Source organism: Malus sylvestris, chromosome 16 (assembly GCF_916048215.2).
Source record: "Malus sylvestris chromosome 16, drMalSylv7.2, whole genome shotgun sequence".
Lineage (NCBI taxonomy): Eukaryota > Viridiplantae > Streptophyta > Magnoliopsida > Rosales > Rosaceae > Malus > Malus sylvestris.
Window position 1 is genome coordinate 20,728,937 of NC_062275.1, and position 71,375 is coordinate 20,800,311.

General features: G+C 38.7%; 4 protein-coding genes and 1 pseudogene across 7 annotated transcripts; 3 read left to right on the top strand and 2 right to left on the bottom strand.

Annotated features, from left to right (window-relative positions):
• The first annotated feature begins 323 nt into the window (after positions 1-323).
• On the top strand, positions 324-9,794 carry LOC126607725 (COP1-interacting protein 7-like). Of its 3 annotated transcripts, XM_050275444.1 has the most exons (13): positions 327-656; positions 1,211-1,390; positions 1,760-1,880; positions 1,960-1,999; positions 2,582-2,634; positions 2,714-2,766; positions 3,329-3,481; positions 3,584-3,747; positions 4,005-5,500; positions 6,562-7,491; positions 8,017-8,416; positions 9,168-9,230; positions 9,531-9,794. In XM_050275444.1, the coding sequence occupies exons 1-13, from the start codon at positions 598-600 to the stop codon at positions 9,596-9,598; spliced, it is 3,780 nt and encodes a 1,259-aa protein (XP_050131401.1). In that variant the 5' UTR covers positions 327-597; the 3' UTR covers positions 9,599-9,794. The 3 variants fall into 3 exon arrangements, with proteins under 3 accessions (XP_050131403.1, XP_050131401.1, XP_050131402.1); XM_050275446.1 differs by lacking the exons at positions 9,168-9,230; positions 9,531-9,794 and adding an exon at positions 7,655-7,702 and having other exon boundaries at positions 324-656; positions 8,017-8,157; XM_050275445.1 differs by lacking the exons at positions 327-656; positions 1,211-1,390; positions 1,760-1,880; positions 1,960-1,999 and adding an exon at positions 2,157-2,190.
• A 144-nt stretch (positions 9,795-9,938) lies between these two features.
• On the bottom strand, positions 9,939-14,455 carry LOC126607726 (putative protein phosphatase 2C-like protein 44). Of its 2 annotated transcripts, none has more exons than XM_050275448.1 (5): positions 14,123-14,455; positions 11,309-11,593; positions 10,818-11,070; positions 10,456-10,556; positions 9,939-10,369 (listed from the first exon to the last, which is right to left on the bottom strand). In XM_050275448.1, the coding sequence occupies exons 2-5, from the start codon at positions 11,576-11,578 to the stop codon at positions 10,232-10,234; spliced, it is 762 nt and encodes a 253-aa protein (XP_050131405.1). In that variant the 5' UTR covers positions 11,579-11,593; positions 14,123-14,455; the 3' UTR covers positions 9,939-10,231. The 2 variants fall into 2 exon arrangements, with proteins under 2 accessions (XP_050131405.1, XP_050131404.1); XM_050275447.1 differs by having other exon boundaries at positions 14,146-14,453.
• Positions 14,456-23,419: 8,964 nt separating this feature from the next.
• LOC126608108 (uncharacterized) lies at positions 23,420-27,513 on the top strand. The gene is made up of 6 exons (XM_050275885.1): positions 23,420-23,546; positions 23,630-23,756; positions 24,359-26,042; positions 26,319-26,618; positions 26,871-27,130; positions 27,218-27,513. The coding sequence occupies exons 1-6, from the start codon at positions 23,486-23,488 to the stop codon at positions 27,411-27,413; spliced, it is 2,628 nt and encodes an 875-aa protein (XP_050131842.1). The 5' UTR covers positions 23,420-23,485; the 3' UTR covers positions 27,414-27,513.
• A 257-nt stretch (positions 27,514-27,770) lies between these two features.
• LOC126608109 (60S ribosomal protein L14-2-like) lies at positions 27,771-29,413 on the bottom strand. Its single transcript, XM_050275886.1, has 5 exons — positions 29,258-29,413; positions 29,040-29,141; positions 28,305-28,434; positions 28,105-28,217; positions 27,771-27,987 (listed from the first exon to the last, which is right to left on the bottom strand). Exons 1-5 carry the CDS (start codon positions 29,258-29,260, stop codon positions 27,937-27,939), a joined length of 399 nt encoding a protein of 132 aa, XP_050131843.1. The 5' UTR covers positions 29,261-29,413; the 3' UTR covers positions 27,771-27,936.
• Positions 29,414-35,649: 6,236 nt separating this feature from the next.
• LOC126609193 (uncharacterized) lies at positions 35,650-36,876 on the top strand (annotated as a pseudogene).
• Positions 36,877-71,375: the final 34,499 nt, after the last annotated feature.

Consider the following 71,375-nt stretch of genomic DNA (forward strand, 5'->3'; position numbering starts at 1 on the left):
AAGCTCCAAGAAATTTTACCCTAAAGTCAAACACTGTTTTGGTTGTAATTAAACACCAACTACTAACCAAAAATAAATCTTTAGTGGGGCCCTGGATGCCTCAACGGTCCAATGAAATTGCATGGGCATTCGTGTAATTTTCCGCCATCAAATCTGTTTCCCATCACCCAGCTGTTATATGATATAAAACTATTAAGGGTTGTCCTTTGCGTCTCAGCACCACTCAACGTTTTCATTTTTCCTAATCTACCCCTGCTTTATCTCATATATACAGTAATCTGCCACCACGCCCAAACCCTTTGGATCCTCTCTCTCTCTCTCTCTCTCTCTCTCTCTCTCTCTCTCTCTCTCTCTCTTCCCTTCTCTCTCCGTTGCAGTTTTCAGTCTAAAAAGCTCACTTTTTTTTTCAGCTGAGACAGGCCATTTCTGTTCTGGGTTTAATCTGAAATTTTCCCTTGTTTTTTTCTCTGAGCCCATTTTTTCCCTCACAAATTTGCTTCACATTTCCACACTTTCCCAATGAGTCTCTGATCCCACTTTCCTGCATTGGTTCTATAAACCTGGGCTCAATCCTCCCCAACCCACTTCCCTGTAAAGATGAAGTCTTCAACTCGGCTGGACTCGGCTCTGTTCCAACTCACCCCAACTCGGACCAGGTAATCCTTTTCTTCAAATCAAATGGGTCTTCAATGATATTTTTGTTTTTTAATTTTACAATAAAGGCTGGATTTGGCTTTTTTATGCAATTGGTATGGTATTGGGTTGTATGAACTTATGAGCAATGTCTAAGTTGGAATTTTATTATTTTTTGGATGGTTATTCTTGGTGTTTTAGAATTGGATCTTTTGGTGTTTTATTGGATATTTATGTTATGTGTCTGTTTGTTATGTCATTGCATGTGTAAAAGTGTTTGATTATTTGGTACTCAATCTTTTCTGAGTTGCTTTGTTTTTGTTGAGTTTGCATACCTTGATGAATTGTAGTGTCTTAAATTCATTTGGAGGTACATTTAGTGGAAATGTGCAGATTTATTGATCGAAAAGCCGTATTTGTACTCGAATCTAAACAAGGAAAGATTTTGATGAAAATGCACTATTTGTTAGTTGTTGTCTGCTTTGTTTCTTGTTTATTATACGTAAATGTGATTGTGAAAGTTTCAAAGATGTTCATCATTTTGATATTTTCTGCTCCTAAACCTTCGTCTTGATAGGTGCGATCTGGTTATATCCGCAAATGGAATGACGGAGAAAATAGCTTCTGGTTTGTTGAATCCGTTTCTGTCCCACTTGAAGACTGCTCAAGAACAAATGGCCAAGGGTGGTTATTCAATTATTCTTGAGCCAGAGTCTGGCAGTGATGCAGCATGGTTCACAAAGAGTACGGTCCAAAGGTTGTAATGAAATCCAGTGCCTCTCTACCATCTAGGGTGTTCTCAACATGTTTGATGAGTGCATAAGTTCGATCTTCTCTGCTAAGCACACCAATTAGAAAGTGTAGGGTAACATGACTGTTTCATGCGGTGCATGCTTGATTTCTAATTTGGAGTCCCTTCTCATTTTAAAGTTTCAATACAACTGATTTTCTATATTTGTCTTCAAATGTATGAAAAGTGATTACTAAGCCTTATAGGCTCAACATTTCATCTTACGAACCTATGACTGTTGCCAGAATTTTGGAATGCAGTATCCTGTATGCTACAATGATAATTCCTCTCACTGGAAAATCATTATTCTGTACTAATTTGTGAGGTGAATATTAGGTTTGTTCGCTTTGTGAGCACCCCAGAGGTCTTGGAACGGGTGTACACTTTAGAATCTGAGATTTTACAGATTGAAGAGGCAATTGCAATTCAAGGAAATAATGACACGGGACTTAATCATGTAAGTAAAATCTGTTAGTTCTCAGTGATCTGTGTTTGGTATCCACATAGAAAAGTCAGTCTCAGTTTCTTTGTGGCAGGTAGAGGACAATCATGGAAAACCTGTAGATAGCGTTGAAGGTAATTTTGAAAAGACAACTAAACAATATGTCACACAATGATTTTCTTATTAGTAAAATAAGACTTTTTTGCCTGTTTCTGTTTTCTTTCAATTGTGCACTGGCAAGCTGATATTTGGGTTTTTTACCCTCCTCACTCAACACACTTGATGCAGATAGTTCTAGTGGTGTCCCAGCTTATGCCTCTATCAGGTGCCGACAGCCCCTAACTTCCCTACCATGCTTCACCAAAAACCTAGTTTTTTTTTTGTCTCTCCCTTATACAAGCTTTGCCTTTGGGGTCTACATAGGAAAAAAGGGAGGGTGTTGAGGTACTAGAGGGGATTAATGGGGAAAGTTTCAAATGCTGCTTCATATCAGAACATGAAGTCTGGTGAAGGTTTCACTGGGCTTGTATCTCTTTCCTCCTTTTTCTCACTTATTTTTGTTTCAACTAATGGATGGCAAATACTCGGTCAGCTAAGCTCTGTAATCTGTCGCCATGTTTGTTTTTGTTTCTGATTCAAAAGACTGTAATTCCTTCTTTGTTTCTCTAGTTAATGGTTCATCTACTGGATTGTGAACCCCAAATTATTTTTTATAGGAAACAAGCCTTTGCTAGATGCTAGTGAAGAGAAAGCAATTGTCCTTTACCAGGTTTAAATCTGTACCTTTTTATTTCATTTTTTTGTTGTTGTTAGTGTTTCTGATTTGGTTTCTCTTGTAAAACTGGCAGCCTGATGGTCAACCTGAAGCAAATGGATCCACTGCACAAGAGGCAAATTCAAAGTACGTACCATCTCTTTCATATTCTCTTGTGCTGCTCCAAAGACCATGTACCATGCCTCTCATGGGTTAAAGTTGTAATGAAAAGTAAACTGTTGTTTAAGGTCTTAGCACTTGTGATCTTGAAATTTCCGGTGGCCCTTCAAACCTAAATTCCCTTTGATTATCCTGCTGCCATATATTCATTTCAAGTAAACCAGGGATGCGTATGGGCTTATAGCTCTATCAAATTTTGAACCTCCTCCTCCTTACGTCTCCTATCTATACAATTATAGGGTAGTTATCATTTGCAAAAAAAGAAAAAATGGTACACCATTGATGTCAGAGAAAAAACAATGGTTTGTATCATCTCTATAAAAGTCTGATGGAAAAAAGAAGTTAAAGGGTCAGCACACACACGTGCCTGCGTGCATCGTCTCCTACTCACCAACACATTTTCTATTGATAAATTCCATTCAATGGAGGGATATTCAGTTTCCTGCGACTATGCATTGCAGCACAGATTATTCAGTTTTCTGTATAACATAAGGGCAACTGCTAATCCATTTATCTAATATTATGGTAGAGTTCATCTTTTGAAAGTCCTGGAGACACGCAGAACTATGCTGCAGAAAGAGCAAGGTATGGCTTTTGCACGTGCTGTAGCCGCAGGTTTTGACGTTGATCATTTGCCACCATTGATATCATTTGCTGAATGGTTTGGAGCTTCACGCTTAATGTAAGTAGAATTTTCTTCCACTGGCCACTTTAACATTAACATGAGGCAGGATATTTTGTATCAGAATCTTTCCTGATAATGTTAACTTTATCAATCTAACAGGGATGCTTGTAGAAGATTTAAGGAACTGTGGAAAAGAAAGCATGAAACTGGGCAATGGCTTGAAATTGAAGCAGCTGAAGCAATGGCTAACAGATCAGAATTCTCTGCCATGAATGCATCAGGCATAATGCTTTCGAGTGCGACCAACCAACAAGTAACTGCAGGTAGGAGTACAGGTTGTAAGAGGTATACTACTTATAGGTAACTAACCTATTATATTCACTGTTCTCAAGAAATTTCATCATGGAGACCGAGTCTTAAATAATTAGACCGATCATCAATTTCAGTGGTAAAGACGAAGGGTGTGAGAATCTAATGTTTTGACTTTGAGAAGAGCCCCATTCATCATACTGCATGGCGTTAGTATAATCATGTTCACTACTTTTAGGATAGCTGAGATTTTGTCTGCTTATTTGTGCAGAAGAAAAGCCTCCTGTGGAGCATCAACCACCATTAAGCCACCAGGAACACTTTCCTGGCCAGTATCCCCATCAGATGTACCCTCCCTGGCCTGTTCAGTCTTCTCCAGGTGCATTACCAGTGTATCCACCATATCCTATGCAAGGCATGCCTTATTTTCAGAATTACCCAGGAAATAGCCCATTTTTTCAGCCGCCTTATCCGATAGTAGAGGATCCTAGACTCAATCAAGGTCAAAGAATACAGAAAGGGCACTCCATGGATAGCAGTAATGGAAATATTGAATCAAATGATGTGGAATTGGAGAAGGATTTTTCAAAAAGTCAAGAATCAAGAAAGAAGGCTAGTCGCTCAGGTCAAAAACAATCTGGCAGGGTTGTCATTCGGAACTTAAATTACATCACCGCAAAGGGAAAAAACTCTTCCTATAGTGACTCAGCTAGTGACTCTCAAACTGATGAGGACAATGGAGATTTTGGGGGTGGCATTCCTAAGATGAAGGTTACACACTCTCATAAATCCGCAAAAAGGAAAGAAACTGTTCTAATGAAGGAGGGAGATGAAGGGAACTGGCAGGCATTTCAGAAGTTCTTACTCAGAGATCCTGATGAAGACAGACGTGAGCTTGACCAAGGCATGTTTTCCATGGAAAAGAAGGGTCAACTGAAAAGGCGACAAAATAACCTGGGGGATGATCCTTTAGTTTCTGGTGGTCGAGATAGGGGAGAAATTCCAGAAGGAAGTACAACAGATATTAATAAATTTAGTGGAAATGTTACCCGCATGCAAAAGTCATCAAATGATCAAATGTTGATATCTGCAAGAAGTGATCAGTTGAGTCATGGTAATGGTCAAATGGATTTACGGTATACAGAAATAGATGGCATAAGGGGTAAATATAGAAGGACTGCCAGTGACGATTTTATGATTCATGGACATAATAACCAGTCGGGTTTTACAAGTTCTCCCTCGGATCCGCTTGCTATAAATGGATTTGATCGTGCAACCAACACTTTGGATAGGAGGTCATCTCACAACATGGATGATGATTCATACATAGTTCCATTGAGGTCAATTTCACTAGATCATCTCGAAAACAATGACAGAAATGCTATCGACATGGGCTCTGAGTTCCCATCAGCAGCTCAGAAGGTGGAAAACTCCCAAGTTAACTATGAGCCAGATGAATTGACTTTAATGCCTGAGCGTGGTGCAGAAAAGGGTTCAACAGGCTATGACCCTGCTTTAGATTATGAAATGCAAGGTGCTTCTCTGGATAAGAAACATAAGGAAGTGATGAGTGAAAACAAGCAAGGGTCTAAGAAGCCTGACAAGGACAAGAAATCAAAAATGGTTTCAGATACTTCAGATAAGAAGATTGGAGGACCAATAAGGAGAGGAAAGCCCTCAAAACTTAGTCCTTTGGATGAAGCACGAGCACGTGCTGAGAAACTAAGAAGCTTTAAAGCCGATCTTCAGAAAATGAAGAAAGAAAAGGTTATTTATCATTTTCCTATCTGTTTTGCTTTTTCGCAGAGTAAATTTACTAAGACCTTTCCTGGTCTTACTAAATTACAATAAGCTGTTCTCCCTTATCCAAAGTTGAGAATTTTTCTTTTTGAAACACTATTTTAGTATCATCTTCTTGACAGTTTTTGTATGCCTTAGACTTGCAACTGGGCTTAAAAAGCTTTTATTTTTGTTGCAAGTTTAAAAAGTTAGATGACTATTCTCAATGTTTTTGTCACTGGACTCACCGCCATCTTGTACACCTATTTCAAAGTGAATTTGTTTTTTTCCTTTATGACCAATATTTTAAATAACAGTAAAAATTATGCTGAAATTTACGGAGGTTAGAATAATTTCTTAAAATCTGAGGGATTTAATTTATTTGTTTATTTTAATTTTCCATAATGCTATTTTCACTTTGAAAAGTAGAAAAACTTGAGTCAGACAACAGTGATGTTGGCTATAAATATCTATCCATCATGTGTTGCCTGACAAAAGCACATAAAATGTCTTGTGGAGTTCAGATAATTTTACAAGTTAGCCATGTCCTTGTCGGACACATCGCATGTTAGGACATCAACATAAGTATCAATCTTGTATTGCTCTTTAAATCATCTAAAACGTGTCATAAAACTATGAAGCACTGGAACTTTACAAGGTGGTCCTGTCTACAGTATTTTTCTTGCACCTGAACATATTCTTAGACTTGGTATTTTCTTCAAGAAATTTCCCCAAATGAGTTCATGACCTTTTAAATTCAAGAGAGAGAGAGAGAAATAAAGTTAACAAAGTCAACTTTATAACTTTGAATCATTAGTTAAAAAAAAAAAAAAAAACACATTATAATGTAATTATTTGTTGCTTTCAATTTGTCGATTTATCACTGATCATATTTGTTCTGTATTGTAACTTATTTCCTTGGTCTGGTGTCCATGCCTGTGCAACAAGTGGTTATATATGTTGTAGAATCAGCTTCACATGCTATATGCTAGCCAGTTTATCTGTTTTATTCATAAGATTTTTGAAGTTTTTGCACTTTTTGTTTTCAGGAAGAAGAAGAGATGAAACGGCTGGAAGCCTTAAAGATACAGAGGCAAAAGAGGATTGCTGCTCGAGGTGGTACCATCCCTGCAATGTCACCATTGCCCTCGCTGCAAACCAGGAAACAAGGGCCAACAAAACTATCTCCAAGCACTCACAGAGGATCAAAGTTTAGTGATTCAGAGCCAGGGTCATCATCTCCTTTGCAAAGGGTGCCCATCAAAACTGGCTCTGTGGGCTCTGCCGATTCTCACAAAACCTCCAAATCCAGCAAACTGAGTACTGGAAACCACTCTGCTGTACACAGGTTAACCCGGTCTGTAACTTCATTGCCTGAACAAAAGAAAGACATCGCTGGTGTTGCAAGTAATGTTAAGCTATCCATGGCACGGATTCGAAGGTTATCAGAGCCTAAGGTGACTAACGGCCATCATGTTTCTTCAGTGAAGCTGCGGAGTACTTTAACAGTATCAAAGCCAAAAGTTTCTGACGGGCATGAGAGCAAGAAAATATCTGCTATCGTGAATTATGACAAAAGCAAGGCTGCTACTCTCCCAGAATTGAAAATCAGGACAGCCAAGGGACCTGATGCTGCCCAGAGCACATCAACGACTAAAGGAGTGACACAGAAAGATGATTCTGTGAAGTCTACCTCTGAAGGTGGTCAACTGAAGAGGAATGATGACAAAAATTCACACCATAGTGATCGGGATGACAACCCAGTAATTGAGAAAACTCTCATGATGCTTGAGAAACCTTCCATTCCCATTGTACATGCGGAAGAAACTTTGAGGGATGCAAAGGGACAGAATATTAGGGAGAAGACAGAGGTGTCAGAGTATGCTGCTATTCGGGCACCAGTTTCACCACTAACGATTGATACAATCAATAGAGAACCCGCTCGTGACCTATTACAGCAGCAACTTCAGTCTCATGAGGTATGGTTAATCAGATAACCAAAGGATTTTGCTTCCAGTTTTGCATTTTTTGTCTGTACTGACTGCAACGGACCATGAAGGGTTTGATTGCGTCTGAAAAGTTTACAAGCAAGTCATAGTCATTGTTTACAATCTAAAATTGCAATTTCAATAACTGCAACAGAAGAGGAAGATCCGTAGGCTGAACTCGTATCTATGGTATTAATTCTTGGTCAGTGTTCCTAACTAACAAAAATGCAGTTTTATATGAATCCTTACTATTACCACATGTGAATTTCAAAAGCTTTTTATTTTTTAATTTTTTTTATGCTTTTTCTGGTCATAGATAGCATCAGAAATTTTATTTGCAATTCAATTGCTTTCAGTTATTTATTTATTTGTAATATACATTGTTAGGCATTTATCTTTCTTTGACTCTTCAAAAAGAATATAGCTATGAACAATAAGATATATTTAGTCATATCATAAATTGTGGACCAATTTCTGAGTGGTGTTTGTGCTTTGTGTAACCACATTGATGGATAGGTTACTACGAGTAATATGGAGAAGGAACCGGCAAAGTTTTCAAGCAATAGCACTGCTGCAAAACCATATCAAGCCCCTTATGTGCGAGTTCCTTCTCTGGAAGGTCCATGTACTCAGAATCCTGAGTATGGAAAAGCACCCACAAACATAAAAACTGTGGCAATAGGCACAGTGACTATAAAAGCACTTGTACCCGAGTCTAGTAACCTTGAAAAGATTCCAGAAGCATTTGAAAGGCCTCAGGCAAAGGAATCATTAAAAGGGTTCAGACGGCTGTTAAAGTTTGGGAAAAAGAACCATGGCTCATCATCAGGTGAACGTAATGTTGAATCAGATAACGTCAGCATGAATGGTACTGAGGCAGGTGATAATGGGACAAACGCTGTTTCTTCTAGTGAAGGTAACTTGCATTATGCCTTGAAAACAAATAAACAAAACATTTTGACAACCGATCACATTCATTATGCGTGCTAGACAGAATTTGAAGTGTAATTAACATTATGGAAAGAATAAAATAAGACTAATGAACATTTGCAGCTATAAACTCCTAATTCGTTCTTTGTAAACTCCTAATTCAGTCCTTGTACCAGTTAAACATTACATTATCCAAATCCATTGTGGATTAAATATTTGTAACTCCATCTCTTATAGAATGTCTATGTGCCTCCGTTTTCTGATTGTCGTAAACTTACTGTGCGAAAAAATTCATATGTTTTTCCATTTTTGTACTGAGGATACTGTAGGTTTCTATAGATGCTCCCCTCTGTTTTATCTGGCTATTAAGTGTTTCAATGTTCATGTGATCTCATAGTTGTTTGCAATGTGGCACGTAGAGAACTAGTTTATTTTTCTTGTGTGGTTCCAGGAACATTTAGTGAATAAAATGTTTTGCTGATGTGACTTTGGCTCCGGGTTCACCCTGCTTTGTTTCGTTTGCTGTTGTGTGCACGCTCTTTTGATTGCTATCTCTCCTGTGTCTTTTATTTGTCATCACTAAGTCTGTTCATTTATGAAGATTGCAAGTCACTGGTTTGTGAAAAAATCGAAATTTGTAGGTTCACGGGGTGTGGATTAGGTCAATAAGAGGTTATTTAGAGTCTGATCTCAAATACTATATAAGCTGACACTAATTTTTGTGTGCTCCATATCAGTGTTTACATTAAAGAATCTGATCTCACAAGATGAAACTCCAAATCCCAGCTCTACACAAAAGTGTAAGTGTTTATCATTTTTGCAACACGCGTTGCTCCATTGAATTTTTTATTTTTTATCCTCTTCTTTTTAAAAGAGGTCGCACTTGGTGCGATGGCAAGTGCCTTCGCCCATGAGCGGTAGGTCTCGGGTTCGAGACTTGGGAGCAGCCTCTCCATAAATGGGGGTAAGGCTAGCCGACATTCACCTCTCCCAGACCCTGCGTAAAGCGGGAGCCTTGTGCACTGGGTACGACCTTTATCCTCTTCTTTTTAATGATTCAATAATTCTAACTGCGTAGAATTTCATTCATATGGTTACAGCTTCTCGCCATTTCTCCTTGTTGTCACCATTCAAAAGAAAGACTGGCGAGAAGAAGCTGACAATGTGAAGATGTGAATGCTTGCGAAATTGAAGACAGAAGCAACAAGGTTTCTCTTATTTTTCCACCACTTGGGTGCAATCTGAGTCATAAAAGCTCTACAGATTTTCGTCTCCTGTATGTTTAAAAGTAAAATCTTAGTTTTGTTGTTGTATAACTTGTCTTTGGACATTCATATTAGTTTGTTAGCGTTGCATGCGGAATTCGTTTGTAGCGCTCCTCTGCGTAATTTGTAAGCTCAACGATGATTGTTGTTGGACGCAGTTTATTGTGGATGGGATTGATGTCGGGTTCGTGGATGTCACATAGAGGGAAAATGCACAAAAATAGAGTTTCCACAACTGAGAAGTAGCTTGTAATTTTCTTTTAGATTTCAAGTTTCGACCGAGACAGGGTTGCAAAAATCCCAAGTAGAAATGCTCCTTGATGCAAAATTTGATACATTATTTGTCCCAAATAGATACTGAATACTCACGGTCGCCAACAACCATGCCATTTTCTCTCTTTTGTCGAGCCGCGAAGTCGGAAAAGTCTCGGGTTCTTACCCTTTGAGGGTGGTTGTTTGAATGACATTCAGATCAAACCCAAAAAGTGTCTCGTACAAGATGAACAAACGAGTGCCAAACAAATTGTTACCACATGTTAATCAAATCTGATGACCAAGCAAGAAATGCTGCCTCTGCTCATTCTATTCGAAGCTTCCTCCGCCAAATACTCGGAGGCCATTTGTGGATTTTCGATGCGTCGGATGAGATTCACAGCCTCTTGATTCTTCATTACCTGAAACACGTTATCGTTGACGGATTACTGTCTCTCTAATAGGAAGAAGTTGCAGTAAATATGTGTGGGATGATAAAATGTCTTACCTCCCATATGCCATTGCTGGCTAAAATAACAAATTCGGTATCCGGATCGACCCTTTCAACCCCAACAACAAGGTCTGAGCTTTTACAAGTTTTGGTCTTTGCTGCATTGCCCGGAATCACACACTAAAATGTGAGCATTTCGCACGCGAATTTTAAACACGAGCGTGTCAAAAATGAGGTATGGATACGGCTACTGCTGGACATGATGATTCATTTCCGTTTAAGGTCATCAATTTTGTATCCCCAACATGGCGTGGTCGAATCCAACCCTCATTTTCTTAAACAAGTAAACATTGTCACATCATCTGACGCATCAGTTGGTGAACAAATTTGGCGGCTCTAGGGTTATCAGTCCACGTTACCTCTAAACAACCTGTGTGACCAAATCTTTTTGGTTGATTGCTTGTTCTTGGTGCCTATCTGATGAGCGGAACCATCTTTACACACAACTGCTCTATAGTCTCCCATGTTAGCCAATACAAGCTTTTCCCCCTCGATCACCATCGCGGAAACTGAACCGACTCCGTTCGTCTCCTCCGAGGCCTCTCTAACCTTTGATCTAGCACCAAGAAAGGCTTTTCTCATCGTCTCCTTGCTCCTTCCCCTTATATGAGACTGCACAAAGTTGGACATAAAAAATGAACCATCACAAATATTTTTCTCTGTTATATGAGTATAAATTCTCCTATCCTATTGCGCACTCTCGAGCAACTCTGTAGTTGGTGTACACCAGAGAGAAAATAACGCAAAACCCCGTTCGCATGAGCCGGAACTAATTAACAATCATCTTAATGAAAATTGGATTGTGATTACTTTAACTAGTGCTTAAACTAAAGGAAGGTGTTTCCTATACCTCTTTAGGCTTCTTGTCAAACAAATGTGACTGCATGTACTTGGTAACCCGGTCGCCAACCCGGGCATCGAAAACTCCGAAAAACCAGAGCTCAAGCTCTTCGATTTGCTCTCTCTGAGCCACAACAAAGTCGGAGTCGGAATCGCCACAGGTAGCCGGTGATGTGTAGCTCTCACAGGTGTGATATCCATGTGAGACTGCAGGCATCATCCACGACGGTTTCTTTGCCATGGTGACCTCTTTCTTCTTCCTCCCCACACCACTTCCCATGAGGAAGCGTTTCAGCTGCAAAGCCCGAAACCACATTTTTTGGTAAAATTAAGAAAGGAATGCTACTAGTTAAGGATACATATATACATACATATAATATATAAATATATACATACATACAATATATATATATATATATATATATATATATATATATATATAGATGTATATATATATAGATGTGTGTGTGTGTGTATGTGTGTGTATTCACACAAATACACACTAACTTTTGGGTAAAAAATTAGTGATAATGACATACATTATACAAGGGAACAATGGAAACTCAAAAGTCTTAAAACTGACAACAAGCAAAAAGACAAAAAAAAAAACCAACATAATGCTATTTAACATCTTTATGTACCATCATGTCTCTTTATGTACTCAAAATTCAAACATTTTCCTTTTCTTTCGAGAAATATTATAATTTAACTAAATTTTAAGGAGAGACACAAACTTTGGGTATAAGTAGCGTTTAAACAGCATGGCTACGTCCAAGTTCGAAAATCGAACTTTGGGTATGGTAATTCCATAACAATAATAATAATAATAATAATAATAATAATAACAAAAAAATGATGGGCAACTGTCTTCTATCATACAAAAAAATGATGGGCAATAATGTAATTTCATAAGTCCAAATTTTATTGTTTTGTTATTAAAACCTCACCTACCGGTGATATTAAAATATCTATAATATTTAAAATTAAAAAAAAAAAAAAAACCTCCCACTCTCTCGACGTTCTCTCTCTCTCTCCCCCCCCTCCTTCTCATTTTCTAAAAAAATGTGTTCATACACATAAAGTGTATAGGCAAATGCTAGTAATAATAATAAAGGTAAATTACAAAAAACTACCTCAACTATTAGGTCATTAACAATTTCATACCTCATCTTTAAAAAGTTTCAATGTCATATCTTATCTTTGAATTTGTTGCAATGTCATACCTTCAGTCAGTTGACTATTAGTTCATCAGTTAAATGCTGACGTGGTATGAGGCGGGGTCCACTTTTTATTAAAAAATTAATAAAATATTATAAAAAACTTTAAAAAAAATCATTTAATATTTTTTAAATATTAAAATAATAATTAATTAAAAAAAATAACCATCAGTTTTGTCCACCCCCACCCCCGCTTCTTCTCTTCTCCCCCATCTTCATCTTCTTCGCCCCCCCAACCTGCAACCCAGAAAAGAAAAAAAAAAAAAAAAAAAACCTTCAATTTGTCTTCCCTCCTCCTCCTCCTCCTCCTCCTCTCATAAAAAAAACCCAGATCCCATCTACGCTGCCATCGCCGGGTTCGTGAGGTGGAGGGAAACCCCCTTTGCCAAGCCGATTCCACGGGTGGAGAACCTGGGCGCAGAGAAAATGGGAGGAATGGGTGTGGATTTAAGGAGTGGTGTGTGTAGAGGAGGGAAGAAGGTGGGTGCGGGGGAAGACGAACTGGGTTTTTTTTTGGGTTGCAAGAAGGGGGGGTTCGGGGGAAGAAGATGAGGAGGGAGGGGGGGTGTTTGGGGGTGGGGGGATGAAACTAATGGTGTTTTTTTTTAATTTTAAATTAATTATTATTTTAATATTTAAAAATATTAAATAATTTTTTTAAGTTTTTAATAATATTTTATTAATTTTTTAATAAAAAGTGGATCCCGCCTCATGCCACGTCAGCATTTAACTGAGGAACTAATAGTTAACTGACGGAAGGTATGACATTGCAACAAATTCGAAGATAAGGTATGCAGGGCCAGCGCTGAGGAGTTGCAAGTGGTGCTACCGCACAAGGCCCCCAAATCGGAAGGGCCCCCGATTTTTCAATTTTGCATGCATATACGTATATATAGTAATAAGTGTAGAATATTACCAACTTGAGTCTTAGCGCAAGTGGAATTATTGCTTCTTTACATTGGCCTAGGAGATGGGTTCAAAGCTCATCTCCATCATTTTTTCAGTTTATATTTTTATTAAATGCATAAGCTTCCACAAAATAATATAAAATTCCACACAATAACATGAAAATTCGAACCCTGACCCTCTAAATAGTTAAGGAAAAACAAAACGCCATCTTTTCACTTGTTGATTTGTTAAATTTGTTTGTGTTATTAGAATTTATAGAAGCTCAATTGAAAACTAAAATTATTATTTTGAACAAAAAAATAAAAAAAATTTAATTCTTAGTATTTTTTAGGGCCTCCAATTCACTTTCGCACACGGCCCCTGAAATCTCAGGGCCGGCTCTGAAGGTATGACATTGAAACTTTTTAAAGACGAGGTATGAAACTATTAATGACCCAATAGTTGAGGTAGTTTTTTGTAATTTACCCTAATAATAATAACAATAATCTCTTTTCTTCTTTTTTTTGTCATTTCCAATTTTTCAAACACCATTAATTAGCATCTTACATAATCTAGCACCACCATAAAAGTTATCAACCAAAACTAAGAAACCCGGAAATAAGATTATCCAGATAGTCGAAGAACACAATTAAAAAGACTAAATAAATGCAGTTTTTCAAGAAAATGGAACATGTATAAAGGAGCGTTCAAGCGCTAACCGTGAAAACATATGCAGACTTACATTTGGCTTGATCTGAATATCTTTAACGCCCATGAGCACCCCTGAAATATGATTAGGGGCCATTTTATCTTTAGCACTCATGAACACCCTTGAAATATGATTAGGGGCCATTTTATCTTTAACGCCCATGAACACCCCTGAAATATGATCAGAGGTCATTCGGTGATTATCTAGTAAACGGAGAAGATAATCACCTTCAAGCCAACAAAAAAAGAAACAAGATAAATCACTTGAAGGGGAAGAATATTTTAAAAATTGGAAATAATGGATAAATAGAGAAGAAATTAAGAGCTAAACTTGGCTGGTTTGCCAGTTTTGTTGGTAATGTAATTATAATTTGGAGCTATTTAAAGTCAATGAGGGGTCTTAAGCTGGTTTTACATTCATCTAGAGACATCCTAATTTTAGGGTTAATGCATGTATTAAAATAGAAAATTTATTATTTTTAATCATCTCTCAATCTTTTTTTTTTTGTCAAAATCATCTCTGAATATGTTAGCAAGGAATTATAAAATTGTAACTGCCCATTTGTGGATATCATGGTAATGGAATTATGTAGTTCCTGCGAGCATATTCATTGACCACGTTATTGATCACCTTTACAATACATGTCTCACACATATACTTCAATACAATCGATATTTTCATAAAAATATTCAAAAAATCAGAGAAAGATATGGAAATTGGGGGCGAAGTCTAAACTTCGCCTCATCTCGAAGAACTCTTATTAAGGCTAAAATCGACAGATATTGTATATATTTCAGACACATATGTTAAAGATTAGAGAAACTCTTATATTTCATCCAAACTAATATTTGACAATCCCTAATGTTTCATTTTGTAATTTTCATTAAAAGCAACCAATATTGTTCTTCGATATATTCGTCGATATTTCCATAAACTTGCATAAATGTGAGTCGAACCAATAACTTTATTTCACGTCTAAAGCCAAAACAAATGGTTTTGAAAAAAATATAGTAGGTTAACAACAAAACCTCAGAATGATCTATGAAGATTTTCATTCAGATTAATTTATTGATAAATTAGGCCAACTAACTATTATAATTTCAATTTGGTGACCCACTTTAATAAAAGTCTTTGAAGTTTCTCCTCTCCTTTTTTTAATAACTGAATTATATAGTAATTTTAAGCTTTAACGGTTCACATACCTTTTTAACTCCGTAAGCATCTCCAATAGGAGTACTTATTTAAGGACTTCCACCGCCATATTTGAGTACTCATTTCAAGACTTAAACCAAATATTTGTGTTTCTAAAGGAATATTACCTCCAATGGGAGTCCTTATAATATAATCCATAAATTTAAAGTTTTTATGATTTTATGTGATAATTTGATTGGGTGTACATTTTTTGTTTAGAGGTATTCATCAATTCTCCCCTGAACTTGTGACCATTGGCCAATTTCCCCCCTCAACTTTAATTTTGGCCAATTTCCCCCCTCAACTCTCATAATTAGTCAATATGCACTCTACTGTTAATTTTTTTTTAATTTTCCATCTATTCTTTTTTTTTTCTTTCAATCTTTCTAATAACTTCCAACAAAGTACTAAAATTAACATAAACTCACCTGCATAATATAGGGTAAAATGTACAAAAACATAATACAATTAGTATGTGATATGGGTTGATTATAAGAAAAAGTTATGAATCGGGTTTAAAGCATGTAGAAGAAGAAATAATAATCCTAAACTCATGGATCATACCTATTTCAATAAAATGGGTTATTCTTAATAAGGAGTCGAAAATTATGAATTGACTAGCCATTTTTGCACTAAAGCTCGATTCTCCGCAATTGACTTGAACTTAGCTTTCACTTTTATAAAGAAAATTGTATTCACATACAAAAATGTACACATCAATCCTTTTCGTTATCAATTTTGTATAGTAAAAAATCAAATAAAATTACTCCATACTGATTTATTATGACTAATAATACTATCTATGATAAATTGTAAAATTCTAAATTTTAATCTATTTGTAATAGGATAAGACATAGGAAAATGATTAACATACATCTTATTTAGTTTCTTACACACACTTGTTTAATTATGATCAAATTAAAAAATTAACAGTAGGGTGCAAATTGACTAATTATGAGAGTTGAGGGGGGAAATTGACTAATTATGAGAGTTGAGGGGCGAAATTGGCCAAAATTGAAGTTGAGGGGGGAAATTGGCCAATAGTCACAAGTTCATGTGGGAAATTGATGAATACCTCTTTTGTTTATGTTAACCTTTTTTTTAATTAACTAAAAGCATTTAAAGCATTAGAAGCTTCAATCAAGATTGTGGGTTCCATTCTCCATTCAAGATTATGTCCCTATGCATCTCCTATATGTTGGTACGTACAGTATGTATCTGGTAAGTGCCTATAATTTAGGGACTAACTTTTTCGATTCATCGGAGATTCATTTTGTAATATACTTATTTTGTGCGCATTTTATACGGAATTGTCCCTATTTAAAAATTCCACTTGAAATGCTCTAAAATCTTTCTATTTTCTTGAAAGCGACACCTTAGAAAGGAGAAATCGAATACATAAAAGAGTAAAACACATAATTCAGTCAACACATAAAATTTTAAACGTGACCTTTATGTTAATATATGACACGTGTTGTTTGCTAAATAATTCCGTATATTTCAGTCTTGACACTAAGATCATTTTTCCTTCTTGTTCTTTTGGGTTTTGTAGAATTTGGTGTCAGCATCTAGAAGTTTGTTTTTCATTTGTAGCACCTTACCATCAACGGCATTTCAACGATATTTTAGTGAAGTTAAATCTAACTTTGGAATCAAAATTCAAGATAGAGATTTGAATTTTATAATTTTCTAATCAAACAAATGGTTGAATTGGGAAGGACGGCAAGAAGAAGGCCCCTTTGGCTTCATATTATATATGATGATTCTTCTTCTCAAGTTGATGGAGCTGTCAGCCTGTCATTCTCTAATTAAGTCTTTGACTACCTTCTCTCACGTTGCAAAGTTTCTACGAGCAATTAGGAATGATGTAATACGCTTGAGGTTTCAACGTAAAATTAATTGATAATTTGAGGAATTGGCCGAAGTCTTGGGACTTTATTCTCACAATCTTACATGCAATAGGTCCCGACAATATAGCGATCGAAGTGTGAAAGGTTATGGGAGAGACGGGCATAGCATGGCTCACAAACTTTTTCAACAAGATTTTAAAAACGAAGAAGATGCCAAATGAGTGGGAAAGAGCACTTTGGCGCCTAGAATACCGGTGACATACAAAATTATATGAACTATAAGGGTATTAAGTTAATGAGTTGTACAATGACGTTTTGGGATGGAGTAATTGAGCATAGACTAAAGGTAAGAGATAGGGGTCTCAAACAATCAATTCAGGTTCATGTCAGCGCACTCGACCATGGAGACAATCTTTCTCTTATGAAGATTGACGGAACAATATAGAGATATGCAAAAGAATTTGCACATGGTCTTTATAGATTTGGAAAAAGCGTATGATAGCGTTCCCAGTAAATTTTTTTGGAGGATTCTAGAGAAGAAATGAGTATGAGTAGCGTATATCCAATAAAAAAAAGGATATGTTTGACGGAGTAAGGACAACAATAAGAAATCATGAAAGATAAACTGAAAGCTTTCCATAGCCATAGGGTTAGGCTCAGCTTTAAGTGCTTACCTTTTAGCATTGGTTATGGATGAGTTAACATATATATTCAAGATATTATCCCTTTTGTGTATGCTTTTTGCAGACAATATAGTGTTGATAGATGAACTCAGGAGGACGTAACGAAGCTTAACCTTTGGTGGGAAGTGTTGGAATCTAAAGGTCTTGGCATAAGTTGGTCAACATAGAGTATATGGAGTGCAAGTTTAGTGGGAATGAGCGTCCAAATGAGATAAAGGTGAGGATTGGAGATCAGGAAGTACCAAAAATCGAACGCTTTTGCTATCTTGCAAAAGAACAGAGAATTAGATGGAGATCTCAACCATAAAATACAAGTTGGATGGATGAAGTGGAAAAATGCATCGAGTGTGTTGTGCAATCGTTGTATGCCACTAAAGCTTAAGGAAATTTTTTATAGAACGATAATAAGGCCAACAATGCTTTATGACACTGAATGTTGGGTTGTCAAGTATCAACAAGTGAAAAAAATATTAGCTTAGCATATATGAGAATGGTTCGTCGGATGTGTGGGCACATGATAAGGGACAAAATTAAGAACGGAGATATCTGAAGTGAAGTACAAGTGACTGCAATTGAAGATAAGATGAGATAAAATTGGTTAAGGTGGTTTGAACATGTGAACCGAAAAGATAATATAAAGATTAGGAGGAGAAAATTTGAGTGTTCATTTCTTCTTATTAGAGTGTGTATTTATAGGCTTACGATTTACATAGAAAATGTCTTAAATAATTATATATTACATATTGACTCATAATTTAATAGCCATTTAATAATAATAGGGTAAAATGTTGTTTGACCACTTGAACTATTTTTTTTCGTAAATTAACCCCCTGAACTATTTGAAATAAGTCAATTAACCTCTCATCGTCAGATTCGATAAAATTTCATCCACTTTGCCGTCAAATATTAGCATGGCTTTACCTTCAAGAGTGAATCACGTGCTAGTCATGTGCCAATATTTGACGGCAAAGTAAATGAAATTTTATCGAAGCTAATGATGAGGGGTTAATTGGCTAATATCACATAATTTAGGGGGATAACTTAACAAAAACAAAAAAACAAAAGTTCAGAAGTCAATTTAAACTAAGATAATAATTTCAGAAAGTCAAATCGCAGTTTATTCTAAAAACAATATTTTCAACATCAACCTTATTTTAAATTTGGACTAATGGAAAAGGATAGAAAGTTGGTGACTTCTTTGGTGAACAATGCATTAGAGGCTCTTGGGTCAGTTCAGGTCCAATGTAAAATGAGGCCCAAGAATATTCAAACGAGGCCTTACCGTATAGATCTTAAAATAAGAACAAGTGAACAACCAATCCATATGCTCTAGCAGACAGATTACATTGTTATGCTTACATTTTGCTTGAGTATTGAAAATTTGAAACTCTACTTTTTCTGTAAGTTAAACTCAATGATGGTAATCATACTTTAAAAGACTAAAAACATGTTTGAAAGTACTTTTAAAATAACTGAAGACTCTTTTGGTTAAAGTGTTTTTGGGTGTCAAAGCATTTGAAGTGCATTTTGGAAGAAACACTAGTTAGTTCTTACAAGAAGCACTTCAAGTGTTTTTTCAAGATTCACTTGCAGTTTTACTAAAGATTAGGTCAAAAAACACTCTCGGCAAAAGTGTTTCCAATAATTTTAGAATCACTTCCAAACAGAACCTAATCCACATGGCTTTTTATCATTTTTAATACATTCGATATTATCTACACTAAGCGGTGGGGGTGACACACCCCGACCCGGAATGTCCACTAGGACTCTGAATCGAGCTGTGCTGGCCGACACCTGGAAGGTGATGAAGCCATAAAGTGTGATGATGTGGAAAAAAAAATGAATAAATTTAAACCTAAAAATGCCTAAATACAACAGTGCGCCGCAAGTGGAAATGAACCCATTTCACACGTGACGTCAGAGCATAAGTAAAGTACAGTATAGTGGATTGAAAATCATACCATCAAAGGTAATCTCCAATACCAAGACTTGCCACGTATCCTCGTCTATACGAAAGCTCTGCTAGTAGACCTAGAGGGATAAAACAAGAGTGAATGGCCAGAAAATAAAGCTTTAATAAAGACCTTCTAAACAATATAATCCCTCACCGTAACACCTGTTTAGCTTCTAGAAAATCATACTACGGATAAGTATGAAATCAAAAGTATACTAACATTAAATCCAGAATATACCACGACACAGCATCTCAATAGCAATATAAATAATCAAGTGCTTAATAACCCATACTAGCACGCCAGTCGGAGTCACCTATGGTGACCTGTACGACTACAACCATATCTTATCAATCAATACTAACATATAAGTCGGAGTCATCTGTAGTGACCTGTACGACTTATCCATATCTCATCAATCAATGCTAGCTTATAAGTCAGAGTCACCTGTAAGACTTATCCATATCTCATCAATCAATGCTAGCTCATAAATCGGAGTCACCTATAGTGACCTATACGACTTATCCATATCTCATCAATCCATGCTAGCTCATAAATCGGAGTCACCTATAGTGACTTGTACAACCATGTCGGAGTTACTTAAAACATCATATAGTCATGCCATCACTCGATCGTTCCAAATAAAATGTAATCATAATTATGCATCCCACATTTCACAACATATACTCACCTGAACTTATCTATGCATCATGCACTCACCTTCGTACTTTAAAGCATTCATAATAATTATGCGCAATAATATACTTATGGACATGCCTTGATGCAATTCAAAACTTAACCATATCATAGTGCTTCCAAATATATATATATATATATATATATATATATATATATATATATATATCAATAATGTGGCGTAAAATGCACAATCTATAACGCCCTACTCCCGAACTATTAATTTTTGGGAATAATTATCGGTGACAAGCTCAACTAAACATTAGTTTAACTAACTATCAATACTTACAATTCTTTACTTCAAATTCTCGATCCTTCACACAATGATTTATGACCAACATCCAATCACTAAATCATAAGGTTAACTCTCATATTTTCCACCAATGTCCCTCACCTTACACAATTTCCCAAACAAGGCTATTGCCTCAATTATTTAATCTCATTTATGTTATGACTGCATCTAACGTCTCGTTAGATTGCTTACGTACCCTAAACAGGGATCAAGCCATTCGTAGTTCGCATTAGTACTTCACATCATTCACAGTTATTATATGAAATAATCAATTTATAACCGTTTGTGGAATTATCAATCATATATATATATATACGATAGAAAGGAACAGACCCACTCACCTGAGGTCCGCGCTACGACTCCCTAGCACGAATATTGTGACATCACGAACCATCGTCGCCTAGAACAATTATCAAATCACATCTCAGAGTTCTTATCAATAAAATATGCAACTTACATAACACACATCCCTACGTAGTTCGATTCGGAAGATCCGCATCATGGAATTCTGATCCCTTACTTCCAAAGATCCACATTATACTTCTAAAACAACATCCTAAAGTTCCATTACGATCCAACGGTCGGATCTCTACCAATTGCCAAAACCAAGTGGCGGTTAATATTTTATTTTATGAACTTACAAATCCTATTCGGGAAGATCCGTATATTGGATTCCCGATCCGTAAGTTCCTATAGTCCTCAAATATCACGTACTATAACATATTAAAGTTTGGTAACAATCCAACGGTCGAATAATCGATTCAAATAATGACCTATTAAAGTAACATAGAGAATTTAGGTTCCAACAATCAACCTACATCATACAATTACCAAAACTGAGCTCAAGGTATCTAATTTAGCATAACAATAACACCGACAGCCCCCTGGCCATGTGCCGCCGCACGCGCCGCCATGGGTAGCGGTCGGTCACCCCGACTCGCCGGAAAATCCAACTATTTCCAAAAATTTCCAAAATTTACAGGAATGAAGATCTCAATGAGTAGAGTGAACTTTATACCTGTGGACAAGTCCAATTTGGCCGGGAAAAGCTCCAATTTCGCTCAAACCCACCGGAACCCTAGAAAATGGTGTGCTTCAATTCGACCTCCATACTCACTCCGACGCCTCGACCATTGCTTGGGCTTTATTCCTGAGGTTGAGGGGAGCTTATGGGTGGTGGTAATTGGTTGGGTTAGCTTCAAATTTTTACGGATTGTCGCCATACACCCACACCGGCCACCGTCGGTTTTTCCTCCAAAATACCACCAAATTCTTCTAATTTTGGGATGAAAATGGAAGAGAGAGGGTTAGGGTGGTATTTCCAGGTAGTGATTCAACACAATTCACCAGAAATTGGCTGGAAAATACACGGATTTGGCCTTGATACTCGACCGGGTCGCACGGGTCAAGGAGGAGACCCGATTTCCCCCTCCTTCTCACCTTCCCTCATTTCCCTCCTTTCCCTTCTCTCTGGTTGGTCAGTCTCCTCTCTTCCTCTCCTCCGATTGGGCAGCAGCCCTTCTGTCTTTTCTCCCCCGTTCCCCCACTTCTTCTTTCTAGTTTTTAACTTTTAAAAATCACTAAATGATAAATAAAATATAGGGGTGTGCTATCCACACACTCTTTGTTAATTTATATCCGTTGATCTTCTTCAATTCATCCAATCCGACGGTCGAAAATTAAAAGGGTGTGTGAGAAGTAAAAATGGGTGTGTGGATATCACACCCCTAGAAACATTATAAAAATATATAAATAGTGACTAAACAAAAGTACTTCTCAGGTTTACAGTTCTGTAAGACTTTAACTGGAACCTAAAATCCTCTTCTGCTTGCACCTACGAGTCCGTAATGTTGAGTACTTCAGGAAAACACTAAAGGATTAATTCATACACCTCGCTATATGTTGGTCAACGGAAGTCAAGACCCTCACCTCTAAGGGCATTTTTGTAAAATCACACTTTTAAATTTTGTAAAAACATAAGATTAGGGACGGTTCGTCACAGGGGGAGTGAGCTAAACCTCACATTGGGCTAGCCATAATAATTTGGTTCAAAATTACCTTTGGCGAGATTTGAATTTAAGACCTCTCACTTACAAGTGAAGAATAATACAATTAGACCGTAATATTAAGTAATAATGATAATTATACTGATTGATACTCAATTGAAAATGGAGAGTAAGTTGAGTTTGAAAATTCTAAAAACTGGCTATTTGTATTTTTAATAAATAGACTATCTTTTTCAAGTTGGTTTTGAATTCAATTTGTATAAACATTTCCATTAAACAAGAATTTTCAAGAACGGATTTTGAATTAAAAAAATTAAATTCAAGTTAAATACCAAATAGTCTTTTAATTGCTCCCCACGAAAGAAAAACATATATATATACAAAATAGAAAATAGAAATGGTAGTTTCCATACCATGAGGATCCTCTTCGGCTCCTTTTTGTGAGGATCCTGGGATCCTCAAATTGTGTTTGTTTATCATATATTGTGCGGTCAAAAATAAATTTAAATATTTTTATTAAAAATTAAATATAAATAATATCTGACGAAAACGGATTGTACGATATACAATAAACGAACACGATTTGACGATGCTTAAGATCCTCACAAATAGAGGATCCGGAGAATCCTCATTCATTTCCAAAAACCTTTGCAAAACCCCTCTATTCCCACCAGAGAGAAAAAGAAAGAGAGCGGAGGCGAAGATGGCCCTCTCTCGACTCCTTCTTCCGCAGCCATGGCATCATCATCATCTCCCCAAAACAGGTAAAACCCACTTCAACAAAGCATCCTTGTTACTTTTCATCCAACGCATTTTCTCACAAAATCGATTATATGTACCGTTTCAGCGCTTCCCATATCGACAAGATGGTGTTCTTCTTCGTCGAGCGGTGCGGCGGAGAAATCGTCGGGTTCCGAGAACTCGAAGGAGAAGGAGCGAAGAGCTGCAGCGGCTGATAAGTCAGATAACAGCAAGTGAGATCTTTTTGAAACCCAGCAAAAGTTATTATTCCATTATATGTGTGGAGGAATGAACAATTCATGAAATTAGCCAACATTAAATTGTAGAACGATTCATTAAAAAACCTCAAATTGTAGAAAACCCGTACATTAAGCCCGTGATTTAGTGCACAATGCTGAAAATTTAAAACCAAATTATCTTGTTGATCGAGTACATCAAGCATGTGGCGTGCCAACTGGTATAAAAAATTACTCCTGGGAAATTTCATTTAGTGCTCAAGAGAGTCCGAGCAACCAAATAGAGATCAGAAAATTGTGTGCAGAACATATAGGCGTAAGCAAAAATATGCATGGTTGAGCAAAATATGTGCAGTGTATGCAGGCTTGCCATATACTCACGTTCTGAAATATTTTGGAAAGTAAAAAATACACGACTTATGGTACTTTCTGTAGTTTGCATTTTATTTTAGTTATTAATTAATTTGTTTGTTTTGGGGGATTGGCGTGGGAAGGTGTTGTGAAGGTGCAACATCATCAGTCAATTGTATTTGTAATGTGTTTGCCTGAATCTTATAATCGATCTTGGTTGCTAAGCCTTTGTAAAATTGGATTTATAGATATATGGAGATGCATAACAAAGTGGGGGGATCTTGGGATGCTCTGAAAGACATTTTTACTAATGTGAAGGAAAGAATGCTGGGAAGTCCCCGATTTCAGAAGCAACGAACTATCAAAGCAATTGACTCCGCATCTGGTAGGACAGTTCCGGAGGTCATTAAGACAAAGAATAGTCCACATGACACTGCAAATGATCAACCCAATTGTAGTATTCGAATGCCAAAAATCACAAGAGACTCTCACGGTTTCAAGGAGAATGTCTCAATGAGTCTAAGAAATGATATAATTGGGGAATGCTCTTCGTCTGAAGTACATGATGCTACAGCTTCTAAACGAGTCGAGGTGCATAAACATATAGATAGTACCGAGCTTGGCAAGTCTAAAGGTACAGCTCAGGCCTCAGTAGGTGTACTTTGTTCTTCAGAGAACTTGGCTGGTGTGATTGTGTCTGATGCTAGAAAGGAGCATGCTGGTCCAGAAAATGTAGAGAATAACTCAACAAATGTGTCATCAAATATAAGGGGGGAAGAATCTTTGAGCAATTTGATTGGTGTGGCTGTATCTAATAAAAAAGAGAAACATGTTGGTCGTAAAACTGTTGAAGATGGTGCAAGCGGAAGTTTAGTTCAATCATCTGAGGCCTTCATGGATTCTCAAATCGATGAAAGATGTGTTACAGAAACTGCAGCTTCGAATATAACACGGAAAATATCTTCCAAGGATATGGGTCAATCAGAAGCCAAGCCTAAATCACACAGAAAACTAGAGGAAGTCATGTCGGACAACATTGGGGTTCTCAAATCAGAAACTGAGTTCCAGTCCTGCTTAACACATCAGTTACCTGGTGAAGATTCTAGGATATTGCAAAAGGATGTTGCAAATGGATTCACAGAAGTTGGAAATCGAAACCATCAACGTGAGAAAACAACTTCAATATTTGATCAAACACCTACTGCAGGTACTGATGTGGGTAAAATGCCTGCATCATCTAAAAAGGTGGGGTTGGCAGACATGTTTATGAGGACAATGAATGGTCAAAAAGATGGAAAACTGGCCAGTGAAAGAAAGAGCGATGGTTCGTTGGCTTCAAATGGACTTTTGGGAGTTTTAAATGAAACAAATGAAACAACTAGAGATGAAGAAGATATGGGAAAAGGATTCAGCATCAATGGCTTAATTGGCTGCATTAAGGAGCTTCCTAGGGAATCCTTATTTGATAAACCTCAGAACTGTGCTATCCTCAACAAGTCTGATGACATCATTAAAAACGGAGGCTCCGTTCCAAAGGTTCCAAGCCTTGCATATTCACATAAACGTGATGCTAAAGGGAAAGAAAGTTCGTCGAGAGGCCATGCCATGGGCAAGGGGACTAACTCTGTCAGTGGGAGTGAAGAACAACCATGTAGGGAAACCCCTCCCCTGACACAGACATATTCCATATCTGAAAGTGACAGGGATGACTTGAAAGTTGCATCTCGAAAAAAGTCAAAACAAACCCGACAGTTCCATCTTCCAACTGGTAAGGAAGGCTTCGAAAGAAAGGTATTGGTGAAATTTTTGCCTAAAAACGTAAAAGAAGGTAGTGTTGTTGATGTTCTTTGTTGCTGTGGGGACATCGTGAAGATACAACTACTTCCCTTAATCGAAGGGAGCAATTTCAGAAATGCTTGGGTTCATTTTAAGGTATATGGCAAAATGCTTACTTAAGGTTAAAATGTCCTTTTATTTTTTTTAAACCAAAAATATGTCCTTTTGTTTCCAGTTACGTTTTTGTTCATACTGCTACAAGAAATTGAGAAAACTGTGAGTCTTATTATATTGTAGCTGAAATGACGAACTGTTCCTAACTCTGGTTGTCCTGAAGACAAGTCATAGAATTGTGGCTGGTTGCATTGTATCTCTTAAGCAAAATCTAAGCCATTTCACAATTTTCTTGACCGTCCTTTGGTATTATTGCAGACCCAGGAAGGATTACAGAAAGCTCTTGGGAAAACTGACCTCACTGTAAGAAATATCGACATCTTTGTTGAGGCGGCTTCTTCAAGAGATGTGCGTAATAAGGTTACTGTTCCAAAGCTGATTGGTGATCCTAAAGTTCCTACTGCATTGGTAAAGAATCCCACACGAACAGTTGTGATTAAACAGTTGACTGATGATATAAGCTCACATCACCTAAAAGAAGCTCTTGACTTCTGTGGAAGTGCCATATCTGGCGTTTTCTTGGGTTCCTCAAGCTCTGTTGCTTATGTGGAATTTGAGGTGAGCTTATTTACCCTTTGCTTCTGTATTTTTACTGAATAACAAAGCATCATGTTACCAAAACAAAGAAAGAAAGAAAATTATAAACCCATTTTCTTGGAAGTTAAAAGTGGATATTGTTCCGACTCTTGCATGTTAAACTATTGTTTCGCTGTGAATATTTATTTCACCAGGCTGCTGATACTGAATGAATCAGCTTTCTCATCATAATATCATATTCTGGAATTCATCCTTTTGAGTGCTTGATTTCAGACAGAAGAAGCCAAAGAGATAGCAATTACCGCACATACTATACGAGTTCAAGGAAAGCTTCTACCGATCTATAGAATTGATGTGCCAAGAACAACTGTGGTGAGGATTTCAAATTTCGACGAAACAGTATCACTGACACAAATCCAGCATATATGTAAATCCCACGGGGAGATAAAGCGTGCAAAGGAGAGATCCAAGGGCATTGTGGATGTGCAATTCAAGCTTGCTGAATGGCCTAATATGTGGACCATCCTCAACAGGTAGTGTAATGCATATAAAGTGGAAGATGTTCATCGCCTTCATCCATTAAATGTTTCTGATATAGTCCGTTTGTCCCTTGTTTCTAGCCTGAACGGAATGAGATTCGAGGGCCACCAGTTGATCGCGCAGCCTGCACCTGTTTTCCCTCCGGAAGTCCTTCAAGCCCTTCGAAGTCAGCCAGACGAAAGAATTCATGTCCAATCTGTTTTACGCAGACTAATCCGCGACGCTGAACTAAATGTTGAAATCACTAACATTGCTACCAAAGTGTATTTTGATTGAGTTATCATTGCAGTCTTTCATCCCATAAGCTTTGTGACAAGAACAAATTCGGCCATGCAAATTTGACATGCATAAAATTGTTTTAGGTTTACAGTCTTTAGACCATCATCTTCTTCCTCCTCATCAATACCAGTCCTCAAACCCGTAACCATGAGGATTTATGCTCGCGCACTTGCCACAAGGCTGGGAAACAGACTGGTTCAAGGTTGATTAAATAGAGACTCCCGAGCGATGCAGCAACCAAACATGTATTGGTTGCGCAACGGCAACAGAGAACCTAAAATACGCAAAGTAATGGTCTCAAAACAGATTTCAGACGCTGTTCAAGAATGAATCTACATCAAGACGACAGCAAAATGCAGTTAAGACAGAAAATTCATCCAATAAAAAGTTCCCCATTTGTCAACAATATTGGAAACTGCTCTTGAAAACTAAATTCGATCCATGATAAAGAAAGGGATTACAATCAGAGTACATTGAAAAGATTCCATAACAAAATTGTAAACTTCACGACCGAAATTGCTTAAGCAGCCTTTTTCAATTTTGCAAGCTCGCTCCTGACCAGTCCGGCCCTCTGCAAATCAGGGAAATATGTTAGTTTGGGATGGTTCAACATGACAAGGACAAGAAAACAACAGTAATCATCTAAATGATAAAGATAAATAACGTCATGATAAGGAGCATAACCAACCTTAATCTTAGCCAACATGAGCTTGAATCGGTCAAAGTCGTTGAGAGATGCTCTTCTCTTCTGAACAATCAGTTTTCTACCCCATGAGCTGTTCTCCCACTTCTTCTTCACATCTGCCAACATACATACAATTATGAAAAGAAAACAAAGGCGCGGGAATGAAAACAAGACTATCGTTATTTATGGATAATGGAGTGTACCAGCAGCTTCCATTGCGGCAAGCAATTCCTTCTTCTTGGGCACCCTCTTGATATCAATCTTGATGTCAGTGAGTGAAAGCCTCTTGAAGTTCATTTGCGACCTCACCATATTAGGAGCATCGACAAGAGCCTACAAAAGACAAAAAGCAGAATTATGAAATCAAATACACACATGAGAGGTGGGAACAAGTTCAAGTTGGAGCGCAACCTGACACCAACTGAAATATTAACAAAAACCCAGATTAAAAAAACAACTTCAAAAGGGACAATAAAAAATTGTGCAAAGAGCGTAAAGCTTCAGAAATAATAACTGGATCCACATTTGCATTTTCAATAGAGATTTAACATTATGTATGGTATGAGCTTCTCAACAATAACCGTCGATGCTCCTTCTAAAAGGGAACTCCACTGAAGCAGATTTCAGTACAGAAATACAAAGCAACAACGCGGGCGATACAAATTCCGAAAACCCTAACCGCATTCGAATACACAGTGAAAATTCACACGCCCTTAGGTTCTAACAGAAGCTTTGATTTAACTTATCATAACATACAAAAACACAAATTACCAATACTCATTTCATAAATTTATTAAAATAAATATCATATAAAACCACAAATCAAGCATAAATCTGAAGAAAAAAATTACAGGCAATTAAAAAAAGGAATGCAATTCTAAATTATTTACAAAAAAGTAAAAATGAAATTATGATGTACAAAAAAGGAAGAAGGGTACCCTGTTGTGGTCAAGGACGTCGACGATGACGACGAGCGTCCCATAGTCCTCGCCGTAGTTGACGAGAGCCACCCTTCCGATCTCGACGTACCTCTTGAAAGGCTGTCCAAAAAAACACAAACAAAACAGAGTGAGATAAAAAAATAAGAACGAAACGAAGTCGCATTGAGAGAGAATATAGAGGAGGAAAACGCCATGGATGAGAAGGGAGAGCTCACCATTTTTGGTTCTGGTGAAGTGTGTGATGTGTGAGGACTTCCGAGGAGGCGGAGCTTTGAAGAAAAGAGAAAATGGTAGAGGAGGATTAGGGTTTTTCTTATGGTCTTTGTAGGATGCTGTGGACCGTTGGATCCTCTTTAATCTTGAGTTTGGTTCGGAAATTGGGTTGGCTTTTGTTCTTACTTTTGCTGCTAATGGGCTTTACATGAACATCAAGTAAGGCCCAAAGTCATATAGTTGGATCATTCTTCAGGGGCTCTAAGACCATCTCCAACCGAAGGAGGGTCAAAGAGCTCGTTTTAATCCTCTGATCCTCCAAGAAATTAATATTTTAATAAACAGTGCATGAGCATATTTCTTACCGTCTCCAATTGAGGGTCAGGCCAAGCATAACCCTGTCACAAAAAACTATCTCCAACCAATTGCCGAAGGGCCATAGGACGAAACATAATTTATTATTTTAATTGAATTACTATGGTTACTTAAATTAAATTACCTCAATAATTTTATGTTATGGATTGTCAATAATTTTCATGTTGTTAAATGTTTTTAAAAATGTTGTTAATTTTTTTTATGTTGTTTAATGTTACTTAATGTTATTTAATGTTGTTTAATATTGTTTAATGTTGTTTCATGTTACTTAATGTAAAAGAAAAAAAGAAAAAAAAAATCAAATATGACGTCATCATGATGTCAGCATGTGGCCCTCCCTGTGGCCGGCTGGCTAGCTCATTTGGGTCTCCCGGTTGGCCCTTTGGCCCTTTTTTGTCCAGTGGGGCCCACGAACTCTTTGGCCTGGCCTTCGGTTGGAGACGATTTTTGGGCTATTTTTGGCCCTCAGGCCCTCTGGACCCTTCGATTGGAGATGGTCTAAGGATGTAAAACATATCGGACTAAATTGGTCTAATGACATGTATACTAATAAGTAATTCGCACAATGTGTTTGAATTGAGGAGTTGGGTTTAGGAGTAGGGATGTCAATGGTTCAATGATTACCATCCTCATCTTCGTATGTATTTTTCCTCCATATGCTTTGTGTGTGGGCATATGCTATAAAAAATTATAATTAGAATTAGCATATGCCCACTCACAAAGTGTGTGTGAATATTTTTTATTTATTTTTAAATGAAAGGAGAGAGGAAGAGAGTGAGAGAGAACGTGAGAATGGGGTGAGAGGTTTTTATTTTATTTTATTTTATTTTTTATATTAGAGATGTTAAAATCATATGTAGGTGATACTTTATAAAAATAAAATAAAAACAACAAAATTTGTATTCTTGTGATTACTAAATTTCTCACAATTTTTATTTTTAGTCAATTTTAATAAGAGGGTTAGAATAGTAGTTTTGTTGAGTTTTAGTTGACAACCAGAGTTCTATTAATATGTAGTGTTTAAATAAAATATTCAACCTGAAAAATCTAGACTATTCATAAAAAAAATTAATAATTATGAATAGCGAATTCGATCATCTAAAGTGCTTTCTTAATCAAATCGCAAAATTATTTTTCGTGAAAGAGTTGGAAGCAAACTACATTTTTTAATTTTATTTTATAACATATATTCCAAACGAGGTGGGGTTGGTGGGTTGGATCGAAGGTTAAAATAGCATCCTCACCCAACCAAACACTATATTTGAAAATATCCTTCATACCTGACTCATTAGGGGCAAAGCCCTTTGGAGATCCTAATTCATGGCGAAAATTGTCATCCCTACCAGTTTGCCATAATTGGAAGAGTATTGTTGATATGTATATCTTTCCAACCCAATGCACCTAATAGGAGGAGGCCACGTGGAAGCAAGCCTGAAACAAGGGACCAAGAAAAAGGTAATATGGCTCACAAGGACTCATCCGCAGATATAGGTAGCATCCCAATAAGAAGTGGCCACTTGAAACAATAAATAGGTCGGAAACAGTTGGATGGTGGACTTGGTGGATGGCTTGGAACACATGAAGGACCATTCCAGAAGGAAGAATGGCAGAACTAATTGTTCGAGCTAGATTTGTCCCTCGCACAACTCCCATGGGTCTTGCATGTCGGGCAAGATTTGCTGCTTGGTGTACTGGAATATGAGTTTGTTATTACTTTCAATGGTGCCTTTGTTAGGCCTTGAGGCTCTCAATCAAAACTAATATGGGTCTGAGCGTGCCACCATTTTCTTTGTATAACAAATTGTTCTTTTTTGGTTATTAAATGGATTGATTACTTGCGCCACAAGTTTTTTAGACTTCTTAGTTGGATTGTTTACAGATAGGTTAAGTCTATATAAAGTTCTTTTTCTTGCCTTGTAAACAAGGAATTTTACTCATAATATCATATGTCCAGTTAAAGGGAGTTCATGGCCCTTTAAATTATTTCTCTGGTTACAGTTTTAGGCTAACAATAAAGAAGCAAGGTTAATTAGTTTAGCAAGATTAATTATGGATGAAACTTAGAATGAAAAGCAGTTGAAATTGATATAGGATCCAATGAAAGATGCATAAACAACAAATCTAATTTATGTAAGTACAAATAAAAGAGAATCAGGTAAGATTATGACATTTTCAAGCAAGGTTCGTCTTCTTGCAACCACTTCTCTTTGTATTTTACAGGGGTGGTAATCTTTGAAGAATGAATATAAATCGGGTTTACTAAAGAGATTCGATACTATAACACAGGGGAAAGGTAGCAGAGCTTCTAAAACTTGACAAAAAATGGTTTTCTATGGTGGACCTACGACTAAAAGGGTAAAGTTTGAACAAACTAAAGCTTTTTGGTTTCTTGCTTAGTGTAGAGTTGAATGTCTTTTGATTGATTGGTTAAGTATCTTGCTTCCTTGTGTCTTTCATTGCTTTTATAAACTCTCTAGCATGACTATCCAAGCCTCCCTTTTTGGTGATGGCCTCCAGAGTATGGTGAGTCACCATCTACTTTTGTTATTTACCTACTCACGCCCTGGAAAACTACTTTTTGCTGAGGGTGAGCTGCCCTCTATCACTTGTCACTTCTCACATAGGCTTGTTGCCTATTTCTTGGCAAAAATGATTTTCAATTCTTCCTGGGCTACCAACTGTCCGAGCCCAATCTTCTTTCTACTTTTTGCGTTCTTGGGCCTTCAATCACCAAGCCCATCATTAAATATCCACTCAAACAGTGCCCGCTTTAATCATTGTTAAGTCTACTAATCAAGACATTGATAATGATTAAAATCAATTGCATGCCGAAACTGGGTATTAGCGCCTCTTAATTAGCCATTTTAAATAAACATTTGCACTAACTCACAATTTCCAACATTACTTACCTGCCCGTTAAATAACTTCCATTTCACTTTTTTTGGCCACTTCCTTCAACAAACTTGATTCTTTGAACTATCAAACTCTCTTGAATTTTCAACCCTTTCTTGCCTCGATTTCTAGCCATTTTTTCATTCTTTTCTATCGAATTCAACAATGGTTCCCAAATCACGCCCTGCATGCGAGTCTAGAGAAGGGATTTTCACTCTTCGTCATAGACTCAACAGCCTTCATTATCCTTAGGCTGGCCTTAATCTGCCCATTTTCTTCAAGGAAGGGGAAGTGCATTCATTGGGGGCCGCCTAGACTACCAAAGTTCCTGTTGCTATGGAAAGCAATGTGCCAGATGCCAACTGGTTCACTCTCAATCCTTACACCGCTAAGGCATGAATTTCTACTTCAAAGTGGTCTCACTTGAAGAAGGGTTTCCCCTCAATGAAGGATGAAGCCTGGTCCAAGTGGGTGGACGAATTAGAGCCTATCTGGAGGAAGAAATTGATGGCAAATGGCATCTATGAGCTTATCATGATGTCTAAGACTATTATCCCCATCAAGCATGAGCTTCTCTCAATATCTCTCATTTTCTAGAACACAGAGACCAATACTTTTGATTTCAGAGTGGGTCTCATGTCTTCCACCATCCTGGACATGGCTTAGGTCTTTAGTTTAAGGTCATCGTGCTGGTGTGTGGACATTACACACGATTGGTCATCACTCTCACATCTTGCTGCTAAAGGCTTAGAGGCTTCTTAGTCTATCACCAACTTAAAGTGTAACTCAACCACCTTTAAAAGTTATGAGACCTTTTTCTTGTGCTTCATCCCTTTTACCAATTAAATGTTTAGCCCACCTTCCTTCATTGCTGACCCAGCTCAAGAACACATGTACTTTCTCCTATATTTGTTGAATAAACATGTGTTCCCCAACAAATCCAAAATAGTGAAGATGGAATGGATCCCTTTGGTGGAGGCGCTGCATTCCTTTGACAATGTCACCACCGGCTCCTTTATTCTAGCACATCTCTATCATTTGCTTTATAAGATGACAAAAGACCAGCTTTTCGAGACCAACGTCAATGGAGCTACCTGGATGGTGCAGCTCTGGCTTCAATGGTACTTCCCAGAATTACAGGCTTCAAACTTGGTGTTTCTAAAGGGAGTAGCTCTCGCCCGAATTTTGGCAGATGCATCCACCACCAACCATACTACCTTAGCTTGCCTTTATTTCTTCAGAATATGTAGGACTAGGGTTGATCTTGAGTGGGGTGCCTCAGTGCTTAGGAGGTACCCTTGGATTTCGGACAACCTCTTCCCAGATTCCTATGGGGAGAATGCCAGCAGCTTCTGCAAGGACAAATTCATTAGCAGCATCTAGCAAAGGGATTTGGCATGGGGAGTAAGGAGTAACTAAGCGGGCTATAAATGCGGGCTGAAGGTTTACCACCCCAACTTCTATGGTAGACAACTGGGGTTTAGACATGCAATCCTAGCCTCATTCTTTGATTCAGTCCAGTGTGTAACCTTTTATAGTTTCTGTTCTTCTTCAGAGGCTACGTTTCAGGTGAGCAGACGTAGCTTGGAGTAATGACCAAGATAGCTTATAAGCCTAGGACCCTTAATTTTAAGTACACATCTTTGTTCACCACTTGGTGGGAGGCCAAATAGTCTAGGAAATATGATGAAGATGTTAGAGAAGCCCATTATAGGTTCTTCGGGCAAGTTTTTTTTCAAGTCTCTTTCCAAGAAAGAAGAGTTTGAAAGCTGAAATGAGGCCATCAATCAGAAAAACCAACTCCTGCTGATAGGTAACCTACATTGTTGCCTCTTTCCTTTACTTCATATTTTCATGGTTTGTGATTGCTAACTATCTCCTTAATCTTGCAGCCCAAGGTAACTCTGATGAAGCGGGTGTTGGGCTAGAAGAAGAAGCTACTGATGCCTTGGTTCTTCAAGAGGTAGCTAGGCAAGAAGCGGGCTTTAGCGATGTTCCTGAAGATGTTGAGAACATTTATGAGATGTTCAGTGAGTTAGAGATAGAAGCTAGGCCCGGAGTAGATATTAGGGCTCATCGTCGAGCAATATCTGATGTTGTAGAATCCCCTGATTCTGATCCCGATGGGAGGTCCTAGGCTAGACCTGATCCCCCTGCTCCAAGAGCCACTCCAGCCAAGAAAAAAACCAGGTCTCAGACCTTTCAAGTCTCTAAGTCTCAATTTGCCCTCCCAATTGAAGTGGGCAAGAAAAAACAAAAGTCTGCCAGTAAGTGGTTCAAACTTGATTTTCCTTTATTTAATTTCATCTATTTAAGTTTTGAACTGATCATGTTCTCTTTTGTGATTAGGACTTGTTATTAGCAAGAAGCTTGATTCTACCCTGTGGGTGCAAAAAATAAGGCTGAAGCAAGCAGCCACTTCCGAAATTTGGGGGAGTGGAGCTAGAATAAAGGGGCATGATCATGGAAGATGGAACATGGAGAAATAGAAGGAAAGTGGGACTTGGAGCCCAAGTATTTTATGCCTATAAAGGAACTAGAATCTGAGAAATGGGGGATTAGATGGCTTTACAATGTCTTGCAATTATTTTGAACAACGACTAACTTGAGTGTCGGAGTGTTTCCTTGCAGGTCCCCCCGCTTTCATTGTTGACAAGCGAAGATAGTGTCCAAGGCTTCTCAACGTGTTCAAGATTACTTGTTGGAGGATTGGAGGAACCGAATTTTTCCACTCCAACAGTTTGTTGGAAGATTGGAGGAACCAAATTTTTCCGCTCCAACATACCCCTAAGGAGATAAAGGCAGGTGTGAAGGGGTAACAAAGTGATAATGAGGTCATTTCTAAGATCTTAGAGGAGTTGAAGGTAGTTTTCTTGAACTTTTAGTACTTAATTACTTCTGAAATTCATCTCTTGTACTCAACTAGTTCTGTTGTTTTCCAAAATAGACTTCCAAAGCAGAAGAGACTTCCTAAACTAAGCCCTCTTCACCTCCAGCCCGACCTGTGCGCCTTTCTTCTCCTCAGGCCGAACCTTCAGTCGGGCGAGCACTAGCTCATTCTTCTTATTCTATTCCTCCAGCACTGGTAGTGACATCCATCTCCCAATTTAAATCAACAACTGAAGATATGCCTCACTTTGTAGAGGATGACAGTACATTTGTAAGTTCTCTTTTCTTAAGCAATTGTAAGCTTTTCTTAATGTCTTTTTACTCTGAATTTATGCTTGGTATTTTGTCTTTGTCAGTCTTCCCTCTTGCCAGAGGCTACTAATCATCCAACATTAGCTGTTGAGGAACCCATAGTTCTTAAGATACAAGTTGTCTCAGAGACGACTAGTCCTAGGGCTTCGCATGCTCATACTTAAGCAAGCCAACCAACTTCCCCCTAGGCAGCTATAACAACACATCCTCCTCCCAAAGCACAAGGCCTCCCCAGGTACAAACATACTTGTAATCTTGTATTTTCCTAATTCGGGTCAAGATTGCTTCATTAATATATCTTCTTTGCTTTTTAACAGGCCTCTGGTGAGGGCTTGGGTAGGTCTTCTCAGCCCACTGTGAGTAGAAGAGTTCCTTCTCGACCCCTCGAGCTACTGGAGTTTCAGGGATTCTAATCCCTCGGCCTAGAAAGGTTGTTGCTGCTGAATCCTTTCATTTTGTTCCTGCTGAGGTTACCAACATTGCTGTTGCTGCTTTTAGTGGCATTAGTGTGATGCTTCCTCCTCTGGCTTCTCTTCTAGCTATGGCTTTTTTGCCCGAGCTAGTCAGAGAATTCGAGCAAATTAGGACTAAGATGAGATCCCCAAAGCACATGATCTTCAAAGAATGGATGCATATGGACTTTTCTGCCCTTTTTAGCCTTAAGGCTCTTCAAGATGCTGAGAGATCTCTTACTGAATTATACCAAGCCCAGTAGATGACTGAGGTGCAGTATGAGTCATTCATTTCATTCTATGAAAATCTAAGGGCTTTGAGGGATTAACATCTTAAGGCCAAGAGGCAAGCCAACAAGGTGAGGTGCTACAAGGAGAAACACACTCGGACCTCCACTACTCTGCAGCAGCTGGTGGATGAGGGTTTGGCTATGGATGATCGGATAATGGTGGTAGCTGTCAAGATCCAGAAACTGGATGAACAACTTTCTGCTCTGAAGGCTAAGTAGAAGACCCTCCCAAGCAAGCTATACAAGAAGATCGAGGAGGTGAAGAAAGTAAACCACGAAGTGGAAGAGTCTGAAGCCCAGTAAGCCAACATCAATATAGCTTTAGAAGAGTCGAGTCGTATTTTTACCATCATGCAGACTTATCATTCTAGGATAGCTGCCTTGGCTAAAGATGTAAAGTTGTTAATTTAGGGCTTCTGTACTTCCACGATTATTGAATGAAAAGATCTCTCACTACTTCACCATTTTGCTTACTTATTTACACTTTTCTAATATAAACAACTACTTTAGGCACGTAAAAGGGGCCTCACCCCTTCTCTAAGTATTATACTTCATTAATATAACAGTCTTTAACATCCTAAAAAGTGGGGTGGCACTTCTTTATAAATTTAGCATTGATTGGATGTTTTTGTAAGTCCATATCTAAGTCTGCCAAGTAATACGCCCCTCGGTGTAATACTTTTGTAATTGTAAAATGGCCTTCCCAAGTAGGACTCCATTTCTCAAACCTCTGAGTTGAGCTCCTAAGGGCAAAACTACTTTCCATGCCAATTCTCATTCTTTAAAACTCTTCAGTCTTACTCTCTTATTGTAAGCTCGGGCAATAACCTTTTTCCCTTATTGGATCTTGTTTAGAGCTTTAATTCGGGCAACATCTAAATCCTCAATTCCTTGACACATGGCCTGAATAAATTCATCACTATGTAGGCCAAATTGGTTCTCAAGCCTCACAAAACTCACATTAATCTCCATAGGGAGCATTGCATCTTGCCTGGCATTTTAATGCATAAAGAGTAGTCCCAGTTCATGCTCTTTTTGAGGTTTTATAAGCCCAAAGAGTATCTCCCAACTTCTTTTGCCATATTTTTGGGCTATCTGCCACCATTATTTTAATGATAATCACTAATATCTTGTTGCTAGCTTCTGCTTGACCATTAGATTGGGGATAATAAGGGATAGACTAGATCATCTTTATCTTGAACTTAGCTGCAAACTCTTCCACTTCTTTTGAACTAAATGGTGGCCCTCTATCTATATTAATCATTTCAAGCACCTCATATCAGTGTAGAATTTCGGTCTCAATGAACTTCTTCACAACAGCTGAAGTAATGGTCTTCATAGCTAAAGCCTCAACCCACTTAGTAAAGTAATCAATTGCCACAATTATGAAGGTGTGTCATTTGCTGGAAGCTGGGTATGTTTAACCGATAAAGTCCATGGTTCACCATTTGAAAGGTCATGGCTTTACTACTGGATTCAATGGTACTGATGGTGTATGTTGGAGGGGTCCATGCCTTTGACATTCCTCACATCCTCTAGCATAAGCTTTACAATTTTTTTTATCAGGCCAGAAGTAGCTATATCTTTTCAACAACCATCTCATCTTTGTTCTTGCTTGGTGCGCCCCACAAATGCCTTCATGTAGCTCAGTCATCACCCTCATTGATTCTTCCAGACCCAATCATTTTAATAAAAGCCCATCTGGAGTATTTCTTAGCAAAGTTTTATCCCACATAACAAACTTAGTTGTCAGTCGTCTAATCTTTTTACTAGTGGGAAGAGAATGGTCCTTCAAGTACTAGATGGTAGATGTTCTCCAGTCCTCTATCTCGGGCTCTTTAGTCATTACATCCAAGCTAAATCCTCTCTCAAAGATAGAAGGGAGACTTCTCCTTTGTATCTCTAATTTCATCTCAGGCTCTCTTTCTTGAACATGTGCTCCAGAAGCACTCTATGCCATTTCATTGGCAATCAAATTTGCTTCTATAGGAATATGGCTAATTGTTGTTCCATTACCCCAATATCCTAATAATTAAGTAGCTTCCAGGTAATACTCTGCCATTATGATATGTCTACATTTGTACTCTCCATTTAATTGATTAATCACCAACTTAGAATCACCATATACTTTTATTTCAGCTACTCTCAACTCTATTAGAATTTCTAAGCTAATGATTAGTGTTTCATACTCTGCCCTATTGTTGGTAGTATCCTTGTAATCCAGAAGAAATGAGTAGCAATGTTGGACTCCCTTTGGATCAATGATGACAATTCCAGCTCATGCAACATGTTGTGTACAAGACCCACCCATCAAAATATAATCTCTAGGGAGTGATTCATATGCTAGTTATTCTTTTTACTTCTTGCTATATTTATTCCTTATTGCCCGACTGAGCCTTACTAGGTGGGATCCAAAGGCTAGCCACTTCTAGAGTTCTAGGGATGTTGACGAGTTCCTCCTTGGATTCTTGGTGCTCTGCTAGGAAGTCTGCAATTGCTTGTCCCTTTACTGCCCTCTGAGGTACGTACTGGAAACTGAACTCTGATAGTGCTAGGATCAATCTCCCAATTCTTCCGGTTAGCATTGGCTTGGACAACATGTACTTGATCACATCAGTTTTGGCAATTATATGGATATGGCAAGGTAACATATAATGCCTTAATTTGCTGGCAGTAAAGTACAAGGCTAAGAATAATTTTTCAATTAGGGTATGTCTTATTTCTACCTCTGTAAGGACCATACTGAGGTAGTATATCGCCTACTCCTTTCCCCTTTCATTATTCTGAGCCAATAAACTCCATATTGACTTCTCAGATGTTGAAATGTAGAGCTTGAAAGGCTTCCTCCTCTGGGGAGGCATGAGCATTGGATGAGAGGCCAGACAAGACTTCACTTTATCAAATGCCTTTTAGTGTTGAAGGCACCATTCAAACTTGTCTTGATTCTTCAATCTTAATAAATGAGTCAAAGGTTGGATCTTGCCCACCAGATTAGCAATGAATCTCCTCAATAAGTTAATATTCCCTAGCAACCTTTGCAATTGCACTTTGTTAGTGGGTGTATATGACTCCATTATAGCCCTAGCCTTGTTCTTGTCCACTTCCACACCTTTTTTATGGACCAAGAACCCTAGAAAGTTGCCCGATCTAACCCCAAATGTACACTTTCTAGGATTCATCTTCAACTTGTGGGTTCTTATTCTCAGCAAGGCTTGTCTGAGGTCTTCCAGATGCTGATCTTCAATTCTAGACTTCACCACGATGTCATCAATGTATACCTCTATGCTATGCTAGATCAAATCATGAAAAATAGCATACATCGCTATTTGATAAGTAACATCAGCATTTTTCAGCTTGAAGGGCATGACAACGTATTCACAAGCTCTTATATGTCCTGGGCATCTGAATGTTGTCTTATGTGTGTCTTCTTTAGCCATTTTATCTAATTATATCCAACATTTCCATCCATAAAAGGTAATACTTTGTGTTGTGCAACTGCATCAATGAATAGGTCAGCCATAGGCATAGGATATTCATCCTTGAGAGTTGCTTCGCTAATATTTCTATAATCGACACAACATAGAATGACATTAGTTACAGCTTTTGGTACATGTACAATGGTGGCCAACCACTTTACATATTTTGCAGGCCTAATAAAACCTGCCTTCACTAGCTTTTCAATTTCCTTCTTAATTTGTTTCTTCTATTTCTTTTGACATCCTCCTTAGTGCTTACTTTACAAGTCTGTACCTCTTTTTAATAGTCATTTTATGCTCTACTAAGCTAGAGTCTAATCCTAGTATTTCTGTGTAATGCCATGCAAAACAATCTTTGAACTTGTGCAAAAGATTAACTATCTTTGCCTAATCTTCTATTTCCAGCATGGCACTGAGTTGTATTGGCCTTGGATCTTCCTCAGTTCCCAAATTAATGGTTTCTAAAAGGTCTTGAACTTCGGGTGCTGGTTTGTCGGGCTTTGTAGACAAAAATTCTATTAACTTTAAAGCCTCGGGCTCATCCTCTGGCCAATCCAAGTCATATATACATTCTACCATGTGGATGGCTGCCTTAATTTCTTCTTCCAAAATTTCTCTTCCTTGATCATCTTTGGTGCCTGAAGTTCATTCTCTCCACTCTGCCATTTCCTTGGCTGAGCTTTTCTTGATCTTCCTTCGTTCTTTTCCATAGTTCATCAGTATCTTGATTAATGACCTAACTGCTATTGCTTGATCCTTTCTCTTTTGGTTTGTTATTATTAGGGTTGGCGGGCATGGACAATATGAGGCTTGTCCCATTCTTCTTAAGTGAGAAAAAGTCTTTGTTCTAAGAGTTTTTGGGTCGTTACCTTGATAAGGCAGTTGTTCTGGTTAGTACATAGACATTGTAGGATCCTAACATTGAGATTGTAGAAATTAGCCTCAACAATATTAGTTGTAGGGAGAAATAGCCATGACTCGACCTCCACCATCTCCCAAAATCCTTATTTTGTAGTAGTAGGTTCATGAGAGACAACAATGCAAGGTAGATGGTATATACTCTGGTGTATCCAATCCCTTCCCAACAACGCCCCATAAGTAAAGCTGCTGTCTACTACAAAGAATGCCAACATAATCTTCTTGATCCCAAGTCTACTTCTAAAGGCAGTATCTCATGTGTTTTGGTTATGACCCTAGAAAAACTAAACACTATGAGATCAGTGGGAATAAAGTCTTTCTCACCTCTGCAAAGTTTCTTTATCTATTTAAATGGTAGTACATTAACTGTTGCCCCCCATCTATCAACACCTTTTTAAAATGGACCCCTTTCAAATGAGTTGTCACATATATGGGCTTTAGATGGTTTGCCAAGGCCAAACTTGTTTTTTTTAATACCATTTTCTCATAATAAACTCTCTCGGGCCCTTTTTATATGGGGTTAGGCAAGTCTGCGAAGCTTAACTTCTCCTTACTAACCTCTTCAATATTAACAAGAGCCATCATTGGCTCTTGTGCCAAATAATCATCCTCCATAACAGCTGGTTGATTTGGTTCTGCACAGAACATGGAGGACAGCATATAGGTCATGTTAACATGAAAGTTGCTAGGTCCAGGTGTTCTTTCCTTTTTCTCCCCAATCTAGCACGGAAATCGGTCCATCCAGGCTTGAGCATCTTTTCTTAACATCAACTCAGGCACTTCATCTTCTTCTATTGTGTTGAAATCATGTAGTTGTTCTAGAGTCCGAAAAGGAATATCCTCATGTGATGGTGGAGGCACCCTTCTCTCAGGAGAAATGGTTCCAAAACAAATAGGCTTTGGATTCCAACCTGGTGTAGGTACCATTACCATGCTTTTTTGCATTCTTTTTAATACTCTATATTTCCCTGGATGAAGGGTTTGAGGAACATGATCCCCTTCGCCTTCAGCCTTGCTATTAGCCTTCTCTACTTTTTCCCTACTTCTCCAACTAGGTCATCTCTCTTCTCTTTGGGTAAACTCCTCTAACTTAATATTCTTAGAAGCCTTTGAAATAGTAGGAATTTTTAGTGAGTTCATATGAGCCTTGTGTTGCCTCTGAATCATTCTTATCATGGATGCCCCCATTTCTCTGATAGGTATTCCGTCTTTGCCCATTATGTACCATGTTCTGCCCAGTCGGGCTGAATTCACCTTTGTAATTGGTGGTATCGGGCTCATGGTTCTTTCTAGCCTTCCTTGTCCCATGCTGCCATGATTGGTTGGTTGGGGAGTCTTAACATCCACCCAGCGTGGTAACCTCACATATTTATCTTTCACTTCTTCAGAGGCTTCAAAGTTTCTAAACACTTCAGGTAAACTCTTAGGCTCTGGAACACATTCTTAGTAGCCTCCTTAATATCCTAGAGAATACTTCTGCCGACATCCTATTCTTCCACCTTTTTCCTTTTGACCAATTCTCGATCAATGATGGCACCTGATGCTGGTACCTCGAGCTTACATTCACATTGACATCTACTACACAAAACCACTCATTTGACCATAGCTGCTTAGGGCATGTCGGGCAACCTTCTAGTGCCTTCTGTTGGCCTACGTGTCTGCTTTCTTTCTCCTCTTTCATCTAAGGTAACTTTTCCCTTCCCCCTCTTAACTCAATTGAGATTTATCATGTTGATTGGGGCTTCAGAGAATGGATTTGTGTCAATCATCATGTTGGCCTGGGGTTTTTCTAGCAATGATTTCCCTTTGACTATAAGGTCTTGGATCCAATCTCTGAATTGCACACAATTAGCAATTGAGTGATTGAAGGTGTAGTGGACCTTGCAATATTTTTTTCCCTCTGAGTTCTTCAGGTTTAAGCATATTCGTAGTGCTGTCGGGCAAGATTACCCGAGCCCTTACTAGTTCTTCATAGATGTCCGCTGCTTTAGTTAAGTTAAAGGAATATGATTGATATTTTAGAGGTTTCATGGGTACAAACCTTCCATCATTCATCACGATCTTCTGGTCGTTGATGGGTTGATTCAATCCTTTCACCATCCAAGGTTTGAAATGAGTGGCCATCTTTGTAGCACATAGCTTTATCCCTTCTCCCAGGCTGCTATCATTTTTCCTTGCCTCTAGGCCTTCAAACTCCAGTTGATGTATTGGTGCTTTATTTTTATAAAAAGTAGGTACTTTAGATGAAAGCTTCACTTGATGTTATTCTGTCAATAGCTTCTCATACTTAGTGGCCGCAATTACTAGCTTTTGAAGCTCGTTAAACTGCATATCATAGAACTTTTTCCTCAAAGGTAGTCTCAGAGCCTTCTGGGCAATGACTATGAGTTAAGCATGGTTGATTGGGAACTGGCATCTCATCCTGGTCTTTCTAAACCTCATCATGAAATCATCTGTAGACTCATACTGCTTCACTTCCACTAGATCATTAATAGTCATCTCAAGTTCCACCCCATAGAACTGCCCATGAAATGCCATCTCCATTTGCCCCCAGTTAGCAATGGAATTAAGGGGTAATAGAGAGCACCATTGGGAAGCCAAGCCCACCATTGAGTTCCCAAACAATCTCAATTTGTAGTTGAGGTTGTCCTCGAACGCCACACAGTGATTCAAAAATTTAAAAATGTGATCTCTGAAAGATACATTACAATCTTCCCCGCTGAAAGTTGAGAATGCATGCATTTTGAAATTGAGAGGAAAAAGATTATGCTCATCAACATATTCAGGATAAGGCTTCTGATATGTTATTCTAAACATCAAGCGGGCTTGAGGTTGACCATTCGGTACCACCATCATTCTCAATTCTGCCAACTCATTCCTAAGTTGTTGATTGGCCATATTATTGTACGGGGGATAAAAAGTCTCCCATTTCGAGCCATGATCGATGCCCGAGAAAGCTTCACTATGTATGTCGGGCTACCTCCATTTAGCTTCTCCTTCTCCTTTATTAACCAATGATAGTGGCCTGTAAGGAAGAAGCTTGCCCCTGGTTGTGGATAAGCCTTTTCCACTTGTTTCTCCCACTGATTTAGATGCACCGATCTTTATTCCTTTCTGCCTGATTTTCCTTCTAACATCTGGTGGTGCTGGTAGAAGATCGGGCAAACCTATCTATTAAAACTCCTCTTTAGGGTATTCTTGCCGATCGGTTTTAGCCCTTTCCTTCATTTTCCCCTTCGTTCTTCTTTTCTTCAAGTAAGTGAAATTGAGGAATTGCTGGTTCCCTTTCTGGGCTTGCCTCCATGACTCTTTCACTGGCATAACCATATTTTGGTATGGAGTACTCTAACTCCAATTTTCTTTGTAGCGTTCTTGTTAAGGAGCACAGCCTGCTAACCTCTCCCTTGGTTCCTTGATAGATGGTTATACAAATCATCATTAGTGATCTTCCCACCCGACTTCTCAGAAAAGGTCGGACTCTCTAAGATCCTGAGGTTGTGTGGTGAAGGAAAGTTTTATGGGCAATCTGTCATGTCTGCTTTTGTTGAACAAAGAGGTTGCCCAAATTCCACCTTCCACCTGAACGTTCAATCCTTCCTTCATCTTGGCATACAATATTACAAGATAGGTCCTACCGAGCGTGCCAAAATTATGTTCAATCTAAATCTGTCCCTCGCACAACTCCCTTAGGTCTTGCATATCGGGCAAGGTTTGTTGCTTGGTGTACTACAATATGAGTTTGTTATTAGTTTGAATGGTGCATTTGTGGGGCTTTTGTGAGGCCTTGAGGCTCTCAATCAAAACTAATATGGGTATGAGCGTGCCACCATTATCTTTGTATAACATATTGTTCTTTTTTGGTTATTAAATGGATTGATAACTTACGCCACAAGTATTTTAGACTTCTTAGTTGGATTGTTTACAGATGGGTTAAAAGTGTATAAAGTTCTTTTTTCTTGCCTTGTAAACAAGGACTTTTACTCCTAATATCATATGTCCAATTAAAGGGAGTTCAGGGCCCTTCAAATTATTTCTCTAGTTATAGTTTTAGGCTAACAATAAAGAAGCAAGGTTAATTAGTTTAGCAAGATTAATCATAGATGAAACTTTGAATGAAAAGTAGTCCAAAATGATATAGGATCCAATGAAATATGCATAAACAACAGATCTACGTTATGTAAATACAAACAAAAGAGAATCGGGCAAGATTGTCAGGCAAGGTTCGTCTTCTTGCAACCAGTTTTATTTGTGTTTTACAGGAGTGGTAATCTTTGGAGAATAAAATATAAACCCGGTTTACTAAAGAGATTCGATACTACAACACAGGGGAAAGGTAGCAGAGCTTCTAAAACTTGACAAAAGATGACTTTTTATGGTGGACCTATGACTAAAAGGGTAAAGTTTGAACAAACTAAAGCTTTCTGGTTTATTGCTTAATGCAGAGTTGAATGTCTTTTGATTGATTAGTTGAGTGTTCTTCTTCCTTGTGTCTTTCATTGCTTTTATAGACTCCCTAGCCTAATTGTCCAAGCCTCCCCTTTTGGTGATGGCCTCCAGAGTATGGTGAGTCACCATCTACTTTTGTTATTTACCTGTTCATGCCCCAGAAAAGTACTTTTTGCTCAGGGTGAACTGCCATTTGTCACTTGTCACTTCTCACAAAGGCTTGTTGCCTATATCTTGGCAAAAATGATTTTCATTTCTTCCTGGGCTGCCAACTATCTAAGCCCAATCTTCCTTCTACTTTTTGCTTTCTTGGGCCTCAAATTGCACTAAGCCCAGGATTAAATATCCACTCAAGCACTAATCAGCTTAGCTCGGTATCCTAAGAGGATGAACAACCTGGATGATCTCAAAAAACACCTTATTGGCATATAAAAATGTTAAAGTTTTTTTATCACAAATGATCCTTGAAATTGGCCTACACCATTAAGATGGTCCCCCTAAAATTGAAAATAGATCAATGTAGTCCCTGAAAATAGGTGCTGCAAATCAATGTAGTCTTTTGTCACAGTTCTATCAAAATTTTTGTTATGTGCTATTGTGACACATAAATAGGTTCCACAAGTCATTTTTTTTTATCACAAATAGTCCCTGAAATTGAAAAGCAATCAATGTAGTCCTAGAAATAAGGGTCTCAAATCAATGTCATCTTTCGGTCCCAATTCTATCAAAATTATGTTATGTGCTGATGTGGCACATAAATAAATCCCACAAGTCTAATTAAATTAAAAATAAATTAGAAATAAGTTTCATAATTTAATACTTAATTAAAAAAGTTGCCAACCTAAAAACCCAATCCCGCAATCACCTCTGATCCCATCTCACACTCCTCAACTTTCATCTATAGTAGCCTTTGTTGTCTCTTATCTGATTGGACTAGCATCGAGACCACCTTTAGTCACGGTGTGGATTGATGACGACTTATGTGACATCACCATCAACATTTGGGCGATTGACAACCTCACAACCTTAATCTTGAAGAGTTTCTTAGGAATTCCCAGGTGATGTTGGTGACACAGACGAGCTCTGCCTTGAGATAATCTCACTATGCAAAAGGTATTATGAAACAACTTTTTTAATTAATTATTAAATTATTAAACCCACATCAACACCTAACAAAATTTTGACAGAATTGTGACAAGACCACATTGATTTGCAATTTCATTGATCGTTTCAATTTCATAGACCATCTTGATGATGTAGGTCAATTTCAAGGACCATTTGTGATAAAAATCATTAATTCTTATGAGACCCATTTATGTGCTACATCAGCATATAATGAAATTTTTGAAAGAATTGTGACAAAATACCTATATTGATTTCTGACACCTATTTATTTTTTCAAGAACTACATTGATCGATTTTCAATTTCAGAAACTATTTTGAAGGTTGGGTCATTTTCAAAGACCATTAGTCGACTAAGAGGAATGTTGTCTCGTCCCAAGCATTGGTCAGAAGATTCGAAGCCGGTACTAAAGATTCCAACAATTCCTAAATCATGATGGTCAAAGACATGTGTCACAATCATGAGGTGTAGCTGGTCCTCTGCCCAGCTAACAGAGCCGTCCGAGAAATAAAGAGATTTTCTCCCCCTTAATCACAAGAGATTTTTCATAAAACCAGGAGATTTGCTCTTCTATAAATACTAGCTCTCTCAACAAAGAGAGGTAAGTCATATTGTTGCCCTAAACCCCATCTCCATCCTTCAACCCGTAGTGACTTCATCATCGGAGCATCGTTGATAGCCACTATGCCGATGTGCCTCGGATAACCATTTTCGTTCATATTTTGCAGGTTACTCCACGTAGGCAAGTTTGATTACCTCTAATTTGGACCAGCAACCTTGAAATCAATGAAGAAAGTTGAGGTTTCACCATAAAATCAATTAGTAATATCGGGAGTAGTCCAACTACTTATAAGCACATGCAAGGTCCTTAATTTCCCTGATCTAGGATTATTACTCTCAATACGCCCCCTAACGTGTGACGAATTTTCAAACCTAGCACATGAACAACAGAAATTGGGTGACGTGGAGCATACGTGGCTGTTGGACTTCACACGTGAAATTACCTGACTCTAAGACCATGTAGAAGTTCACGTTTCTGTAAAGATAAAATAAAAAATAAAAAAAACTTGGAGAGAGAGAGAAATTGTAGAGAGAGATTGAGAATGTGAAGAATGAATTCTCATCGTACACGTTACAATTGATATACACACATAAATATCCACCCATTGTTGGATCATCATTATTACATAACAAACTATAACTACCAATACTTAACAGCTAAGCTAAGTATTAATCTGGTGCCTTGAGTGCATTGTGATATGGTAGTCCTTCACTATCCTTAACAATCGAGACCATTGAGGCTCCCTTGTTGACTCTCAGTTTTTTGCGACAACAAGTATTATAATTACGTAGATAAACAAAATTCATAACTTTATAATAGAAAACAGACAATCTCCTATCACTATTTAAGCAGTAATGTTTCATCATTTGGAGTATATCTTGTTATATTATTGTTCGCGTCAGGAATTTCCGTCAGGGATGTCTCCTGGCCGACGAGCACACAGCTCCCCTGGAGGTTGGCGCCGGTTTGAGGGCTGCTGTCGGGCTTCTGCTTCGCTGTCGGGCGTTGTCGGGCAAGTCTCGTCAGGCAAGACTCTTCGGGCAAGGCTCTTCGGGCAAGGCTGAAAGAGAAGGACATCGTTAACTTTGAGAGGTGCCTTTGTGGGGCCTTAGGTGTAGGCCTTGAGGCTCACAATCAAGGTTAACATTTAGGTGCTCAGGCGTGCCACTGCCATCTTTAGCATGGCAGATGAGAAATGAATATCGCTTTAGTTGCATGTATGTATGTATCCAAGAAACCGTGTTAGTTATAACAGGTGCCTTTGTGGGGCCTTAGGTGTAGGCCTTGAGGCTTCCCATCAATAACTAAACCGATGCTTGAACACATCATATTTGTTCTCGTGATTGCCGGAGTTTTCTAACTATTATATTTCTGATTACCCGAGTCCAAAAAGTAGAATGAACCCAAATAGGTGCCTTTGTGGGGCCTTAGATGTAGGCCTTGAGGCTTCCTATCAGAGTTCATTCCTATACTTAGACTCTTTAGATCGCTGAACGGAATGAATCCAAATGGATGCCTTTGTGGGGCCTTAGGTGTAGGCCTTGAGGCTTTCCATTAGAATCCATTCCATGCTCAAGCTTTCTATAGTAATCATGATATAATAGAAGGAAAACTAAAGGGTAGGTTGATTACTTACGCCCCAAGTAACTTCGGACTTCTCGTTTATCAAGGACTGTCGTGGATGGGTTAAGTCCACATAAGGTTCTTTCTTATGCCTTGAGGCCAAGGACTTTTAATTGATCAGATTTACATGCCCGAGGGCTTAGGACTTGGATCTGGTTTGAACACTGACAATATATTCAAATCGGATTCAAGTACTGAGAAAGCCTTTTAATAGTCATATTGCTCGTCTTGCAGGTTCCTATCTTTGTAGTTTTGTCAAAGGTCTGAAAGCTTAGAGGGAGAGAGAGAGATTACAAAAAAATGAATCGATACTACATCAAGGTTGAACAAGGTAGCATAGCTATTACAAAGGGTTGAAGAGAGGGTTATCCCGAGGGGGATGAAGGCTTGTCCCGAAAGGGTTGAAGGCTGACTACAGCTTTGTTTTGAAGGCAAATCTGGTTTTGAGCAGAGTTTTTGCTTTTGTTTGTTTGTTTGAGTGTCTTTATTCCTAGTTTCTCCTTCTTCTTATATAGACAACTCGGCTTGGCTCATTGTAGCAGCAGCCTTGCCCGAATGCGGTTTGAGGGTGATGACTCATCGAGTTTTTTACATGGACTGCCATCATAAAGTACTTTATGGGCTGTGTAGCTGATCAGTCTATACCACTTGGCCTTTGGGTAGGTAAGCAAGTGGTCTTCATGAGCTGCACCAAGTCAGAAAAGGCTCTTTCTGCCTTCTGGGCTTCGACTGGGCTTCGACTATCTTCCCTTTGGGCCTCCTTTCGGACCAGCTCCTTTCTTGAGCCCAAAGTTAACTTTTAATCCAAACAGTGCCCTCTTCAATCAATATTTAGCCTGGAATTCCAGGCGCCAATATTGATTGAAAAAGCTCTTTATAAAACCCACGAACCCCTTGCGGTTGAACTCCTCGATCCCCTGTATTCACAGCAAGAAATCCTTCTCTAAGGTTTTGCCCTCGTCATCTTCCCTGGTATTCCCTTCTCGAACTTCCTCAAATGACTGCGGAATCTAGCCAATCCCAACCCTCTTACGAATCTGGCGAAGGAATCGCCACTCTGCGTCGTCTACTCAATGGGCTGCATCGCCCTCGGGCAGGTCTGCATTCCGAGCTTTTCTTTGAGGCGCATGGGGTACAATCATTGGGTCCCACCTGGATTTCTCGGGTCCCTCCAGTGGTGGAGAGCAACATGCCTAGAGATAACTGGTTTTCCCCAAATCCCTACTCAGCTAGGTCAGGCATATCTTCCTCCAAATGGTCATTATATCGTCGAGGCTTTCCTCTGATGAATGATCCTGCCTGGGCTCAATGGATTGATGATTTAGAGCCTACTTTTAAGAGGAAATGGATGAATAATGGGATTTATGAGTTAATCATGCTTTCGAAGACCTCTATTATTCCCAAGCCCGAACTGCTTGTTTCTGCCCTCCTCTTCTGGAATTCGGGCATGAATACCTTTGAATTTCGTATGGGCCCCATGTCTCCCACCATTCTTGACATGGCTCAAGTTTTCGGTTTAAGGCCCTCGGGCAGGATAGTGGACGTCACTCAAGACTGGGTTCAGTCCTCTTCTACTGGAAGCTCCAGTTCATCTGCTGCCTTCCTCTCTTTGAAATATAACTCTGCAACTTTCAAGAGTTATGGGACCTCTTTCAAAGGATTCATCCCCTTCGTAAAAGAGAATTTTGGAGTGGGCTCACCTCGGGTTGATAAAGATCAGGAGCACATGTATTTCCTCTTGTACTGGCTCAATAAGCACATCTTCCCCAACAAATCTAAAGGGGTGAAGGTTGAATGGATCCCCTTAGTAGAAGCTCTCCACAACTTTGATGATATAGCTACAGGTCCATTCCTTCTTTCCCATCTTTATCATCTTCTTTTCGAAATGACTCAAGGTGAGCCATTTGAGACTAACTTGAATGGACCTATATGGATGATACAAACTTGGCTTCAATGGTACTTTCCGGAATTTCGGGCTGCTAATCTGGAGTTCCCTGAGGGAGTGGCCCTTGCCCGAATCCTGGCTGAAGCTGCCCCTATAGATCATTCCATTTTTGCCTGCTTCTATTTCTTCAGAGTTTGTAGGACTCGATCAGATTTAGAATGGGGGTGCGTCGGTCTTGAGAAGATATCCTTGGTTTTCTGACCAAGTCTTTCAAGATGCCCTTGGCGAGGATGCTACCCCCTTTTGCAGGGAGAAATTTATTAGTTGCATTCAATCGAGAGACCTGGCCTGGGGAGTTCGAGGCAATAGATATGACCGAGGCTTGGAAGTGTACCATCCTAATTTTTGCAGCAGGCAGTTAGGATTTAGACAGGCCATTCCTGTCCCATTCTTCGACTCTGTCCATTGTGGCACTTCATTCCGGTTACCAACTCCATCTGAAGTGACATTCCGAGCTGCCCGACGTAGTATTGACGTAATGAGTCAAGCGGCCCGAAAGTCCATCATTCTCAATTTTGAGTGCACCTCGCTCTTCTCTTCTTGGTGGGAAGACAAATGGACTAAGAAGTATGAAGGAGATTTGAAAGAAACTCACGATCGCCTTTTCAGCCAACTTTCACTTAAGTTATACCCTGGCTCGGGCGAACTTGAGAATTGGAAGGAGATGATCCAAGAGAAGAATCGATCACTTCTGATAGGTACTTCTCTTTTAATCTGATTTTGCTTCCTTTCTGGAATCTTCTATCCTTACTTTTGCTGAGTTCTTCAGCTCCAGTGGATGTTGAATCGGAGGTCATTGAATCCGATGATGACTCTGCTGATGCTGCAATTCTTCATGGAGCTGCCGCAGAGGCTAGGAGACGAGAAGCTGGGAAGGGTGCAGATGCTTCAGAATCCTTTGGGGATTCAGGAGCTGGAGAAACACCCGAGGTACTTATTAAAGCGCCTAAGCGAAAGAAAGCGGCCGTGACTAAGACTTCAGATCCTGATCCAGTACCTCTACCCAAAACCACCCGACCAACTCTTACTAGAAAAAGTAAGAGAGCAAGAACTACTGCTCCTCCTAAGTCATCAGCCTCATCTGCTCCAGTTCCTGAGGCACGCAGAAAGAAGCAACAATCCTCAAGTGAGTTTCTGTTTTTCTTCATCAAACTGTTACCTCTATCTAATTGTCTCATTTACCGGCAAACAGGACCCCAAGCATCTAAAAGACCAATCCTTGCTTCTAAGGAGGAACCACTAAGAGCTGCAATGCTCAAAAAGGCCGAAGAACTGCAAAATATTGCCCTCAGAGAACTTGAGGTATGATTTATATATTTTTCTTTAGGCCTCTTCTTGCTCTCATATAACTCTAAATCTGATTATTTGACTCAGGTCGCAAGAAAAGAAAAGCTCTCTCCGCCCGAAGCCTCTCCACAATTTGCCCGAGAGACAAGCCTACCTCCTTCCCAGGTCGACCCTTCAGAGGTGATTTTTCTTCTCTTCTAATTCTTAAATAACTTTCCAATTTCTGGACCTAATGTCTGAATATTTTTAGGCTGGAGCATCTGCTTCCTTGCCTTGTCACGGCCCTCTTCTGAGGTCTATGACCTCTTCTACTGCTCTGGACGCAACCCCTTCTTCATTATTCAATCCATCCACAGGAGTTATACTGCACTTCGTGGATGAGGACAGTAACTTGGTGAGTCACATATTCTATATTGAACTTCTGCACATTGCTTCCTAACTAACTTTTACTCACGTTCTCCACAGCCTTCTCCAGTATATAAACCACCCCCTTCAATAGTGATTTTAGATAATGAACCCATAGTTCCTGAGATCCCTGTAGCTTCAGAGGTAGCAATTTCGCGGGTATTTGCTTGCCCGACAGTTGATAAACCTTTTTCTCATCCTCAAGACCAAACTCAGGTATGGGAGTATTCTCTTCTTGTTCTCTCTCTTATGCTCTATTTTTTGACAATTATTGCTATCTCTGGGTACCTCTAGGGCACTGGTATAGGTTCAGGTGCAGCTCATCACTCTCCTGCTGGTGGTGAGGAATCTTCCCGCCAACCAGGAATTAGTCCTATTCTGGGTGAAACCCCAGGGCTGAGTCAGGTACGTTTCATTTTCCAAATCTTCTTTTGCCTCAAACTATATTCAAATTGTCTTGACCTGGTCTTTTAGCTTTCTGCAGCAAGCTCCAAGAGAAACTCCCTCCCCCCATCTGGTCCGTAAATCAAAGCGCTCCCATCCTCACTCATATTCTAGAGGTACTGCGATTCCCCCTTCTGGAATTGAGCAGATCGGGCAGGCAGAGATTGCCCCCTCAATGGGCATTCCTTCATCAGAGAAAGCTGCAGTGCAGGATCCTTCTTCTTTCGCATCTCCAAGCCCCGCTAAGTTGCCTAGACTGTTCGAAGCACTTGGACGGCTTGAGACACGGTTGAAATCTTCAAAACAATCTTCAGCTACCCCCATTTCTTCAGAGCAACAGCGAGTCCTTCAGGAATGGGCAAAGAAAGATTTCACCGCTTCATTCAGCCTCAAGGCTCTTTGTGATTTTGAAAAGATCATAACTGAGTCTTTCAAAGCCGGTCGGCTATCAAAACCTCAACATGATTCTTTTCTATCTTTCTTTGAGAACCAGAGAGCCCTTAGGGAACAATACCAGAGAGTGGACAGACAGGCTAATCGGGCAAAATGCTTCATGGAGAAAGAATCAAGCACCTCTACCCAAGTTGATCGGTTGATGGAAGAAAGCTTGCAGACAAAAGAAATGGTCAGAGTTGTTACTTCTAAAATCCAACAGCTGGAGGAGCAATTGGTTGCTCTTAAAGCAGAACAAGCGACTCTTCTGGATACCCTTGAAAATCAAATTGAGGGAGTGGAGAAGTCAAATTCGGAGCTAGAGCGTGCCCGGTCTCAACTTGTAAATAACCATACTGTTTTGGCCGAACCCAGTAGGATATTTGCCATTATGAAAACATATCATTCTCGAATAATCACCCTATGTGAAGATGTAAATTTTTTAAAATAGGATGATTTGTAACTCTTTTCTTATTGGAATGACTATGTAATTTGCTTCCTGCTCTGCTCTTTGGTATTGTTTTGAATTGACTTTGGGCAGCTCTTTGCCCCCCTTATTTGCTTTCTTCTCCTTCCCCTGATGATACCAATCTGAGGACCTGATCTTGGTCCCTTGATCCCCTTCATGGCATTTTATTTATGCAGAGGTGCTGGGACACCCTGGGCCCTTCCTTTCCCTGCAGTACCAAATGGTGACCCTGGCTCTGGTAAAATGAGGTTGATCATATTGATAGGAGCCTCAGGGAAAGGGTTAGTATCTACCATCATACTGGCTTGGGGCGAGTCGAGTAACAGCTTCCCCTTCACTATAAGATCTTGTATCCAATCTCTAAACTGGACACAATTAACTATGGAATGGTTGAAGGTATAGTGCACCTTACAATACTTTTTCCCCCTGAGTTCTTCCGGCTTGGGCATTTTTTTGGCATTGTCGGGCAAGATTACTCTTGCCCGTACCAGTTCTTCGTAGATCTCAGGTGCCTTGGATAGATCGAATGAATAACTCTGATACTTGGGTGGTTTCATGGGGACAAAACCACCATTGTTCATTACGACCTTCTGATCCTTGACAAGTTGGACTAGCCCCTTTACCGTCAATGGCTTGAAAGGTGTGGTCATCTCAGCGGTACACACGTCCACGTCCTCTTCATCACGGCCACCCTCATGCTCTGGCCTGGTTTCTCCCACTTCCACCCGATGAATTGCAGCCTTATTTTTGTAAAAAGGAGGAACTTTGGAAGTGTGCTTCACCTGTTACTCTTCTTGCAACAACCACTCATACTTCGTGGCAGCAATTACCAATTCTTGTAGCTCATTAAACTGTGCATCATAAAATCTTTTCCTCAAAGGTAATTTCAAAGCCCTTTGAGCAATCGATATGAGCTGCGCTTGGTTGACGGGAAATTGGCATCTCATCTTTGTTTTCCTGAACCTCATCATGAAGTCCTCAGTAGACTCATGATCGTATTGTTTGACTTCAACTAGGTCATTGATAGTCAATTCTGGTTCTATTCTGTAGAACTGTTCATGGAAAGCCATCTCCATTTGCCCCCAGTTGGCGATAGAGTTAGGGGGCAATAGAGAATACCACTGAGATGCTAACCCTGCCAAGGAATTCCCAAACAATCTCAATTTGTAATTCGGGTTGTCCTAATATGCCACACAATGATTGGAGAATTTGAAAATGTGGTCCCTGGAGGACACATTGCTGTCTTCACCCGTGAATGTTGGGAATGCGGGCATCTTGAAGTTGAGAGGGAATGGATTTAGCTCGTCAATATATTCAGGATAAGGTTTTTGGTAAGTGATCCTGAACACTGGGCGAGCTCGCGGTTGAGCATTTTGAGCAACCGTCCTTCTCAACTCAGCTAATTCCTCCCTCAGCCGCTGAGTAGCTAGAATATCATTATGCCCGAGGAGAGCAGATTCGATTTTTGGGCTCCGGTCGTTGCCCGCACTTGCTTCCCTCATTGGTTCGGGCTTCCTCCAACTAATTCCTCCACTTTTATTCATCAACGGGGGTGGCCTATAAGGTGGGGGTTTATCTGAAGTAGTGGAGCCCTCATTTCCGCTGGTCTCTCCCATCATAGTTGGCATTCCGTACCTCGTTCTTTCTTGCTCGCTTGGCTTCCTGTTATTGAATGATAATAATGGGAAGCTGGGAAGCTCCTTCTCCAGAACTGGCTCCATCACTAGTTGAGTCCCTTCAGGAACTACCTTTTTCTTCCCCCTATCTTTTTCTTCTTCTAGTAGTGGGAATAAGGGAATGACTAGTTCATTTCTCATAACTACTTGGTTCATCCCACCTCCCTGAGCCCCTTTTGGAGTAGAGAACTCCAAATCAAGTATTCTCTGTAGATTCCCTGTTAGTGTACAGAGCCTACCACTTCTCCCTTGGTTTCCAAGGAGATTCTCTCCATGCTTTTTAGCACTTGGATCATTGTAGCCTGTAGTTCTTCATTAGTTCCCTTTCCTTCCGATCTCTCAGATGCGGTTGGGCTTTCTAGGACCACCTGTCCTGATGGAGAGGAAGGGTTTTCTGATTGATCTGCCATTTGTAGAAGACCTTCCTTCGGATTCTTTTTTGACATGCAAGATTAAGAAGTTTGAGATCCCACCGGGCGTGGCAAAACTATGTTCGCGTCAGGAATTTCCGTCGGGGATGTCTTCTGGCCGACGAGCAAACAGCTCCCCTGGAGGTTGGCGCCGGTTTGAGGGCTGCTGTCGAGCTTCTGCTTCGCTGTCGGGCGTTGTCGGGCAAGTCTCGTCGGGCAAGACTCTTCGGGCAAGGCTGAAAGAGAAGGACAGCGTTAACTTTGAGAGGTGCCTTTGTGGGGCCTTAGGTGTAGGCCTTGAGGCTCACAATCAAGGTTAACATTTAGGTGCTCAGGCGTGCCACTGCCATCTTTAGCATGGCAGATGTAAAATGGATATCGCTTTAGTTGCATGTATGTATGTATCCAAGAAATCGTGTTAGTTATAACAGGTGCCTTTGTGGGGCCTTAGGTGTAGGCCTTGAGGCTTCCCATCAATAACTAAACCGATGCTTGAACACATCATATTTGTTCTCGTGATTGCCAGAGTTTTCTAACTATTATACTTCTGATTACCCGAGTCCAAGAAGTAGAATGAACCCAAATAGGTGCCTTTGTGGGGCCTTAAATGTAGGCCTTGAGGCTTCCTATCAGAGTTCATTCCTATACTTAGACCTTTTAGATCGCTGAACGGAATGAATCCAAATGGATGCCTTTGTGGGGCCTTAGGTGTAGGCCTTGAGGCTTTCCATTAGAATCCATTCCATGCTCAAGCTTTCTATAGTAATCATGATATAATAGAAGGAAAACTAGAGGGTAGGTTGATTACTTGTGCCCCAAGTAACTTCGAACTTCTCGTTTATCAATGACTGTCGTGGATGGGTTAAGTCCACATAAGGTTCTTTTTTATGCCTTGAGGCCAAGGACTTTTAACTGATCAGATTTACATGCCCGAGGGCTTAGGACTTGGATCTGGTTTGAACACTGACAATATATTCAAATCGGATTCAAGTACTGAGAAAGCCTTTTAATAGTCATATTGCTAGAAATAACTTGCATATAACTGGAAGTATACAACATATTGAAAAGACAAAAACAAAGCAAAGAAGGTCAGGCAAGGTTAAACCTTATCAGGTAAGGTTGCTCGTCTTGCAGGTTCCTATCTTTGTAGTTTTGTCAAAGGTCTGAAAGCTTAGAGGGAGAGAGAGAGATTACAAAAAAATGAATCGATACTACAGCAAGGTTGAACAAGGTAGCAGAGCTATTACAAAGGGTTGAAGAGAGGGTTATCCCGAGGGGGATGAAAGCTTGTCACGAAAGGGATGAAGGCTGACTACAGCTTTGTTTTGAAGGCAAATCTGGTTTTGAGCAGAGTTTTTGCTTTTGTTTGTTTGTTTGAGTGTCTTTATTCCTGGTTTCTCCTTCTTCTTATATAGACAACTCGGCTTGGCTCCTTGTAGCAGCAGCCTTGCCCGAATGCGGTTTGAGGGTGATGACTCATCGGGTTTTTTACATGGACTGCCATCATAAAGTACTTTATGGGCTGTGTAGCTGATCAGTCTATACCACTTGGCCTTTGGGTAGGTAAGCAAGTGGTCTTCATGAGCTGCACCAAGTCAGAAAAGGCCCTTTCTGCCTTCTGGGCTTCGACTGGGCTTCGACTATCTTCCCTTTGAGCCTCATTTCGGGCCAGCTCCTTTCTTGAGCCCAAAGTTAACTTTTAATCCAAACAATTATGGTCTGTTTAATCGTTATATCAAGAATTAATGTAGAGGAAGTGCGGTACGTAGGAGAGAGAGGAAGAAGGATTCACATGAAAAAAAAAAAAAAAAAAAAAAAAAAACTAAAAAAGAAAATCTAATTTGATTTTCATGTGTATCACTGTTGACATTCATTTGGCCACGATCATGTCTGGTTATATTTGATGACATTGCACCGTGACAATATCTTTCATGTTCTCTATAAAATTCACTTTTATTTCTTCTCTCTATATTTTCGGGAAGAATTTTCTGTTTTTTTGCTCTAAATATCTCCTGGGTTGAATTCCCACTGCAATTCAAGTAGGCCACTGCATTCAACATGGCTACCACTTCCATAGAACTTGTACAGTATGCATGGAGGAAACTGTTGATACGCGTCTGAAGAATATATGACAATATTCAATAGAATATGTAGTTTAGTCTTCACGCAACTCAGAAATTTTTTATATTAAAAAGTAGTAGAAGAAAGAAGAAGAAGCGAAGGTGTGTGATGCTTAGATAACATTTTAGATTTAGGTCCAAATGTTTTCCTTAATTAACTTGTTGGGCGATGGTAATGGTGGAATAGTAGTGCCGTGATATTCAATAAAAGGAAAAAGGGTGACTCATTGATATCTAAGCTTTGCATTTCCCTCTGTATCTTTCTCTCCAAAAGGAAATTTTTTACTCGAACTATTTGAGGCCATAGACATAATAAGACTCGATTTCAGAATCCCAGATCGTTACCCTAGACCGAGAAATTTTTAGTTATGACGGGAATACAAGTGGTACACCACGTGTTTTAATAGGAATGGTGATAAATTTTATTTTTTAAGTTATTAACTTTTTAGCACATATCCCACCATTTGTTTAGTGACACGTGGTGTACCATCCCATGTACCAGTCACACTAAAAAATTCTCTCCCCTGGACCCTCGAACTGGGTTCGAAGACCTTGACGTGGACTCCATATCTGGACCCGAATTTTTCCTCCACCTTATACTAAAGCAGAGACGACTTTGGAGAGGGTAGTTTAGTTTAATTAGTAAAACTGTAGCTACGCCTTTTATTGAATGAGGGAGAGCATGTTAGCTTCGAATTCGCATACGTTGTTATTCTCTAACAGTATGTAAGTTGTTTGAGTCTAGTAGTTGTTTAACATGGTGTGCGAGCATTAGATGTTGAATGTTTTTTAAGTTCAAAGCCTTCCAGGGTAAGGCAGTGCATTGTTTGGCCAGAAAATACCATAATAATATGCCAATATGCCTTATTGTTTATTTGAGTTTCTTTAGAAAATGTTTCATTTCGAGAAGGACTGGATAGGATTTATGAAATTCCTGCCCAGCAGCAGTTAACATCACCCAGTTAAGATGGATTTCAAAGTCCAAAATGATCACCGACTAAACCCTAGCAAGAACATATTCTGAAATATTTCTGCCTGAATATTTTTACATAAAAAAAAAATCAAGCATTATTGTGCGAACCCTTTGCTCATTTTTATCTTATCGTATCTTGTATGTGGCATTGAATATATCGTTATTAAGTTTATCTTTGTGCATCTTTCATGTCCACACCCTAGCTAATTGATTTCCACCTTTCTATCTTAACTTTTGTAATTTATTTATTTCTAATCCATATCGTATATTCTTGTATTTTTCGACTTTATTTGGATTTTACTCATATTTTCTACTGAATTAATGATTATTCTCAAGGTTGCACATGTACGTGAAAAAACTTTGCATTAACAATTTTTATAAGCATTTGCTATATAGTGATGGTTTTTTAGCCAAAATGGTCCCTGAGATTTGCATAACTCCTCACTTTGGTCTCCGAAATTTGAATTCAATAGAAGTGGTCACTGAGATTGTCCACCATCAATCATTTTAGGCCTTTGGTGAAAAATTATGTTAAATAAGGGTCAAAATAATAAAAATACCCTCAATCTAGTAAACAATAAGCCAAAATAATTTGACAAAAATTGGGGGCATTTTGTCATTTTATCCTTATTTTTTGAATATTTTTTTTCTAGAATGACCAAAATGATTTATTATAGACAAACTCAGACACCAATTCTATAGATTTCAAATCTAAAAAACCAAAGTGAGGAGTTATGCAAATCTCATGGTTCATTTTGACTAAAAAGCCTATAGTGATATACGCTTCTGGTAACTACCGCACACTCATACTAAAAAAAGCCTATAACAATATAACATACAAATTTTTTTTTTTTAAATCGATTAACTTTTATATCTTTCTCATATTAAAGAAAGCGTATTGGTGCCTGATGCCGCAACTATTAAAAGGAAAATCATCTAAAAGAAAAGGAGGATAAAAGCAAGGTTTTGCTTTTCTGGGGTTGTATTCATTGTTTGCATATTGATTTGGGCAGTATGAGGAGGTTGACCCATTCAAAGATTCATATACACTTGTTAATCTCTGAATGATGTGAGATGCATATGGTCAATTTAAATTCACGGTACCTTAATTGCACAAATTGTGACAAGAAAATAATTTGAGTCTTCTAAAGTGCTTAAAGATTAATCAGTTGGTAAAAAGACAATGAAGTCGTTCTTTTGTAACAGACCACTGAATATAACCAACAATTTAATATCGATGTTCCCAGAAGAGGGGGCGGTAATGAAAAGTACAATCACACCCAAAGGACTAAATTATACATGTGGAAAAGTGAATCGTATAAATATGTAGTTCTTAGGCGTTAATATGTTAGTAAAAAGACAAAGAGACCGCAATATAAACAACTTAACGTATGACCGCCCCTTTCAAATCAATGTTCATGAATTTTCCATGGAGTAAAAAAAAAGGAAGTTTTAATGTAAGGGGTTTGACACTATTCATTCTTAATCAAAATAACATTTTGTGTATAAAAAGTCTATAATGGATCAAACTCTTTTCTGTTGTAAACATTCCTAGTTTAAGTATGATTGTGTAAATCCTAGATAAGATTTGATTCTAGTTATCCTTTCCTATTACAACTTGTATTACTTGGAGGAGAAGAAATATCTTCTCTCCCTTTACTACTATAAATAAAGGCACAATGTAGGAGGGATAACAACACACACATTCCCCTACAATTCTACAAACACACATCTCTCTCCTCTCTCTCTCTGCCGCCGGCCCTAGTCCCTCTGTCAGATAAAATAGACCACAACACGTTATCAGCACGCTCCTACCGCTGCGCTTAGGAATCTGACGTTGGAGATTTTTTTTCTGCATCAAACCAGTTCATCCATATCATCACGCAATCAGGTTCTTTCCAAACAACGGCTTTTAACTCGATATTTTGCAAGCCCTGATAGCATGAACATTCACCATGATGCATGACCCAACTTTACGTTTAACGTATTTTAGATTCTACATAAATTGTGTATGCTTCATAATCAAAATTGCTACAATTATGTGAATTTGATATTTGTCATGAATTGAATCCTACCTATGTACATGCATTGAAACTATTATTTGCATATGCATCAACGTAAATATGTGATTCATTAAAATTATACATGCATATAATATAATTGAATACAAAAAAAAAAAAAAAAAAAAAAAAATTTAGGGCTGCACACAGCAGCCCATTCCCCTCTTCTCACCCCGTGGGCCTGTAATCCCACCCGAGGGTTCTTGGCCTATATTTTTAGGCCTCGAGATTTTATTATTTAAATTTTTTTTAAAATAATATGGGTTTTTATATTTTCACCCACATTTTAATTTGGCCCCGAAGACCAAAAATAAATTAATTCACTTATCATTATACAATATTTCTGCATATATTCTTTGCATATTTGTTTGCATATATATATTTGTGTTTGCCTGCAGGAATATATGAACCTGAAGTTCATAATTACTTTGAAACCCGAAGTTTCTTATACATATGCCTTGTTAGAAAACCCGAAGTTTTCACTTAAATATATCACCCATGAAAACCCGAAGTTTTTCATGCAAAATTAAACCAATACATGTCTATTAGAACCTGTATGTTCTACTCCTATGTGAATGGATTGATTTTTCTCCATTACACTAACCACATCTTGTCCATCTATTTTGATAGGACCATGTCGAATTTGAACAAACTCGACTTCACCGCTTTGGAGGTTTCTGGAAGGAACTACCTCAAGTGGGTTCAAGATGTGAAGCTCCACCTCACTGCAAAGAACTTGCGTCCTGCTATTGAAGAAGCCACAGATAAACCTGTTGGCGAGGCTGAAAGCTATGATCTTCATTCGAAGACATATCCATGACGCTCTACAAACTGAGTACCTTGCTGAGGAGGATCCACGTGCATTATGGGTTGCTTTGGCTGATCGTTTCGATCACCAAAAGGACATATTCTTGCCTGAAGCAAGACATGACTGGCAGCACTTGCGCTTCCAAGACTTTAAGTCTGTGAATGAATATAATTCTGAAGTTTGTCGAATCCGATCACTTCTCAAGTTTTGCAATGAAACTTTGACTGAAGAGGATCTCCTGGAGAAGACCTACTCGACCTTCTCTGCTTCTAATATTGTCCTGCAGCAACAATATAGAGCTCAGAAGTTCACTAAGTTCTCAGATTTGATCTCTGTTTTACTTCTTGCTGAAAAGCAGAACCAGCTGTTGATGAAGAATCATCAAGCTCGACCTACTGGGGCTACTGCTGTGCCTGAAACACATTATAGCACTAATCAGCACCCAAAACGCCAAAAGAGGCGTGGTAAGGGCGGCCAGAAGCCATCCCACCAAGGTCAACAGAGCCAAGGCCCATCCAAGGGAGGAAACAAAGCCCAGAAGCGCCCAAACCTCGCTCCCAAGGCCCCGAACTTCAAGAATAAGGGCAAAGCACCTGCCACAATGAATGACGATATGTGCTATCGTTGTGGTTCCAAGGACCATTGGTCCCGTATTTGCCGTGCTCCCAAGAAGGTTGTGGATGCATATCATTCTCGTCGTACGAAGTTTGAATCAAACTTCCTGCAAGTGGACGAACCAGAGACTACAAAGATGGAGGTTTCTGATTTTCAGGAGGATACCACTCCTATGGAAGATTAGAATCTTAGACATAGACTTATTTTTCAGTTAAAATAAGACAATTGGGGCCGAATTCCACCTAGTGGCCGAACCCCACCTTGTTTTTTGGTTGATTTTGAACAATTTTCCTTTATGTTTTGGATTATTAGTTGGCGATTTATTTTGGATATTAAGTTTTTCCTTGAATAAATGAAATTATTTCGAATTGATACTTGTTTTTATAAACTTTTATGCATGTGACCGATTCAAATTAATTTTTCATTCTAGGTATGACTAGTGGGAAAGTTAGTTGTCTGGCAGATAGTGCAACCACGCATACTGTTTTGCGTGAACGCATCTATTTCACTAACTTCATACCTAAGAATGCACCTCTGACAACCCTCTCAGGCCCATCCAACCTAATCGAAGGATACGGTAAGGCACGTATAATGTTGTCCAATGGTACAATCTTGACCATTGCTGAGGCACTCTATTCTCCACGTTCCGGAAGAACGTTACTAAGTTTCAAGGACATTAGAGATAACAATTACCACGCTGAAACCCACGTAGAAAACGGAGTTGAATTTCTGTGCGTAACTTCCTACGAATATGGCCAGAAGCGTATTCTAGAGAAGATGGAGCGTAACCCGAGTGGTCTATATACTACGACCATACGCCCCATAGAATGCCACTATGTGGCCGGCCCTACCACAGGGACCGCGCACGAAATTACACTTTGGCATGATCGTTTGGGACATCCTGGACGAATAGCGATGCGCCGTATCCTCAAAACTTCACACGGGCATCCACTAACCCGAAGCTTAGGTTCAATCCATGAAATTGCATGTCAAACATGTTCTATGGGAAAGCTTATTACTAAGCCTTCTTATGACAAGATTCGTTCGAATCCTCCCATTTTTCTACAACGGATTTAGGGGGACATTTGTGGATCGATTCAACCTCCCTGCGGACCATTTAGATATTTTATGGTTTTGGTTGACGCTTCTACACGTTGGTCACACGTGTGCTTGTTGTCCACAAGGAACGCTGCATTCTCCAAACTGTTGGCTCAGGTTATCAAGCTCAGGGCTCACCACCCTGATTATCCGATCAAATCTATTCGATTGGATAATGCTGGAGAATTCACATCTAAAACTTTGGATGACTATTGCATGTCGGTTGGGGTTGAAGTTGAACATCTTGTACCCCATGTTCACACCCAGAACGGCCTGGCAGAGGCTTTCATTAAGCGTTTACAAATGATTGCTCGATCGTTGGTCATACGTACCAAGCTCCCAATCGCTGCTTGGGGCCATGCAATATTGCACGCAGCAAAGTTGGTCCGCCTGAGGCCTGTTGCGACACAACCATTTAGTGCCCTTCAGTTGGTCACCGGATGCGAACCCGACATATCGCATCTGCGCGTTTTTGGTTGTGCGGTCTATGTGCCGATCTCGCCGCCCTTACGTACAAAAATGGGGCCTCAGCGAAGGATGGGAATCTATGTCGGATATGATTCTCCTTCAATTATTCGTTACTTAGAACCTTTGATAGGCGATCTGTTTACCGCTCGTTTCGCGGATTGTCACTTCTATGAGACAGTCTTCCCGTCGTTAGGGGGAGATAAGAACGTCAACGTTCCTAATGAACGACGCGAATTATCGTGGACGACTCCCACTTTGTCTCATTTAGATCCCCGCACCGCTCAATCTGAAGCTGAAGTGCAGCGCATATTAGATCTCCAAAGCATAGCTCAGAGCATGCCAGATGCTTTCACCGATCTAGCGCGCGTGACAAGATCACATATTCCAGCTGCGAATACGCCTGCAAAGATGGATGTACCAAATGTACGACGGACTACCCTCCTGGAAGCCCGGGACGCCAATTCTGGTGATCCACGTACATTAGCGGCTAGCCAATCATCTGCCCCTACACAAAAGCGTGGCAGACCCCTTGGTTCAAAGGATTCACACCCCCGGAAGAGGAAAACCACGGCACAAGGTCCTGAAGAGCCTACCGTGAATCCGACTATCGCTTACTCATTTTACCCAACTCATGAGGAAATTCTAGATTATGGAAGCGTCCTTGAAGAGACGAATCCTCCTCCCGAGAATCGTGAGATTTCGGTCTATTATGCTAGCTTAGATGATGTGTGGCGTAGAAATGAGATGATTGTCGACGATGCATTAGCATTTGCAGTAGCTACTGAGATCATGTTGAGCGATGACATTGAACCGCGTTCCGTTGATGAATGTCGACGTAGAGCTGATTGGTCAAACTGGAAACAAGCAATCCAAGTCGAACTTGATTCACTTGCGAAACGTAAGGTGTTTGGACCTGTAGTTCCTACTCCTCCACATGTGAAGCCCGTTGGCTACAAGTGGGTTTTCGTTCGGAAGCGTAATGAGAAGAACGAAATTGTGCGTTACAAAGCTTGTCTTGTAGCACAAGGTTTCTCACAACGCCCCGGGATTGACTATGACGAAACTTACTCACCCGTTATGGATGTGATTACTTTTCGATACCTTATCAGTTTGGTAGTTTCCGAAAAACTGGATATGCAGCTGATGGACGTAGTAACCGCGTATCTCTATGGGGATCTTGATACGGAAATTTATATGAAAGTTCCCGAAGGACTTACATTGACTGGTTCAAATATTTCCAAACCCCGGAACACGCTCTCAATTCGGCTGAGGCGTTCACTATACGGTTTGAAACAATCCGGAAGAATGTGGTATAACCGTTTAAGTGAGTATTTGACTAGTCAGGGATATGTGAATAACGAACTATGCCCTTGTGTGTTCATTAAGAAGTCACATTCCGGATTTGCGATTGTTGCAGTATATGTCGATGACATGAATCTCATCGGAACTCCTGAAGAGCTCGCGAGAACTGCTTCGCACCTGAAGTCGGAATTTGAGATGAAAGATCTAGGTAAGACTCGATACTGTCTCGGCCTCGAGATAGAGCATTGTTCGGATGGAATCCTAGTACATCAATCGAACTACACCCAGAAGGTGTTGCGCCGTTTTAATGAGGATAAAGCGAAGCCTTCGAGTACTCCTATGGTCGTTCGTACGCTAGATGCAAAGCGAGATCCCTTCCGTCCGAAGGAGGATGATGAAGAGATTTTGGAGCCTGAAGTTCCTTATCTAAGTGCGATAGGCGCTTTATTGTACTTAGCTCAATGCACTAGACCCGACATCTCCTTCGCTGTTAATCTTTTGGCAAGATACAACAATGCACCAACACGCAGACATTGGACTGGCGTGAAAGACATCTTCCGTTACCTTAAGGGTACTACGGATTTGGGCTTATTCTATCCCTACGAATCCTCGAGTGATGCCGCACCCTATGCTCATCGGGTTGATTCTCGCCTTGTTGGTTATGCTGACGCTGGATACGTATCTGATCCGCACAAGGCGCGTTCTCAAACGGGTTATGTCTTTACCGTTGGAGGCACCGCAATATCTTGGAGGTCAACTAAACAGACCTTAGTTGCCACTTCGTCTAACCATGCTGAAATTCTCGCCTTACATGAAGCAACTCGGGAATGCTTTTGGTTGAGAGCAGTAGTGGGCCATATTCGAAGCTCCTGTGATCTTCATCCCGCCGTTAATGCCCCGACGACGATTTTTGAAGACAACGCAGCTTGCATCGAACAGCTCAAGAAGGGTTACATCAAAGGAGACAACACCAAGCATATTGCGCCGAAGTTCTTCTTTACACATCAACAACAAGAGCATCAGAAGATTGAAGTCACGCAAATCCGATCACAAGACAATCTGGCCGACCTCTTCACCAAATCACTACCGAAGGCGACGTTTCAGAAGCTTGTTCATGGAATTGGTATGCGTAAACTTTCTGAGTTGTAACTTTGCTATTTCTCTTTGGAATTATGTCAAACTCAGGGGGAGTATCTTCTAGATACTTGCTTGATCTTAATGTACTCTTTTTCCCTACGATTAGGAGCATTTTTCCCACTGGGTTTTTGCTACCTAACTAGGTTTTAACGAGGCACCCACCTTGGGCTGATCATATCCCTGATGACGTCCTGTAGACGTTTCTTTTGACTTTGCATTTCTCACGCATTTTTCCTTAGACTATGGATTTTGTCCCTACTTGGGTTTTTGCCATAGCCTTAGGGTTTTTTAGTGAGACTTACTACTTATGCAAGTTCCTACCTTATTGAGAATAAGCGTTGTTCCTTGGAATCAATGCCGACGAGTCGACTTCCTCAACTTCTGCATGATGCTGAATCTACCTTGAGTATTTACCCACTCAAGGGGGAGTGTTGTAAACATTCCTAGTTTAAGTATGATTGTGTAAATCCTAGATAAGATTTGATTCTAGTTATCCTTTCCTATTACAACTTGTATTACTTGGAGGAGAAGGAATATCTTCTCTCCCTTTACTACTATAAATAAAGGCACAATGTAGGAGGGATAACAACACACACATTCCCCTACAATTCTACAAACACACATCTCTCTCCTCTCTCTCTCTGCCGCCGGCCCTAGTCCATCTGTCAGATAAAATAGACCACAACATTTTCTCTATTTACTCTTATGCCATTTTTATTATTATAGTGAGATCCACAATGATGTTGACATTTTCGTCTGGAATACATTATTTTACATGATGTTATTTAACTTATTCTAATTTGCTACCAGCTCCTATGCTTCCATCATGTTGTCGATGTTATGTAGCTCTTCTTCTGTCAAATTGTTCCAGTACTGTTCATCGCATTCTACCAACTTTGCATCCCTTTCTCTATCTTCATTCACCTTGTAGTACATTTCTGCTATTTCTTCTTTGAAATTTTGAGGCTTCCAATAGGGTTGATAACTTATCATTGTCTTGCTGTTAATATACATTTCTTCTTCTTCTTCTGCTACTAGTACCATATCATACCTAAAATCTTCAAAATAATCTAAGGCTCGCATTTGGATCCCTAGAAATTTTAGAATATTTTTGTATGAAGGAGTCCACCTATGTGAGGAGATAGGGGATAGTCTAAATGACTCTTCATTAATCATGGTTATATGTCTAGCTTTCTCATTATGCATATGTACGTACCAATCTGGAGGACTACTAATAAAACTTATGCAAATTTCTTTCCATCTTTCTAGATAATCTTCTACTACTTTCAAAATCTTTTTAGGAAATAATTCTAGTTGGAAGACATGGTTAATAAATATTTTATCAAGATAACCAAACTCTAATAGTAAGATTGGGGTAACTTCTACCACATTATGTTTTTCCTGATACTCATAACTAAAATGCCATGGTCTATAATCTCTCATGTTAATCCTGACTACAGCTATGCTAACTTCTGGTTTACAAATACAATTCTCTGTACTATCACAAAGACATGATGGATACATTTTTGTAATAATATACATCCCTGGTTTTGAATTAAAGATTGATTGATACAAAGCTCATTGTAATTGTAATTGCAACTCTTTCATGGACTGTGATGCTCTGCTTAGGATCTCATTTTGCATATATGGTGGAATTATTCTTAATTTTTCTTTTGAAATTTCTTCTAATAAAATATCATCTATTATTAAGCCTAAAGATATGTTTCTAAGAAAACTTTCATATTTTTCTTGTTTTTCTTTGTCACTCAGAAGCTGATGCTGCTCATTATTTTGATGTTGCTCCATTTCAATGTCTTCTTCTAAGAGCTCAATCTTAATTTCTTCTATGGGCTCATTAGCCTCTTGTTCTATGGGTTCAATAACCTATTTTCTTTTATTCTTATGTTAATCAGTTTCCAAACCTATTTTCAATTCTCTTTTCAGGGTGCCACTTGTCTTCTGCTATATTATAAGAGATTGGAATTCTTGGTTTATTTTGGTAAACTTACTAAGTAATGACTCATGATCTCTAGAAATGGCTTGAAGTTTGTGCTCAATGGAATGAATATGTTGCTGGCTTTGATGGAAATTAAAATTAAAGCTATCAAACTCTTGTTCTAAGGCTCTAATTGATTTTTCATGGCCTAACCTCATGTTTGGCTATTTGATTTGGATATTCCAAAAATTATTAAGAGAACCTATTGCCTATCAGAAAGTGCTGGTACCCTTGACTTATACCTCAGAGTTGGATTTCTGATTCATTCAACAATATTGCCATTAAAGTTGAAAATAGGTATTGGTGGCGTTTCTGGTCTGCTTATGCTATTTTGGAATCCATTGAATGGTAGAAGTTGCTGGTGCATCATTATGCTACTGAAATGTGCTCTTCTGCCTTGTGGTCTTGTGCTATTTGAGGATGATGGTCCACGATATTCCATTCATGTTCAACAAATTAATCTTGATAAGATATCAGCTAATGTATTGTCATTATTTTTTATATGTTCAAAAATTGGTTTAAAACCATTTCCTGTTTATTAGCATGTATCATGTTATAATGAGAAACTATATTTTGACAATCTGTTCTAATCATAAATACTTCATTATATAAAAATAAAGAGAACGCTTCAAGTGAGTTAATTATTCCTAAAATTTCTAAATTTGTTGATGGTAAACTTGACTGTACATCACTAAATGTAACATCTTACATCGCCCAGGGGAGTGGATCCTGTAAGCCTTATATGCCAGGGGAGTGGATCCTGTAAGCCTTATATGTATATTCTCATCTCTTCCTAGTACGAGGCTTTTTGGGAGCTCACTAGTTTCGGGTTCCATTGGAATTACGAAGTTAAGCGAGTTCGCGCAAGGTCGATCCCATGATGGGTGACCCACTAGGAAGTTCTCATGTGAGTTCCCAGAAACAAAACCGTGAGGGCGTGGTCGGGGCCCAAAGCAGACAATATCGTGCTACGGCGGAGGCATGGCCCAGGATGTGGTGGGTGCCCGGGCGGGGATGTCTAAATTTTCCTGATGAATATCTACAAACTTGTTCTTCAGACTTTGGAGACTCGTTATGTTTTTTTTGGTATAGTATACATGCTGATCCTAATGATGAAGCGTATGTTTCAACTATTTTATAACTATCATCTAATGGTAATGTTAATGGCTTAAGTTTAGTAATTTCTTCTTTTATATTTTGAACTAATTTAATATCTTCACTATTAAAATATTTTTGTCCTGTTTTGCTAGTTTTACTATGTAATACTGCTATTTTCCTTCCTAAATCAGGGATAAAATTTCTTGCATAATTTAACAATCCTAAAAATGCCTGTAACTTTTTTTTATCTTCTAACTTATCTGGAAATTCTAAAACTTTTTTAGCTATATGATCTTGTACCTGATTTGATACATTCCTAAAAATTCTATATCTTGTTTTTCTAACTCTATTTTATTTTTGCTAATCAAAATTCCATTATTGATAAATTTTTGTAAAACTATCTTTAAGTGCTTCCTATGTTCATTTTTATTTTTACTATGTACCAAGATATCGTCTACATAAACACTACAAAAATTATCGTACTTCTTGAAAATTTGGTCCATCTTTCTTTGAAAGATCGATCGAGCATTTTTAAGTCCAAATGGCATAACAAGCCACTCACAATGCCCTTCTGGACAAGTAAAAACTGTCAACTCAATTGATTCTTCTGCTAATCGTATTTGCCAAAATCCTGATTTACAATCAAATTTACTAAAATACTTACTCTCTTGAATTTATTTATAAGCTCATCCTTATTTGGTAACTTATAACTATCTTCATATGTATTATCATTTAATATCTTATAATTATAAACTATTCTAGCCTTACCTCTCTTTAGTTCTGAATGTTTTCTCACAATAAATGTTGTTGATCTATGTCTAGATTTAGAGGGTCTAATTACTTTTAAATTTAACAACTCTTTTATTTGATGCTCAAACTCTTGTTTATCTATTAAACTACAAGGCATATCAGCCGTCTTAATGGTTAAATCTGAGTTAATTATATCTAATTTTGCTAATATTTTATTTTTATTCCAATGTAATTGTGGGTCTTCTCCTATAATTCTAGTTTGTTTTGCTAATTGTAACAATTTTTCTAAACTCTTTAGTTTGTTTAAATGTGATATTTCTATACGATTTCTTTCTTCTATAATTGGATATTCATGTTCAAATATTTATTCATCAAACTCTTCTATGTTATTATGCTCATCATTTTCTTTTGAGTTTTCTAAATAATAACTATCTTGGTCACTAGATTCTTCTATACTTATGCTTTTGTATGCTTCTGCAACATTACTTTGGTCAGTTATTGTAATATCTCTTTTGAAAAATGTTATGCTAGGATTCATAAATAAAAAACTTTGTAAACTTTTCAAAAAATTTAAACCTAGAATGAATGGGTATGACCCTACTGGTGAAATAAATGTTAATGGTAAATTAAATTGTTGTTTCTCTACTTTAATAGACTCATTATTAATGCAATGTGTTAAGTAAACTAGTCTTTCATCAAACTGTGTTATTCTTACTGGTTTTGTTAATTTTTGTCTATATTTTTCTGGTACTAACTCTTCTCTTATGGCACTCTTTGTACTCCATGTATATAGCATATCTTATGCTCTTTTGCTAATTCTATTTCACAATTTATGGTAATTAAAGAACTATTTTTTGGCTTTTCTATACTATAAACAGTATTTCCTAATATTTCAGTATTTTCTTGTGATTTTGCTGAATTAATTTCTAATAATTTATTATTATAACACTTTTCGCACAATATTGAATATGTGTCATAATATTTATTTGTAACTAATTTACTACACTTATGACATTTTTCCGGCCAATCTAAATTAATGTATTTATATTCTTCTTCATGTTGTTCTTCTATGAATGCACACATATACTCTTCTAAATCACTATTTGTGCTACTTGAATCTTCCGAGTCTGAATCTATCATATTTATACTTTCTATACTATAAATACTCTCATTATCACTTAAATCATCTAAACTATATATTGACTGTATATCTTCATCCTCTTCTAACTTAAAGAACTTCATCAAATGTATTTTATCTCTCGACTGTTT

Bases quoted from the DNA above. Each gene is read 5' to 3' on its own strand.
- LOC126607725 (XM_050275444.1), top strand. From the start codon at position 598: ATGAAGTCTTCAACTCGGCTGGACTCGGCTCTGTTCCAACTCACCCCA. The intron at 657-1,210 runs GTAATCCTTTTC...TCGTCTTGATAG, and splicing joins CTCACCCCAACTCGGACCAG to GTGCGATCTGGTTATATCCG. The intron at 7,492-8,016 runs GTATGGTTAATC...ATTGATGGATAG, and splicing joins AGCAACTTCAGTCTCATGAG to GTTACTACGAGTAATATGGA.
- LOC126607726 (XM_050275447.1), bottom strand. From the start codon at position 14,304: ATGACCTCTGATCATATTTCAGGGGTGTTCATGGGCGTTAAAGATAAA. The intron at 11,594-14,145 runs GTAAGTCTGCAT...CGGGCTTTGCAG, and splicing joins ATATTCAGATCAAGCCAAAT to CTGAAACGCTTCCTCATGGG. The intron at 11,071-11,308 runs GTATAGGAAACA...AACTTTGTGCAG, and splicing joins TTGACAAGAAGCCTAAAGAG to TCTCATATAAGGGGAAGGAG.
- LOC126608108 (XM_050275885.1), top strand. From the start codon at position 23,486: ATGGCCCTCTCTCGACTCCTTCTTCCGCAGCCATGGCATCATCATCAT. The intron at 23,757-24,358 runs GTGAGATCTTTT...TTGGATTTATAG, and splicing joins GATAAGTCAGATAACAGCAA to ATATATGGAGATGCATAACA. The intron at 26,619-26,870 runs GTGAGCTTATTT...GCTTGATTTCAG, and splicing joins TTGCTTATGTGGAATTTGAG to ACAGAAGAAGCCAAAGAGAT.
- LOC126608109 (XM_050275886.1), bottom strand. The intron at 28,218-28,304 runs GTACACTCCATT...GTATGTTGGCAG, and splicing joins TGCCGCAATGGAAGCTGCTG to ATGTGAAGAAGAAGTGGGAG. The intron at 27,988-28,104 runs GTTGGTTATGCT...CCTGATTTGCAG, and splicing joins TCATGTTGGCTAAGATTAAG to AGGGCCGGACTGGTCAGGAG.